General features: G+C 30.7%; 2 pseudogenes across 1 annotated transcript; one reads left to right on the top strand and one right to left on the bottom strand.

Moving 5' to 3' along the window:
* Positions 1-15,890: 15,890 nt before the first annotated feature.
* Positions 15,891-43,459, bottom strand: LOC149884399 (uncharacterized; annotated as a pseudogene). Its single transcript, XR_016455016.1, has 8 exons — positions 43,326-43,459; positions 42,338-42,473; positions 41,097-41,242; positions 39,464-39,547; positions 26,182-27,493; positions 20,307-20,830; positions 18,519-19,745; positions 15,891-18,286 (listed from the first exon to the last, which is right to left on the bottom strand). The product of XR_016455016.1 is annotated as an uncharacterized LOC149884399 (transcript).
* Positions 34,704-38,620, top strand: LOC149884400 (uncharacterized; annotated as a pseudogene).
* Positions 43,460-72,089: the final 28,630 nt, after the last annotated feature.

The following is a 72,089-nucleotide window of genomic DNA, read 5'->3' as shown; positions in this document are numbered from 1 at the left end:
TTTTGTATGATTTAGTTATTTACATTAGTTATTCTGGTTTATAGTTAATGAAGTTATTTTCATTTTTTACATAAGGTATGTTCATTTAATTTTTTCTCAGTTTTTGTGTTTTATATGTCTGTGTTAAAGTTGCATTGTATTTATTTTTTTGTGTGTGTTTTTAGATTTATTTTTTTGAGGTTTGCAATAATTTACTTTTGTGAAATAATGAAATCTGGTTTATTATTATTTATTATGATGTGTTCTAATTATTTTCTAATTTAACTTTCTGATTGAATATAAATCTTTTCACTTTTATTTCAAATTCTCAATTCAATATTTTTCTAGTATTTTTTTTTTTTTTTTTTGATTCTTAAAGCTGCAGGAAGCCAAATTGTATAATGTTTACCATTTATTTTATGTGTATTATTTGTTCAATTTAATATTAGCTAGTTTGTGATGGTGTTACATTAACATTAAGCCAGGGACTTTGTTTGATCACTTGTTTCAAGCATCTTCATTTTTTTTTTTTTTTTTTTAATCATTTTAATTTGACCACCTAGTTTATGATTGGAACAATTGTTTTCAAGAAAGCACAATTTAATTTGAAAGTAAAAAAGGATGTTCTGTTTCCCATATTATTCTGTTACATGTTCCATCTAATTTTTTTTGTATTTGCAGATTTTTTAAAGCAGAGAATCTGAACTTTGTTCTCTTTACCATATCTCTTTAGATTCACCAATTTTTTTTTTTTTTTTTTTCCAAAATATTTTTCTAATTCTTTCATTATTTCCTCTTTACAAGTATTGGAAGTATTGATTATAGGGCATTTACCATATTGGAAGTTATGACTAGGAGTTTTAAAGACTTTTAAGGCACATGGCAAAAATGTTCCACAAAGATTTATGAAAAAATGCCTTTTTGTAATGTTGATAAGAATGAGCTTCCAAAGTGACTAAAGAATGTTGTTTTCTGTTTTTTCCATGGTTAAGTAAATAAATACCACTGGTTCATTAAGCCAGTGGTGTTTATTCACTTAACCATGGGAAAATGAATGCAGGAGATCATTAATTTCAGAGTCAGTAATAAACTTGATTGTCACAACTAGTAATAATATTCTCTCATTACTAGTAATACACAATTAGTAATAATATTCTCTATGACCATTTCTGGTGTAGATTCCATAACCCTGTTAATGTCAATAGCTAGACCATTTTGGTGCAATTCAAAAATTCTAGGAATTGAAAACAACTAAAACTAATCAGTAGTGAGAAGATTTAGAGAGCCATGAAACATTTTATGATTGGTTTTTGATTTACTTTTCTTCAAATTCTTCAACCATGACTAATTGCTTAGTTTATATTTAATAAGTAGGCTTTATAATTGATTTGATGAAGATTAAGTAAATGAAGAAAAATACCCAAAAAATTTAACTTAATAGGTAATAATATTCATAATTAATTTGGGAAAAAGTCCTAAGATGCAAAGTGATTAACAGAACTATAAATCTTTTCAGAAAATTTTACTTTAATCAAAGTTGTTAAAATCTTGTCATAACTGGTAGAAAAACTGTTGATGTTCAAGTTTATGTTAATTTAATGATCCAGAGAAAAATGATGCTGGAGCACTTCTGGAAGCTCAACCCAAAGATCAAAAATTTTGCATTTTCATTTTGAAGACAGATAAAGAAAAAACTATATTAAAGTCATAAATTAATGATGCAAATTAACCGTGGCAAATTTCATTTAAATATATCAATATTTACTGATGGCTCAGGCTGAAATGATTTTATATGTGAATTTATCACAGTAAAATGTCAAATTATTTATATTTTAAAAGAATATTTTATCATTCAACTGTGTTCTAGTTTATCATCTTTACTTCTTTTATTTGTTATTTGGCATAAATGTTCTAACATAATCAGAATTATTGTATTAGCATTTTAGCAGCTGTTAGATTAAAAGTTATTAGCCACTCTGTGTATTTCTCTATCTTGTCTTAATTAAGAAAAGACTTGTAAGTGATTTCATTTGATTATGTAAAAGTGTAACATCTATTTGCAATTTCAATTACCATTGACTGAGTGATCATAGGACTTCTTAAATGTTTATGTTATTGTCATTATAATCTAATCTTTTATATGATTTACATGATGTGTTTGTGATGCACAATATATAATTACATATTTTTATCATTTACAAGTAATGGCAAAAAAACACTTGAAGCTGTTGGTAGAGCTGCAACAAAGTCTTTGTTCACTTAAGTACTTAGTAAAATATTGGTTGGGCAAATGTTCTTTTACTCAGATCATCCTCAACAAGTGTCTTAAACCCACTCCAGCTCAGAAACAGCTGTCAAATTTTGTATTACAATATACCTTACAGCTCTAAAAATACCACATCTATTGCTTCAGATCTTCTTTAAATGTTTAGTGTAAAGGTTTGAAAATCTTTTTTTCATACCTTTATCAACAGTTAATCTAAATTATTATATTGGATCATGTTTGCTGTTGAATTTTCTTGTAGGACCTTAAAAATGTGTTGAAATGAACTTAAATTTAGCAGCTGGTTTACTACTGTTATATAGTTATGGTTTAACTGCAACTATGTGAATCACTTTAGTTTGCAAAGCTAGAAATGTTAAAAAGTTGCAATTGTTAGCATTTGCTTGGCTTTTTTATTTTCTTCAATTTTAGAGTAGTTTGTATTTACTGAAAACAAAGTTATACCACTTTTCTTCATTTTAAAAAGATATCTTACATAATCTGCTATTTATAATGGGAATTAGGGTAAGAATGATGATGAAAAAATGATTTAGTGCCCAAAATAAATTTAGTTATTATTTCAACAGTTATTCAAAATACTGTAAATAAATGAAGGTTCTGACACAGAAATTTTTTGACATTGCAAGGATGCTGAGTGTGTGTGGTTGTGTTGATGGCACTCATGTACTAGTAAATTCTACAAGTGCTCTTTTGAAGCCTCTTTTGTGAATAGTCACCATCAGGGTTGCAAAAAAACCTGTTTTTTTTTAAAAAAACCAAAAATCATTGATTTTTTTTAAAAAAAATTCCTTTTTCACACTAGCGTGTTTGTGTGTAATCCTTAATTGGTTGGTTTTTTTTGCTGTTGGAACACTTTTACCTTGTAATTTTTTTCTGTGCACATTCATTCTGTGTCATTAGTTTATTGAAATGTGAAAAAAATACATCAACGAAAAAAAGCGAACGGATGCATTGTATCTAAGAGTTATTGACAGTGGAAATAACCCCTCTAGTTGGTTTGAGCGCCGTGTCAAACCAACTAGAGGGGTTATGTCCACTGTCGATAACTCCTAGACACTCCAAGCTGACACATTCTTGAGACACATCGAAATAATGCAGCTGATTAAAGATATAATACTTGACAAAATAGAAACAAAAATCACAGCATGCGCAGACAGCTCCTTATTTAAATTAAAGAAAAATAAACACGTAAAGTTAGAACTAAACAACACTCTAATATACGTCAAACTTACGACGGGCACAAAAGTCAACAGATAACGAAGTTATGGCGGTCTAATTCTTTTGCATTTTGTTTTTTAAATGATCCCGTCCCGAAACCCCGAAGTAAATAAAACACGGCAGTCGAGAAATTGGCGAATACCTTCATATGCATAGCAGTTAGTGTTTCACAACGTTGGATGGTTTGGTGCAAGCTAAAAAAAAAAGAGCTTTAAGGTGGTTCACCTAAAAAAAAATTTATTTGATAAAAATAAGCTCTATCAAGATAATTTTTTTTTATAAAATAAAATAAATATTGAAGAATTGAAAAAAAAACGTTCAAAGTAGTTAGCCTCGATTATCCATACTTTTTTGTACACTTAAGTGTAAAAAAATGAAAATTTCATCACAGGACAACAAAAATGTTTACATCAGATAGTGCCAAAAATTTACATACTGGTTCTAAACTACCTTATCTCTCATTTGTGCCATGGTTTTTAAAAATACATGCTTCTGTGTGATGACACTATTATTTTTTTTAAAGATTGCACTAAATATCAACATTGTTGCGTGTTACATTGCATAAAAATAATATCTCCCATTATCAGTATTATAAATCCATGGCATAAATGAATCTCTTAACTATAATGAACAAACTGTAAAAAATTTCAAGTCAAAAGCAGTTGTTTAACTAAATTGCAATGTTTTGAACTTCTGAAAAGTTGTAAAAACTAAAAATCAAGTAAATCAAGTTTTAAAATTATTTTTATAGTTTTAGACAATTACAAGTTGAACAAGCGCATCAAAAACCCCCAGCTTCATATCCCAGTTGTTCCTTTTGGTTTTCAATATCAAGATACCCTTTTTTTTTATTGTTCTTAAAGTTTTCCTACGCTCTTTAACAGGTTGACGAGATTTGTGTTCCATACGTGTTATTCGAAGAATATCTTGTTTCTGAGTTTTAGCGGCTGTTACAAAACCATCACATCCAAATGATGATAAAACTTCTCTAATACCATTTCCTCCATCATTAAAATGTAAGACTGCAGAGTATACTGCCATTTCAAAAACCTCTCTGGTAACAAAAACTGATTTTGGACACTTGCCACACTAATGAATTTAGACATTCATTAGCATTTTGAGTTTCCCCACGGAGACATTTTAATAACAAGGTATCAGCAGATAAATCAAAGAATAAAGGCTTAATTATATCATGAATCCACTTTGGTAGTGATATTTTGTTTTTATAGAAAGAAGTTTCTTTGATTTTATCATATTGTCATTTACACCATGTATTTTCAGACCGTGGGCAAAATGAATGTCTAAAGTTTTGATCCGGAAACTCCGTTGAGTGAAAAAGAATAGCAAAAACTGCTTTCTTCATAGCATAGAGATTAAATTTTTTTCACAGCTTAAATTTTTTCTTATGGCAAGACCATAATAATTTTGCATACTGTTTATAGCAGACTCAGTCAATTTATTTCTACCATGAATTGGGGTCTTCATACTTTTATGGACTGTACAATACTGCGCAATCGTGATCCCATAACTAACTAACTAACTAACTAACTAACTAACTAACTAACTAACTAACTAACTAACTAACTAACTAACTAACTAACTAACTAACTAACTAACTAACTAACTAACTAACTAACTAACTAACTAACTAACTAACTAACTAACTAACTAACTAACTAACTAACTAACTAACTAACTAACTAACTAACTAACTAACTAACTAACTAACTAACTAACTAACTAACTAACTAACTAACTAACTAACTAACTAACTAATTAACTAACTAACAAACTAACTATGATAAAGCAAGGAAAAATAAAATTTTTTAAAAATTAAGCATTAAAAAACTTCACTGAGATTGTTAGCGAGTTAGGAGAGATGGAATTAATCTGCAGTAATTTCAATTATAAACAACTGTTACTTCGTGCAATTTATAATAATTTATAAATTTATAAATAACTTTGCATCATGTAAAAGCCGCCAAATTTACTTTCCATGATTGTTAAATTGTATTATTTGTAATGATATTTAGGAGCACATAAAAACAAAAGCGAAATTTGCACTTTGAATGGCAAATGAAAATTTAGGGCATCTCTTAAAAATACCAAATTCTATTTCAGTTCTCCCTTTATGGAATAATAGCTGGAATAAAAGCTGCATGTTTTTCCGAGACTTCACGATTGTAAAGAAAATACTAAGCTTCGCTCCACCAATAACAAAAAAAAGGGCTGAATAGCCTTGTTTTCCGTATTCATCACTCGTTCCTTTATTTCATTATGGTGACGGTCGAGTGACAATTCTATTTGATCAAACAATTTTTTTGCTGTTACCTTTAAAAGTGAAGCTTTTTTTTTAATGATGTTCAGAAGTTTCAAGTTGTTATGTTTCTCCTTTTTTCCTGGTACCCACGACTTTAAAAATGCTGATTGCGGTATCACAGTTTTTGCCTTCGATCATTTTTTTATCGAACATGAATAAAAAGAGTATAGTGTTCCTTTTTCATGGACTTTTATTTGTGATGTCTCTGTGTTTAGAAAAGTAAATAATCTGAACTTAAAATCGTCGTTAGTACACATTGCTAACGCATTAAATATTCCAGCTATGGCACATGTTTGTGCCTTTCACCTCTATTAAGTTTGTAAGCTTTTTTGGGAAGCCATATGGTTTAGTTTACAGGACAATTACATTCATTTTGATTCTTTCGGTACACTCTAGAAAAATAAGACACGATGACGTCACAAAATTTGCAAGATTTATCAATGAGAAAAATGGCGTCCAGGTACGACATTGTGTTCTAACTCTATAAATCTTAGCTGGTTAAGTGTTCAAATTAACTACAAAGATGTTTTATGCAACATAAGAGACCAGCCGGTCTGTTTGCAATCCTTCGGGAAAAAAGAAGAAGGAAAATCACAGGGTGTACAACAACAAACCTGCATGTATACCGAAATACGCAACATTTTAGGAAATAGTTGTTTTAAACTTTAAGTTAGGACTGTTTAACCACACAAACGCCTGGTTAACGTTTTTCTAACTACAAAGACCGTACTAATAATAAATGCAGCCAGTTTAACAAATCGAAAAGCACAAAATCTACAGGGACAAACGGGACTTAAGGCCTAATAGAATTCATTAGGTTGATGCAACGCGATGACTAAGAATACGTATTTTTGATGACACAATACAACCGAACCATAATACTACCCTAACCCGTATGTTAGTCATTACTTACGAAAGCTAATTGGTTAAGAAGTTTATCGGAAAACTTACATTTACATGAAAGTATATTTAAATGAAAAATTTGGGAAATTAAACAAATTGCTGTTTTTCAACACACTTGTATCAAACTTCAGAAAATATAATTTCTAATTAACCATTTGAAACTTCAGAATGGTTAATTTAAAAGATAGTTTGAGACTTCTTTTCTTTATAGCAGTTTACATATGTTCTCAACATAAGAACTCTGGAAAGTAATTGAATAATGACTTTCTTTATAAAAATGTAAACAAAGAATATTATTTTTATGTTCTCATTAGTTTTAGATTCTATTTAAGAAGTTGTAAGTGAAGGAAATGATATCTATTAAATTTATTAGAAGGAGAAGAGCTTTAAAAAAACTTTAAATTTTCAGATTGCTTTTTCATATACGATTCTATTCCATCTCATAAAAAAATTCCATTCGAGCCTTATTGAAGTTCTATTGGTGTTTTAAAATACTTTATGTTCGTGATTTCCCTTTTTTTTTTTTAGTTAAAGCATTCATCGGTGCTTAACAAATTATGGTTGTTCTAAAACAAAGATGGAAACTACACCTAATAAAAAGATCAAAAGCATTAATTTTACTTCAATATTCTGAAAAATCTCAACGGGAGATTTTATGTACAATAAACCAATCTACAGTTTGACGGGTAAAGAAGCATTACATTGCAACAGACAGCTTATCACCGTTAAGAAAAGGAAAATGTGGTCGTAAACGAAAGACCTCAAAGAGAGAAGACCGAATATATGATACTGGAGAGTACAAATAAGACAAGTGACCAACAAATGAATGATTAAGCTACTATGACATCCATATCTGCTCGAATAATGTGGGGAGGAGGTTGATAGCTGTTAGAAGGTTTGTCATTAAACCTTTACTTACAGATCTCATGAAAAAGAAGCGTCTGTTGTGAACAAAGGAATACAAAAAGTGGACTAAAGAACAATGGAGAATGGTGAGACAAAATATATTTGTTAAATTTACAGCTATTTTATTTGCTATATTTATATAATCATACTATTTTTAAAAACTGAAGCTATTAAATTGAAGAGACTTGATAACAGTTAACTTAATTATTTTTGATTGCAGGTTTTATTTTCGGATGAATCACATTTTTAAGTGCAAGGCGCCTATATGATCTGGACATATTGAACAATATGCCAAGCATCCATTTTGAAAAATACGGGTCAAGTAAAAAAAAACACTTTTATCTTGGTAACATTGCAATAGTCATGGTCTTTTAAATTATGTAAGTGCAAAATAACTCTTTCTCGCATAAAAATGCGTTTTTTTTGCGACAAGAAATGTTAAACATAAAATACCCAACGATAAAGAAAAATTAAAAGAAATAACGAAAGTGCTTCGATATTTTCAATCGCCATTAATCTAGCTGTACTCTATAAACAACAACAGCGTTTCTTTGCAGGAGTATTTAGATGTTTTTCAATCGTATCCCATTCCATTTCGGTATGGCTAATTACCTAGAGGAAGGAAGCTACGCCGAAGTGGAAATAAAGTTTACAATAGCATTAATTAACATAGTATTAAATGTAAAATAGAAACATTGAATGAAAAATCACTAGAACTTTTAATCCACTTATCGTACTGCAATGGTTAACAGTTCACGAAAAAGTTTATTCTTGGTACTTCAAAACACTTGCAAATAAAAGAAAAGCCCTGCCTTGTAACTGCATTATAGTTTAGTATGGAAAGGTGGAAATGAGAGAATTTCTTTGCATTTTTGCCGGCGTAAAATCATTCTTTGGTCATTTTAGGGGGGTATTTTGTGGTTACTATGGCAACTATATGGATTTTTAAAAAAAGATAGTGCATTATTCCCAATTTAATATAAGCATGTTACCAATAATCATTTTTTTAAACAATGCTTAGATTTAAAATTGGAGGGAAGTACCGCATTAACAAAGAAAGATTTTTTATTTTCTTTATTACGCCGCTGCATTTGAAAATATTTAGTTTATATTTTAAGTGTCAACGTTTATTTATTGCAATTTTTATTACCTTTTTTAACATTAAATGCTTTTGTAATGACGTTTGAAGGTAGGTGTATGCTTAATGTATTACAAATACTTTTTTTTTAAATCTGCTAACAATAAAAGATTTGTACAAAAACTTAACGTGCATTTCTAACTAAATGGATGGAAAACATCAGAATGAACTTTCCTACCTCTACTTTAAGGCCTATTCCGCTTTGGTAAAATTGGTATTTAAACGTTAAGATACAAAACATATCTTAGCAATCTGTTTGTGTGATATCGGAAAATATATTGAAGCTTTAGAAACTTTTCATCAAGTTAGAAAAAATAGGAATTAATCTTTTAGGGATTAATCATCCGTCAACATTGCGCAAAAAGACAATATAGCAATCTGTTTTAAAAAATATAAAACGGAGAGAAATGGAAAATCGAAGTCGTCTACTATTTCAAATATTCCTATCCCAAAATGTTGATTAATGTTGTTTTATTAGTAATATATATGTATATATATTTATGATTTTTTATATCTTAATCCAATGTATGGTAAAAAGTTTGATGATGATAGAAGCTGTTAACTAAGAAAAATTTAACGAAAAAATCTATAAGAAAAGAAGTAGATGTATTAATTTAATGAATGAAAATTAGTTCCAAAGAGTGTAAATTTCATTTAAATGATTTTTTTACATCCAGAAAATTAGAAACGAAAAGTTTCAGATAAAAACCTTCAGAACAAGGTTTCAATATATTTCAAATGATGTTTTATGTAAAAAAATTTAACGTTTGAAGTTGAATGAAAAGGTTTATTTAAAAGTGTACATTAGGTATATGATAAATTTTAAATCAATTAGCCTGGGGTTCTAAATGATGAACTTTTGCCTATAAATAACAGAAATGACATGATTTCACCATACCTTGAAAAAACTTCCCGCACCTAAGACAGTTTATTATTTAACCATACAACACATAGCGGCCCAAAGGCTATTAATTATAATATGTCAGCTTTATATACAATACACATGAGAAATACATGAGAATGAGTACCAACACTGTCCTACAGAATTTGTAGTGATGTTAATAATCTTTCAGATTTGTGCATTAGTATTAATAAATTTACAGTTAAGATATTTGTTTGTTCTGCAAGAAGAACGAATGTCCTCCATCAACTTTACTGCTCTCTGGGCTACTATGTTGGATCGAGGCACATCTAGCAATGATGGTTCCTTCATCCAGTGGGTAGAGAAGCATTTCACAGCTTTAGAACATTTAAGTTGGGATATTGCTGACAGCAGGTCTTCATAAGCCACCTCTGCATAGTGTTGGTTTGAAAACCAGGCCCGCGACCATGTAGTTGCAACGAAATCACAAGTTATCCTCAGCTGTTCTCGCCAGTTTGGAAGAATGAAAAATGCAATAAACGCAAAAATGCCTCTTGAGTTCCACCTGGCACTGTGCAGTGATGGCAGCATGTGCCATTTGATAAGAGGCCATTTTGCCTCATTTTTGTAAAACTTGTATGCTTCACAAAGCTGAAAAAGAAATTTAAAGTCATCTCTCCAGCCAAGGTTCTCATACTCTGCTACCACTGCTGTGCCCTTGTAGGCATTTTCTAAATCATCATTATGCTCCATAATCTCATCAATGAATTTGTAGTTAATGTTAGACGACTGTGACTGTATAGGAAAAAAGAAATGCAACACATGTCTTAGAACAAGACCAAGAATGTGGTGTTGGCAGCCGATGTATTGAGGTTCATCGAATCCCTTGTCTCGAAATGTTTTCTAAAGCTTGGTTACAACTCCATTCTTGCCACCAGTATTTACAGCTGTTGTGTCAGAGATGATCATTTGAATACTGTTACATGCATTGTAATCATCAAGTAGGTCCTGTAGTGATTTATATATGTTTGCAGAGGATCCACTGTCACAAACCAAAATGCCAAGTTTTAATGTTCTTTTGTCATTTTTCAAGCACACAACTTGGTACTCAGTCTTGTCAATTTTCTTACCATCAAAATGCAAAGAAAATTTCTCTTCAGAGATCAGTTTCATGAGACGGTTCCTAACTTCTTCTGCATCTCTGATTGTTCCATGCCAGACTCCAGACTGTGATGGTGTTGGGACACAAACTCCATCCTCAATTAGACTTTGAAGCACCCGTGACGTTTTTCTGGTTGACAAAGAGTGACTAGACACTAGTTTGGCAGCAGACTTAGTTGACTGGCGTGTTGCACGCTTTCTGGGAGATTCTCCTAGAACTGCCTCCGAGTCACCACTGCTGCTTCCTTCCTCAGAATCCTCAGTATCACAGGAAAGTGGTACAGAGATAACCGCTTGGATTGTCAAGGGTTCTGATGTGCTTTCGGCCCTTTTTGATGGATGGATTGTTGACATAGGAGCCTTTTCATAGTTGTATATCCCACCCTGCAGTTGTTTGTCCTCACTACAAAGCCAATTTCCATCTGGTTTTGTTATATCGAACAGATGAGCAAGATTTTCTTCAAATACTGCATTCGGTCGCTTTCTGTGTTTCTCAAATGATGTGATAAGCTTGTCAACATTAGCAGACACTTATTGTTTGGAAAGAACAGGAAAATTAAATTTCTGCCAAAGATTCATCGATTCCTCGGATATTTTTGTTAGTCGATCATGTCGTCCTTTCAATTCATCACAGAGTCCCAAGAATCTTCGAAAGATAACTCTGTTGGAAGGCGTTTTACACAATTTGTCGCTCATATCCTGTTGTACCTGTGGTATATTAGGATGGCGCTTAGTGCTTTATTTCAAATTTTGTGTCCACATTTCACCAGCTGCTTCCACTGTTGATTTTCACTTTTTACTTTTAAAGGACATATTTTCAAAAAGAAGCACTAAACAGCAGATCTTGCAAATTAATACTGCAAATAAACAAAAATTTTTTGAATGATATGAACAACTATACAATATACAATATTATATATTTACAGTTTTAAAAATCAAAGTCAAGCCTAAGGAAGTACGAACTGGGAACAAAATCAAGTGAAAAATTGACAAAGTTAAAAGTGGTGAGGTGCAAGGTGCAGGAGGTTTTTTCGTGATCCAATGAAATAAACCACAAAACAGTAATCTATTGGTAAAAGTTCATCAAATACAACATCAGGAAAATTAAAATTTTGAAAAAAAGATACGCAAAAAAAAGTAAACGCAAAGTAAAAATAAATTGGATTACTATTACTTTACAAAGCATTCAATCATTTCCACATCCATATACAAAATCGAAACCTAAAACAATTCACAAAACTTTATCAAAAGAAAATAATTAAAAAATATATTTTGGAAAAAAAGAAGTCACATAAATATAATTTTCGGGTCGCTAGAATGAAAGAGGTTGTAAATTATATATAAAACGAAGATTTGCTCAATCTTCTTGGACCAACAGCAGCAAAATATTTAAAAATGTTTGCATCGAATAGAGTTGACTAAACTCTTGGTATAAGAGAACAAAATGATGAGAAACTAAACATAGCTGTTACTGAAGTTCGTTTTTTGTAATGATAATATTACAGTATGTGATTAAGGATATGAAGGTACTTAAATACTTTAAAAAATAATTATGATAAAGAAGCCAGATGATATAATATAAACTGCTGAAGGCTATGAACCTTTTATTTATGCAAATGGTGATATTGCTACATTTCAAACAATTGTTTGATCTTTCTTTTGCTTTGCTTAAATATACTGATGACTTTTCAGTCTCATCATTGAATTATTTATTGCATAAAAACACCTCTGCAGCCATACCATTGGTCGATAATGTTAATTTTGCTGTTGGACAAGCCTTTCTCACTGATGGTCTAGCTCCAAAGAGTATATTTAGTTTGAAATTACAGTTACGTCATTTTTTTGGATTCTGTGATGGTTATGATTAATTACACGTACACTCACAAGAAAGTCTAATAATAGTACTATTGTAAAATTGAATTCAGCAACTGCCAGAAAAGAAACACTTGATGGAATGCAGCGGTGGAAGCCGCAAGCTGCACCTTCATTAGAAAAAAAGTTTTTAAAAACAATAGAGTCATAAGTGACAATACCTTAGCTTATAGAATGAGACAGTGTGATCAGTTAAACGTGCCTGAAGCATCTAGCTTTACTTGAAGAATCTCTGTAAAGTCATTACCAGAGGTACCTAGTTTTATTTTGATTCCAAACGGATAAAGATAATTATCAGCTTCAGAATCTGCCATTTTTGATAATGTGACAAATGTTTACGCCAAATTGATATCAGTTACATATCCTGCTGCTAACAATGATGGAAATTTTTCATCACAAAGAATTGGACGTATTTATAAACAAACTCTAATTCATTCAATTTAATTTTTTTCAATATGGATAAACTTTTATCAAATCCAGACATTGAACCATTTGCTTTTATAACACTTTACTCTATTTTTGTGCTTCATATAGTCATTTGTGACTAACATTCATCTAAAGTGCTACTTTTCACCAAATATCTGAGCAAATATACAGGTCTTTGCAATTGCTATTAGTGACAGACATTTAAAATATCGGTCTAATGGAGAGATATTTAGATTAAGACTAGCGCTAAGCACCATTTTGCGAAGCACTAATATGAGTCTTTCCGTTGAAAAACCTGATTAATGAAGCGTAATCTCAGGGCGGAGGTTTTAATGTTTGTCTGTATGATGAAGGTAAAGGATTAGAGATGGGAAGGTGTGAGTTCTAGGTTTATGTGAAAGGGTATACGGAAGTTGAGATCGAGGTTGATGGCGTGGCGAGTACTTGGTAGGAAAGGCCAAGATTTGGGGATAGTTTGATGTTGATAAAGAAGAAAAAATTTTTAATAAAAGTAACCTACAATTGCTGATAAAATTGATTAAAAAAGAAGAGGAAAAGCAAAGCAAACGAAAGCAGTGTCTTAGAATATTTCCTACCGATGGAGAAAAATCTGCTTTGAAAAATTGTGCAAATGTTTTTGTTGATGTAGTACAAAGACTTAATGGTGAAATATGTGATGATGTTCATTCTTTTTAGGAATCAGTAAGAACAACAATAAAACGTTGTCTGGCTAATAACACAAAAACAAAGATGAAAATGTTTCTAAAATGTAAAACGAAAAAAGCAAATGAATGTCTGGTGAATTTCATTATGCTGAAACAGATGCTGAGTTTCATTTTGAAATAGAAGTAACTTTAAAAGCTACAGACTTAAATGATTTGTATGATACTATAACCCATCGTTTTATTGAGAGCTTTTCAAGCTTCAATAAAACGATGGGTTATAGTATCATACAAATTCACACTATTAAATATAAACCATTCCATTTATGAACCATGTTAAATAAGTTAGCTTATTAATATCACTTTCTAAATTATTGAAAGCAAAGTATTCTGAAAATCATAACAATGAACAAATTGATACCAGTTTTAAAATCCTTGATAAAATTGGTATTGAGTATTCTACAAATTTTAAATCTATAGGCATGTTTTGAAAAACACAATCCAAATATATAAACGTATTTGATTAAGAAAAATGTATAGCGGGCTTAGAAAAAGTAAAAAATATAGGACTGAACTATGAGTGAAACTATTACTTATTTCAGAAGCGTACTCGGACATTCCCCAAAAATAATTATTGTCTAATTACTGAAATGAGTAAATTATTGTCATCACAAATATCAAATAGAAATTGTGAACATAAATTCTGTCTGAGTAACTTAAATCCATTCCATGCAAAAGATTCATTAGAAAAAAGCGCGGAAAACGTTTGGAATAAAAACGTCAAGAGAATATCAGTTCTTTACAATCAGCTAGATAATTTAGTCTATGCTGTTGTTTTGGAGAATTTTAGAATAATACGTGGATAAACGTATAGTTCGGATCCTGCATGGTATTGCACTGCTCCTGGAATGTCATGGGATACTGCTCTTAAAGTTACTAATGTTCAATTAGAACCGCTTTATGATCCTGATATAACAGTCTTGTTTGAATGAGGTATTAAGGGGAATATCAGTAGCTTTTAAAGATACTCAAAAGTTAATAATTAGTACATGAGAGATAAATAAAATAAAGATGAACCTCCAAAGTTTATAACTTATCTAAATGCTGATAAGTGATCACAGCAATCATATTGCTTATTTTGAGGCGCTAAAACAATTAGTAAATTTAGGTTTATCAGACAAAAAAAAACATAGTACTATAACATTTAAGAAAAGTCAAGGCTAAAGAAAGTTATTGCTTTAAATGCTTAGTTTTGGACAAATGCGAACAAAGATTTTGAAAAGGATTTCTTCAAGCTAATATATAATGCTAATTTACAAAAAACCATGAAAAACATTAGAAATAGACAAGATATATAATTACTTAATGATGTAAGCAAAAAAACTAGCTGCTGAGCCAATATTCAAAAAGTGTAATACAATTGCTGATAACCTTGTCTCTATAAACATGAAAAAAAAAGAAACAAGTAATAAACCAGTATACCTAGATATTTGTGCTCTTGATTTTAGGAAGACGTTAATGCTTAAATTTAATAGGTAAGTGAAAAGAAAATAGATTAAAATAAAATTTATTGTTAATGGTGTGGATGAAATATGAGCTGCTGAAATCATGGACATGCAAACATTCTTCAAACTTAACAAAGTTATAAAATACTTGTCAGCAGTTATTGATACTTTATCTGCAGCGCAAAATTCAACTCCAGTTTTATCTAAAGTTAAAGATTATAAGTAGAGGAGAAATAACTAGAGCATTTTATAAAACAGAGTTACTAAAAAACAGAACAAGACATTTATAGAATAAAAAACATCTTAAAGTATAATAAAACAAAGTCTTTAGTAAAACGAATTATCTAACCAGATTCGTTCAGCTCATGGATAAATAATTAAGATTTTTTCCACGCAGTATTAAGTTGTAAAAATGGTTAAAAGTTAACCACGAGTTAAATGCCTTGCGTTTATTTTAAAATGGTTAACACATTTAATGACTTTTCAAATTTTTTTAACATCCAACTTTTGACCATAGCTATTGTCAAAAACAGGTGAGCTGTGTCAAGACTTATCAAAAGCTTAACAACTAATTTGACCATGTATTAATTCTTAAAATGATGATTTTAACGATGGCCAGCTCCCGCTTTATTTTATCTACTAAGACACTTTACATTTGAAAGTTTCACAATTATAATTCTTATTGACAATTTACCTACTAATTAAATAAAAACTTAAACAAACTCAATGTCCTGGAACATTTCTGCATTAAATGTGGTTAGCCGGTGGTTCTAGCTCGATCAATTAGCTGCAAAAATCAGGCATAGGATCTTGGTTTTAATTTTTCGTCTCTTTTTTTGTTCTCGCTATTAACCACGTTTTTTTTCGATAACCCAGGGGCCTTAAGGCAGATCCGTCGGGGTGATAGACTATCTGTCGCCTAGACCTTAAGCGGGGTGATGTAGGCAAGAGTTGAACATCCCAACCTTCCACAGCTGCCTATGGCTGATGATAAGTAAAAAGAAATAAAAAAAACAATAAAAAAAAACAAATATTCAGCATTATCATACTGTCGCTATTACTAAGAATGTTTTTCTCCGACATATTCTTTTCGAATGTTTTCTAATTCACTAAACAGTTTTTAAGCGTTACCATATTGTTCTTTTAGAAATAAACAAGTGGCAGTCCAGCATTTACCAAATGGTGCATCTGATTAATTTTCACCTAGAGCTTCATTTCGCCTTTTTCTTTCATTTCTAAGCAGATTTTTAAGTTATCACATTAATATTATTGATATCAATCCAGTTTGTAGCAATACATCTTTACCCATGTTCACATCTTCTTTAAACAGTTAATCAGCGTTCTTAAATTGTTGCTTTTGATTTAAGCAACTAGCAATACAAGTTTTAATAGTTAGTGCATGTGCATATTTTTCTCCTAACACATCTCATTAACATAACCCATCCCTATCCCATGTTTTCTTCAAATCTAAACAGTTTTACAGCGTTATCATAATCATGTTCCTGATAGAAGCACCTGATACTCGAATGTTAAGTAGTTTGTGAATCTGCATGTTTTTCTCCAAAGAATTCATTTCGCATGTTTTTTCGTTTCCAAACAGATTTTAAGTGTTGTCATATTGTGAATTTTGATATAAACACCAAGTTATACAGTTTCAAATAGTTAGCGTACCTGCAAGTTCTTTTTCGAAATCATCTTTTTCAATGTCTTCTTCATCTCAAAACAGTTTTTCAGCGTTATCATAATGCTCTATTTGATATATGCAAATGACAGTCAAAAGTTTAGCAATTAGCTAATCTGTATAATTTTTCCGAAAAATATCTCTTCGCATGAATTCTACTTCTCTTAACAATTTCTCAGAGATTCCACATTGTTGCCTTTGAATAAATCATTAGCCAATAGAGACATTAGCAGTGCTTAAATCTACATGCTTTAGTTCTGAGACTTCCCTTCGAGCGCTTTCGTCTTCTCAAAAAAGTTTATTATCATTGACAACATACTTTTAATTCAAGCAACTAGCAATCCAGTTTTCAACAGTTAGAATATAAGCATGCTTATCTTCCAAAGCATATCAATTCATAGTTTATTTCATCTCAAAACAAAATTTTAGCCTTAAAATATTGTTAAATTACATAAAAATACATAGCAGTCAAGTTTTAGAAGTAATTGTATCAGCATGTTTTTTTCCTCATTCTTCTTTTCGCATTATTTCTTCTACTCTAAGCAGCTTTTCAGCATTGTCATATTGCTTTTTTTTATAATTAGAATTCAGCAGACCATTGTTTTGCACTCTGTATCTACAAGAATTTCTCCAAATACAACTAATCGCATGTTTTCTTCTTTTCTAAATCGTTTTTCAGCATTGACATATTGCTTATTTTGATATAAACATTCGGCGATCCAGTTTTTAGTGGTAAGCGTATCTAGATCGTTTTCACACAATACTAAATTTATCATGTTTTCTAATTCTATACACAGCTTTCCAGCGTTATAATATTGCTTTTTTTAATTGTTTTGCATTTAGTGTATATCCAAGTATTTCTACTAAAACTTCTATTTGCATGTTTTCTACTTACTTCTCTAAACTACTTTTCAGCGTTATTATATTGCTCTTTTTGATATAAGCAAGCGATAATCCAGTTTTTAGCGTTTAGTGCATCTGCATACTTTTCTCCGAATACTTCGTTCGTATGTTTTCTTCTTCTGTAAACAGCTTTCCAGAGTTGTCATATTAATTTTTGTTTATGTAGGCATTCTGCAATACAGTTTTTGGTGGTTAGTGTGTCAGCATGTTTTTCCCCTAATACTGCTTTTCGCATGTTTTCTACTTCTCTAAACAGCTTTTCAGCGTTGTCATATTGCTCTTTTTGATATAAGCATTTTGCAATCCAGTTTTTAGTGGTTAAAGTGTCTGCATGTTTCTCTCCTAATACTTCTTTTTGAATTTTTTTTACTTTTCTATACAGCTTCTCAGCATTGTCATATTGCTTTTTCTGATATAAGCATTCGGCAATCCAGTTTTTAGTAAATAAAAACTTTATGTTTTTCTCCTAATACTTCTTTTCGTAATTTTTCTACTTCTCTAAACAGGATTTCAGCGTCGTCATAATGCTCTTTTTGATATAAACAAGCGGCAATCCAGTTTTTAGTGATTAGTGTGTCTTCATGATTTTCTCCTAACTCATTTTTTTGCATGTTTTCTACTTCTCTAAGTAGCTTTTCAGCGCTATCATATTGCTTTTTTTTATATAAGCAAGCGGCAATATAGTTTTTAGTCGTTTATGTGTCTGCATGTTTTTTTCCTAATACTTTATTTTGCATATTTTCTACTTCTCTATACAGTTTTTCAGCGTTGTCATATTGCTTTATTTGATATAAGCAAGCAGCAATTCCGCTTTTAGTGGCTAGTGTATCCGCATGTTTCTCTCCTAATACCGCTTTTCGCATGTTTTCTACTTCTCTAAACAGCTCTTCAGTGTTATCGTATTGCTTTTTTTGATAGAAGCAGTCAGCAATCCAGCTTTTAGTGGCTAGTGTATCTGCATGCTTCTCTCCTAATATTGCTTTTTGCATGTTTTCTACTTCTCTATACAGCTTTTCAGCGTTATCATATTGCTCTTTTTGATAAAAGCAGTCGGCAATCCAACTTTTAGTCTTTAATGTGTCTGCATGTTTTTCTCCTAATAATGCTTTTAGCATGTTTTCTTCTTCTCTAAACAGCACTTCAGCATTATCGTATTGCTTTTTTTGATATAAGCAAGTGGCAATTCCGTTTTTAGTGGCTAGTGTATCTGCATATTTCTCTCCTAAAACTGCTTTTCGCATGTTTTCTACTTCTCTAAACAGCTTTTCAGCGTTGTCATATTGTTTGTTTTGATATAAGCATTTTGCAACCCTGTTTTTAGCAATTAGTGTATCTACATGTTTTTCTCCTAATCCTTCTTTTCGCATGTTATCCACTTCTCTAAACAGCTTTACCGCGACGACATATTGTTTTTTTTTATATAGGCATTCTGCAATCCAATTTTTTGTGGTAAGTGTATCTGCATGTTTTTCTCCTAATACTGCTTTTCGCATGTTTTCTACTTCTCTAAACAGTTTCTCAGCGTTGTCATATTGCTCTTTTTGATATAGGCATTCGGCGTTCCAGTTTTTAGTAGTTATTGTATCTGGATTTTTTTCTCCTAACACTTCTTTTTGCATCTTTTCTGTTTCTCTAAACAGCTTTTCAGCGTTATCATATTGCTTTTTTTGATATAAGCAAGCGGCAATCCAGCTTTTAGTGGTTAGTGTATCTGCATGTTTTTCTCCTAATACATTTTTTCGCATGTTTTCTACTTCTCTAAACATCCTTTCCGCGTTATCATATTGTTTTTTTTTATATAAGCATTCGGCAATAAAGTTTTTAGTATGTAGTGTAACTTTATGTTTTTCTCCTAATACTTCTTTTCGCTTGTTTTCTACTTCTCTAAACAGCATTTCAGCGTTTTCATAATGCTCTTTTTGATATAATCATGCGGCAACCCAGTTTTTAGCGATTAGTGTGTGTTCATGTTTTTCCCCTAATACTTCTTTTTGCATCTTTTCTATCTCTCTAAGAAGCTTTTCAGCGTTGTCATATTGCTTTTTTTGATATAAGCAAGCGGCAATAAAATTTTTAGTTGTTAATGTATCTGCATGTTTTTTTCCTAATACTTTTTTTTGCATGTTTTCTACTTCTCTAAACAGCTTTTCAGCGCTATCGTATTGCTTTTTTTGATATAAGCAAGCGGCAATCCCATTTTTAGTAGCTAGTGTAGCTGCATGTTTTTCTCCTTATACTGCTTTTCGCATGTTTTCTACTTCTCTAAACAGCTCTTCAGCGTTATCGTATTGCTTTTTTTGATAGAAGCATTCGGCAATCCAGTTTTTAGTTGTTATTGTGTCTGCATGTTTTTCTCCTAATACTGATTTTTGCATGTTTTCTACTTCTCTAAACAGCTCTTCAGCGTTATCGTATTGCTTTTTTTGATAGAAGCATTCGGCAATCCAGTTTTTAGTTGTTATTGTGTCTGCATGTTTTTCTCCTCATACTGATTTTTGCATGTTCTCTACTTCTCTAAACAGCTTCTCAGCGTTATCATATTGCTTTTTTTGATATAAGTATTTTGCAATTCTGTTTTGAGCGGTTAGTGTATCTGCGTCTCTTTCTTTTAATACTTCTAATCGCATGTTTTCTTCTTCTCTTACAAGCTTTTTAGCGTTGTGATATTGTGCTTTTTCATAATAATCTATCGCATTCAGCATGTATGGATTAGTAATTGGATTATTTTTTTTTGTTGCTTGATTTGATATTTTATCTTTGTTGTGATCTGGTAAGGTGTTTTCTTTTTTTAATGTTATATTGCTGCAGTTTTCTTTGTAATATAGCTCTATTTCTGCCTCTCCTACTTTTTCTCTAAAATATTTTTGTATTGTTTCTTGTTCAGCTAAGTTTTCCTCTACTACCTCATTAATCCAATGCCGTCGGTTGTTAAGTATTTTTTTTAAATCTTTGTTAATTGAAACCTGTGCTTCAAAGAGGCTTTCGAGGAAAAGGTTGCGATCATTATGTTCTGTTAAAAAAAGAGTGTAATATATATTCCTGTTTTATTTACGTCGAACGTTAGTTAATATGTAAATATATTTTTATTTCTTATAAAAGACGTTATATTCTTTTCTGGGTTTATTTAAATTATGAGCGCGAATAAATCGTTTAAAGTCAAAATACGATTAATTTTCTTTTAATATGGTATTACAGAAAGAAATCTAAAATATAAATTTTATGATCTCTTTTTTAACATGATTTACTTTTATACTTCAGTTCTCATCATTTATTCATAATGTTGGAAATTAACATAAAATAGGGGACAAAATTAGACTGTGGAAACCATATTTATCAAGTTATAGTTTTCAAGTGAAGTTTAACTTTTTCACACTATTTCTGATAATAGATTTGGTCCATTTTTGCCGTATAATTATTTCCCAAAGAGGTTTCTTTTGATTTTGAGAAAAAGTTTTCATATATTTCGCTAAAGTGCTGATTTTTAATTTTAAATCAACTCTATAATAAAAAGTATAAAACACTAAAAAAAACCTATGGGTTAAATGATTCTTACATATATCATGAATCATTTGTGAAACTTTCAACTCTGAAGCTTTATTTTTAAATGAGGTATCATGTTTTGATGAGATATTATGTTTTGATGAGATATCATGTTTTCAAATATTGAGTTTCGTTAAAAAATCATAACACTAGAAAGTTGAAGGCAAAGACAAAACTAAGTTTTAAATGCGAAAAGCATTAAACAATCTTTAGATGAATTCAACTTGTATATAGGAATTTTTTTTTTTCATCTTTGTCCAAAAGTCTTTAAGTTTTCCTCCAAGTCTTTTTCTTTTGTTAAACAAGTTTTGAGAAAATTAGTAATACAAATACAGTTTTCATAAAATTGTAAAACAGCAGAGTTAACCCCTATTTTCAGTGTTTGTCTGCATCCAAAAAATTTTTGGGGAGCTTTGCCCAAATAACTGAATTTAGAGACTCGATCGCGTTCTAATTTTCTCCATGCAAACATTTATTAAGAAGCTGATCAGATTGTAACTCTGTAAAAGATGATGACTATTTGAAAGAATGCTGTAGTATTTCTACACAGAAATACTAATAAGTTTATACTTAATAGTCTTATTAATTTGATCTAAATGCCATTTACACGAAGTTTCAGCTATTCTTAGACAAAACTGATGGCGGTAATGTGGGTCTTCGAAATCCGTAAAATGGGAAAGTATGGCATACACAGATTATTTCATAAAATAGTATTCTCCTTTATTTCTCCTTACCGCCATACCATAATAATTTTGCATGGTATCAATTGCTTTCTCGGTTAGCCTGCCTTTTCCTGACAGAGGGGTTTTTGTTCCTATGTTGGATTACACATTCAAGTTTGATTAGCACCAGATTAAAATACCTGTAGGGCTTGGTAAAAACAACATTTTTCAAGGAGTTTGTATCTCCATCACCTAAGTACTTATGATATATTAAATTGTGTTCACTTACTAAATACAAAAGATCTTAACAGCGCCTGTAGATTCGATAGATGCCTATGACTTTTGATGACTTATGCAACATTATTGATTACTAAACCATTGTTCATATGCAGAACTTCCTTATCTCTTTTCATAAATTGACAACTTAAACCATCTTTGAAAAAGATTTGCATATCAGCATATTTATCATGTTACAGCTGTAATAACTCCATTAAGGGAGCTGTGCCGACTCTTTTGCCAAGTACCATCAATTATTATTCACTGTTTGTTCTCCTGTGGTACTCCATTTTGCTTCTCATCAGATGCTTTATTCATGCTAGCAAGAGCTGCACTTTTATTAGCACTGCTTCTTTGTTTTTATACCCGAAAAGTTATTTTCACTAAGACAATGCGTGTTCATACATCTTGGAAATGTCCCCAAACCACTGAAACCACGACATATTTCTCTTGAACCTTAAGATTCTAAGTACCATTTATAGCAGCATTAAATTTTGCACCAGTTAGCATTAAAAATAAAATTTTGATTTCTGCTCCTTAAATCAGCTTCTTTTTACCTGCGGTACCCCCTAAAAATAAAATTCCTGCTAAACCTAGAATTCTTTCAAGAATTTTAAATTTTTTTACAGCAGATAATATCTATGGGTAAAATGCTTCTAGTTACCTTGATTTGTGAAACGCAAGTAATTTATATTATAATAGAGCAAGTTGTGATTAAGAAAAGATAAAGAGTTTATTTGACCAGCTTAGCATAAAATAACCCTTTCATGTGCTGGGTTGTTTTATAACTTCCCCAATTCAAATAGTGCATTCTAACCGATTGAAAACAATATTATTTTATAAAGGAGAGTTGAAAAAGGCTCTAGAAAAAGTCTACTTTAACGTGTCATAGTACCACTGTCATTTTGTAGATGATTTTTTATGAGTTATGTTAGTTACGGAAAAATAATTGGTGCATGAAAGGGATAAACGAAGTTATTTGTTAAAATCAAAGTGGAACAAAAGTTGAGTAGTAAATCTTCGTTTCACAGAATTACAATCGATTGATGGGCATTTCATTTTAGGGTGCTACAATAATACCTATGGGTATTATAAATTCGTAGGAGCCACTTTTTTAATACATGCACTGTAGCAAAATCGTGAAAATATTGTCGATAACTAACGATTAAAAAAACCTTCGGCTAGTGTGGATTTTTATTTGACGATAGTTTGTATGCTAGACGCCCTTGAATAAAAGACTCTTTCTTTGAAATAAGAATATGAAGGATATGCATGAAAGAGTTTATGGTTAAGCTTATTTTAAAAGAAAAGTTTAAAACCGAGGTCACATGTCACGGTCGTTTATATAAAGAGAAACAGCGCTATGTTATTATGCGCAAAAATAGAAATCGAAAGCGATGTAAACATGAAAAAAATTTATGATTTATCAATAGCTGCAATTCTTACATTTTCTCAAATAATTTTACAAATAGGAATCTTCTAAAAAAAATGTAAGTAGGGATAGTTCCTATTACAAGCAAAGTTTACATCAGCCTTAAAAAAATCTTGAAATTTGATTGCGTGCGAATATAAAAAACTGAAAAAGCAGCTTGTCGTTAAAAGTAAAATTGAGAATTTTAAAGTTAGGATAAAATAAAATCTGATAGTAAAATTTCTAGATTTTTTTTTTAATACTGAAATTCAGTCTATATACAAAACAAAAAAGCAAGTTTTACTGAGCATTCAATTTTTTTACTTTACGTTGATGGCTTAGAAGTGATGACAATATTGCACTGTTTTTGGCTGGTTCTAAACTATATATAAGTGCTACAACTCAACTCAAGCTGCTAGCGTTGTTTATAAATTTGCATTCTCTAATATTATTTTTTTGTCTTTAGATGGAACTTCACAACACAAATTTGAAATTCATGTGCAGAGTTTGTTGCAAATGGCTCGGAAAAAAGCAATACCCTATGGGTATTAGCCTGAAAATCAAAATAGAAGATGTTTTTTTTGTCAAACTGACAGATATAGAGAGTGTTCATCCCAAAGGAATATGTCATAAATGTTACTGCACAGTTAATAATATTAGCAAAAGGAAAAAAACAACATCTGTGACTTTATTTTCTGGCTGGCAGCTACACAACAGCAACTGTGTAGTGTGTCAGATGGCTGAGAAACTGCGAAAGGGAGCAATAGGCACACAATAAATTTTGAAAACAAAGAAAGATTTTTTAGGAAGACCTGGAAAAAATAAACGTTGGACAGTTGCCATGCTTACATCAATAAAAGAAAGCTTAACACTTCACACTACATACAGTCTGAGTGAAAATATAGATATATCAGAGCTTAAAAATGAACTAAACCCTTATTTAGAGCTATGTCTATGCTGTATGTGTAATAAAATACCAAAATTACCTGTTACACTAAAACGATGTGAACATTTGTTTTGCTTTTTATGTCTAGTTGAAGAAATGAAACAAAAGCATTTAAATAAAACATTTTGCCCACAATGCAAAGAAAATATTTATTATGACGAGTTGATTGCAAGTAAAAAAATTGATTCCCTGCTTAAAAAATGTTGGCACTTGTATGTTCTTCATGCAAAATGAAAATCAATGCATTAAAAGAATATCAATCATATAAGTTTCATAAAACTATCTGTATTGCAAAATCATCCTTATTATCATCATCATTGTCATCATCACCGTCGTCATCATCTTCATCTTCTACATCATCATTTCGCTTTTTTTCTCTTTAAACTTTTTCAAAAAGTTTAGTTACGTTTCGACGATTAGAAATCTAGAACGCAGGGTCCAAAAAGTGTAAACAAATCACGTGTAGTTAACCAGCCACCTTTCTCAACAACAAATGTTAACGAACGATTAGATGTTCCTTCTCTTGTTTTAAGTGTTTTAGTACACAACTGGGTTTATTACTTGCTTAATCATTTATGCATACTTTCTTGAAAGTTTTGGTTATAATAATTGCCATAAATTAATTTAATGAGCCATAAACAACTCAAAACAATTCTTTTCATCCCTTTTCAAGATAATTTAAAGGAATTTTTTCTTTAAGTACTAGAGGAATATCAACACTTTGCGCAAACAAGGTTGATCCCAATGGAAATTTAATCATACTCTGCTTTAAAGATAAAAAATATTAAAACCCTTGAAGTTTTTGAAATATTAGTCTTATTAGTTTTTTTATAAAAAGCTTTAAAAAATTTGTTTTAGGGCAATTATAGCCATTTGCGTGTTTTAAATGGAGTATATGGGGCTGTGGTAATTTAAAACCATGCTTTATGTGCTAAAAAAGCTTGCTTTATGATATAACATATTTTAAGTAAAATGGGTATATTTTAGAACACAGTGAGTATCAATACCATTTCATAAAAAACTTCAGTCAATTGGAAAAGAGAAAATTAAACCGCAAAAAAGTTCAATATAGCATAGTATAGAAATATGTGACTGGAACTCTTACTTAAGTAAAATGATCACTCTGCTGAGCAAAAAAAGAATAAAAAATAAACTCAACTAAGATTAACCATTATGCTAATAATCCAAACTTTTATTGATTTTTAAGTTTATTCCCTATCTTAGCTATATATGTGACTACATATGTGACGAAATAAAAAAATACTTTTTTAGCCATGAGTTCAAGTAAAAACGAACTGTAAAGCAAGTTTTTTAAAAAGAGAAACTTTATATCATCGTAATAATTCTTGAAATAATTCTCGTAATTATTCCTTGACAAAGCTTTAACACTGCCCCATAAATATTTACTCATAAAAATGACTACCATTGTTAACATGTTTTTTAGAAGAATTAAACAAAATATATATATAAACAGATGCTCCAAAGTCAAAAATAAGTTCGACTTTTAAAGAAAGAATTTGTCTTACCGCAGATGTCTCTGAGCAAAAAAGTTCGTTGATGTAGTGGTTCCTTTAGGTCGCAAATCATGCTCAAAAAGCTTGTCTCGTTACGGTGTACAAAGCCGGTAATGAAGGGTAAGCAGTTGCGCAACCTTTCGTTATTAATAATATCAGAATAACTAGTGTTGAATAATAGATGAATTGATGCGCAAAACCTGATTAACGCGAAATGGACAAAACTATATTGATGATTTAGTACCGATTTTTTTATAAAACCAAGAGGTTCAAAACCGTTCTCATCTACAACAAGGCCAAGTTCACTATGTAAAAGGTTAACTTTTCCTGTATTCAGAAGAGTAAAGGCCACTTTGCAGACATTTAAAATATGTTGCTGATTTATTTGCATAACACGGCAAAATGGTTCATTATGTCTGTAGCTTCTTTGAATTAAGGTTAGAAAAATCAGGGTCTGTAGTTCTGTCATGGTTTTAACAGACTGAATGTTTAAAGTTAGCGATGCTGAACATGATGCTTTCAAATAAAGTGGCACAGAGAATAAAGCCGCCTCATTACCAGAAAAGCTACATAACTTTTCAAAGTCAGTAATCAGAGTTTTACTCGGTAGTTGATCTTCTAAAAAACTCTTTGTGCCACTGACGTTAAGACCCATTATTTGCATACTTGTCGCATCTATGTAATCTTTAATTGTACTCCAGTATCTTAATGTAACAGCAATGCTCCCACTAATAATACAGCTATATGTTTTGCAACTAAAGGCCTCCATGAGCGCTGTTATTAAAGGAAAGTCTTTTGGAATTTTAGGATTAATTAATTGTTCTAAGTACATGAATTCATCTAATCCATCCATGATAAAAATTGTTTCTTAAAACGAAGAAATTTCGCATCCTCTTAGAATGTTTTTGTAAAACTTCTTTATGAGTTGTTTCATGTTTGAAACATTTAGATGCTCGTTCAATTTATTGAATTCGAAATAAAAAAACAAAATTTAAATCTTTCCAAAGTTGTCCGTTGGACCAGTAAAAAAGAAAACTTTGCAGAAGGTTTGTTTTCCCTATACCTTTAGGTCCAGATATCATAGCCAGCCGTGACCTTTTATTGAATACTTCTTCATATTTCATTGCTTTGTAATTGTTTAGTTTTTGACAAAGGTACTCCCATTCGTTAAAGTCATCATTAATCATCTTAATGTCTGCTTCTTCTACTGAAGCTAACTTTAAATTACTCATGAGAAGTTGAAGATCTTTAATTTGAGTCTGCTCATGTCGATGCGTTGTCCCGTAAGTGTTTAAATAATGCGCCTTTAGCTGGTCACTTGCATCTAAAAAAGAAGTTATTGAATTTATAGGACTTAAGTGTATTAATGAATTTTCAGTTTTCTCAAAAAATCGAAAAATGTATTTTAACTAGGAGTCTTAGAGAAAGCTGTATAAAACTGCGTAATAACACGAGTGTAACACTCTCCGGGTAATCGGGAGACAGTTTTGAAAATTTTTAGAAAAGTTATCTTACTTGAAGCTTTGTTTTTATTCCTTATGTTATTAAAAAAATTTTTTTTTCATTTAAATTTTAATATTAAAGTTTAACCAAAGATCCATGTAATAATATTTAAGAGAGAGGAGTTTCTCATGATTCCTGATAATAAGTTGTTATGTATTTTTAGACTTACATTTACTAGCGCTGAGTATGGTAAAGAATTTCCCAAAACCTTTATTAGGCTTTATTAGTTTAGCTTTGTTTCTAGATTATTGTATCATATGCAATGATATTGAACGTAGCATGTGGCTCTAACGGGTGTTTTAATATCGTAGCGTTTAAACTGCGCCTAAATGAAGCTGAAGTATGTTGTTCAACTTTTTTGCTTAAGTGAGTTGCTGAAGTATGTTGTTTAAGTAAGCTGAAATAAGTTGTTCAAATCTTAAAAATAGACATTGCATTTGTAGAGTTTATGTTTTCAGACGTAAAGCCTTCGTCTGCAAGTCTTTTACCAATGACATTTTTAATTAAATATTACTTTTACTTGTTAGAGAAATTTTGATAGCTTTTTTAAAAATTTATTTAACATTTGGGTTTTTACGATTGATAATCTTTGATTTCACACATCATCTTCATTTTCATCAAGCATATTTTTATCATTTGAAAAGCCGTTTTAAGTATCATCTGTGCTTAGTTTCTCATCGTTTTGTTCTCAAATACCAAAATAATTGACTTCTCAGTTTTTTCAAATGTTTTGGTGTTTGTTGGTCCAACATGTTTGTATTTAGTATAGCTTTTTGAGCCATAAATTTTAGAAGTGCTGCTAATAGGGATATCATCAAGAGCCAGAGGGTCTAGTGTATTGTAGCATCGATGGCTTCTATTCTATTCTCCAAATATTATTCTGTTTATTTGTCATTTTCGTAGAAAACAGTTAATGGTCAAAATAATATTTACACTTGCATGTTTTTTTTACTGGAACTAATTGTTTAATGTTTGGTTTAAACTGCTTGATATAAATATATAATGAATTCTGTTAACCCTGTTTTTCATTCATAACCTCTAATATCTCGTTTAACTTGATATCATGAGACTAAACAATCTCTTTTTTCAACATAACCAATTTTTTGTGAGGACTTTCTTCTAGTACTGCATAGTATATTAAACTTAAGTTGTTGTAATACTTTCCTGTCTTATGAAACTGGTGATGTTTTTAAAGATGATGTGATGTCCTTTCTACAGTTTGATTCGGCTTTCCAAAACGGCTTTTAGATTTTGCCTTGTTCTCACTTTTTGAAGATAAATAAATTTATAAATAACTATTTTTTTTAGGAATTTATATTTTTATAACATTATTTCAGTAGAGGTATTGAGTTAAAAAGAGCATTTATTCCAAGTAAAAGAAAATGTGCATTTCTTTTACCTTAATGACTTAAATTTAATCCATCACCTAATTCACCACCAATTTCAGATCCTTTGTACGCAATATTAACCTACTCCACCACTTTGAAGATAAAAGACACCGCTACCTTTTTTTAAACAGAAACATTTTTCCACTGTTCCGTTTCCATTAAATTTTGAGCATCAGCACTGGTATGGCCAGATCGAGCATCTACTTCAAGTGCTGGTAAGATATTTTTTGTAATAGTAAAAGACTTGCTAAAAAATCATCCTTAAATTTTGGTATCATAAGCTTCTTGATTATTGCTCATTTTAATAGTAACTCTTTTACCATTCTCAAATGCGCCATTAATTTTTTTCAGCTATGAATTTAGAAGAACATGAGCATCATTATTATCAGATGGATTCGTATTTCGTTTTTAAATTTTCACAAATAATCACAGTTCTATTAGCTTTTATACCGTATTACATTTCTTGTTTCTGTCCTTCTGAATTTTTAATTTTTACGTTAGTGTTTAATTGGAATGTGATAGTATTATAATATCGTCTTCTTCTTCTTCGAAAAATTGGATTTTTGGATTTTCGGCTTCTGTAAAGAACTCGTTCAGTTGTTTAATGGATCAGTTATATATTTAATATGATCAATTAAACAGATAGTTTGGTCTTTATTCATTAACTTTCCAAAATGACTTTCGAGTCCTTTTTGTTTCTTTTTTTCTTTAAAAATAAATATAAAAATTGATTAAAGATAAAAATATATGAATTTATTTGATATTCATCTGATATTTTGATGGTAAAAGAATGAAGTTTTTTGTTTTATCTTGGAGCTTTTAGCATTTCGCCTCCACCGTTTAAATTGACAAAATCTCTTGAACTTTCTAAGGATTCCTTTTTTTTAAATTAGAATAATAATTATCTAACAATACCATTTTACTTGTTTTTATTTCTTTTTACTTTCTATATTTAATTGCAGTATGATTTAATTCCTGTCACAAATATATTTCACTTGTTTTTAGCTATTTTTTAATTGTGCAGAAAAAAGCTCTCTCTCTCTCTACGTCTTATTAACGTTAAAAACTCAATATGAAATGCAGGATTTTTGCTGAAAAGGATATGCAAAATTTTTATTTAAAGATTTTAGAATCGATAAGATCTCTGCGTTTGCGTCTTCAGTATTGTTATCTTTCATAAACTCGTTTATTTGTTTTAAAGAGTCATTCAGATCTCAACCAGTAAAGATTGGACGTCCTAAGACGTCCAGTGGACATCTATGGACGTTTTGGATGTCCACAGAAATCCAATATTTACTAGACAATTTGACTCGATAGATAACAAAATGCACTTGAATTGTACGGAAGAAAGTGCGTTAAGTGAATTCTGACGTAATTTCTTGAAATATTGTAAATATAGCTTGAGCGGTTTTTTTTAATAAACATATTATAATATGTTTATTAAAAAAAAAATTGGATTTTTTATATGCTTTTATATAATTTTATCGCAGCAAACACAACGTTGCAGTTTTACATTTTCTCTTGTTAAAAAACTCTCCTCTACAAAATTTTCCCATCCAGTTTGTATGTACAAAACACCTTTATAAAATCTAATTTTTTTTTCTATACCACCAAAGTTGGCAGTCTTTAAGGTATTTAGATGATTTTGTTTTAAAATGATGCGTATCTTATATTTTTTTAGCTGATATCATTTTCTAAAATTACTAATTATCTTTTCCATGCTTTATATATATTAGTATGTAAAGTATTTATAGAGCTTCGAATGGTGTCTTATAAGTAAATAACCAATGAACTAGGATTAAAATAAAAACTCTATTTTCACTTGGTTAGGCAATAACTTCTTCTTATTCATCAATTAAAATTACATAAACTTGTTGCATTGTTAAATGGTTTTTCCTTTATTGTTAGATTCAATTTTGTTACAACTTTTCGGGGGACTAATGGTTATTAACTCGGCACATCTTTTACATTTAACTGATATATTTAAACGCGCCGAAAAAAAATGAAATCACTCACTTACCTCGCATTCCCTCTTTTGCCATCGTTAATAAAGAATGTAAACCTAAATGGAAAACTAAAAATTCCAACCTCTTTTTTTCATGGCCTTTTAGCAAACTTTTCTCGGAGATATTTCCTCTAAAATTTTCTTTATTTTAAGATCCTTCGCTGCTTTTATCAGATCAATGTTAGATGTGATTTATGCTTGTCTAGTATAACTTTGCCTTCTTTTATTTTCATTTTATGTATAGTTTAAGGATTTTTTATCTGGCATATATAAAAAGTCTAGGATATATAAAAAGAGCATAAACAATATTCATAGAATAATAGTTTAAACAAGCATCAAAATAATCCATTAATACCAAGAGATATTAGGGGTTTATTAGTTAGTAAACCTGAATGTAGAAACGCAATCAGCTCATTAAGCAATAATAGTTTGGTTATAAAAGACAAAAAGGTTTTGTGAAAAATCTTTTTCAGCTGGAGTATCGCGTTGTAAAGAAAACAATTTAAGAAAAAATACTTAAACAAACTATTTTAAGATTTTTTTTTTTTAGAATAACGAAGCAAAAAAAAAGGGTGTATTTTATACTTCAGCCATTGAGGTAGCAGTAAATAAAAGAAAACAATTATTGGATAATTTGCAAAAAGTGTAAATCATATCTATTGTGATCATTTCTGTAAAAACTTACCAACCTTTATGTTTACATGATTATGTAAAATAACTTAAAAGGAAGAAAATCAAGTCCTAGTTATAAATCAAATTAGAAAAATAAGAAGAGAAAAGTATCGATTTAAATTTGGTACATTTTGTTTTCTAGAAAATTTTTTAGTTAAGCAATAAAAATTTTAGGTCTATAAAAATGGAAATCATTTTTAAAATGTTAAAGATGTTAAAGGAGATTAAGAGGAGATAAAAAAAAATTCAGAAGAGTTTTTAGTCCTCCATTATTATTAGACAAAATTAAGAAATATTTATGTGCATCAGCCAACTTGGAAACATACTACTCTTAACTCATAACCCATAGTTAATTAATAACTACCCATAATTACTTTGAGTATATACCAAAATCTTCAATAAAAGGGAATGTCATTTGCATTTCAGACATAATTACCATTTTATTAGTTTTAGGCTTTAAAAATATTGCTTAAGCACAAACTTATCAAGAATCTTAAAGCCCCATTAAAATCTTAAAAGGAAATAGTACTCAAATTCACAATGACATCACTTTAGGATCTTATGTTGATGGTTCCTCATCAAACGCTTTCTTCTCCTTCTTCGCAAATGTACTTACAGGTGAAATATTATTGAAGTTCCATCACACCAAGCCTTTCTTCCAGTTTTCCAATGTAAAATTAATCTGGTAGGAATAAACTTGACGATTTAGCATGGAAACATTACATCTGAAAGGAGAGAAACTGTCCATGATAATTGATCTTTGTGGAGTGTGATTGGTGCACTTTTAGCTTTAAAAGTGCTAAAAATGCACCAATCACACTACACGTAAGAGCCATTTTACATAATTGGAGATGCTAATTTAGTTTTTTTAAAAGTTATAAGAGACAAAATTTGCTGGCTGCTGAGGAACTCAGACTCATGATTAAATTTATGCAACATTTAAGCTCTCGCTAAAACTCAACAAGATCAAATTCAGCGACTACTTAGTATCTTGCATAAACCCTATAATAACAGTATATAACAAAATATTATGTAAACAGATAAATGAGCAAGAAACGGTCAATATGCAAAGAATAATAGCAAAAAACAAAAACTATCATTGATCTTTATCAAATGCTAACAACAGGTAGATTTTAAAGAATGGGTCCGAAACAAGGTGATAACAATTATAAGAAGTTGTTTAAATCTTAGGAGAAGGAATTATAAATTTACTTTTAGAAATAGATTTACATTTTCTTTACAAAAAAAGAAAAGACTTGTGATAAAACTTAATCTCAAGTGAAGCTGGAGTTTCACTATTAAACTTAGAAAAACGCTATGATAAGTTATGGTAATACAATTGTGGTAGAGTTGAACATGACAATTGATAAAATAAAAAGTTTAAAAGTTCCAACTTTGTCAAAACATTTGGCAACACAACATTGTTGCCTGTGAAACAAGACGGAATGGAATAACTGATTTATCAAATACTCTTCCAACAGTGAGTATTTAAGCAGCATCGAAAGCATACTTTGATTTCATGCTATGAGAGCTGAGTAGGGTAGGGTGGGGAATGTGGGTCTACGGGGTAATCTGGATCTAATTCATATTTATATGTTGTTTTGATAAATGCTTATATAAAGTTGAAATTTCTACCAGTTTGTTATAACATATAAAGCTTATTAATTTTAAAATATAACCTACCCAGCAAGCAAACGACGTCGTGTCAACGTCGAAGCAAGGTTGAAATTTCAACGTTGGAATTTTACTTTCGCATTCCCCTATTTTTTTTTACAGATTAAGAAAGATTTTCGTTTAAAAATAAGAAAACGTATAAGAAACAATACTTTTAGATCAACTTAATGTACTCTAAACTCAATCTGAAAAATTTAAAAATGCAAAAACGCAAATATTCGCCATTTTTTCATGGCGATGACGAATTTAAAAAACAATTTAAATGTAGCAGTTAAAGACCTGGTTTTTATTTCTTAATTGTTATATCGCATTTTCCGGAATGATTAACAATCAAATGAACCTTTTAAAATTTAAAAATTTAAGCAGCGGCAAAAACCATGTTTAATTTCGAAGTTATTACTTTCCACTTTGAAAATTTGTCATCTCGTTGAAAAAATGGCGAATATTAGCGTTTTCGTCATGAGTAACTTTTTTCGTCATGAGTAACACAAATGCAATTTTAATACTAGTAATGATTATTGAAAAGAAGTTATGTTTTTATCTTACACAGCTTTAATTACAAAGATATTGTTTTGGTTTGTAATTAAAACTAAAAATTCTATAACGATAATAACGATAAACTAGTATTGAGAGAACTCGTATTTATTGATGTTTATATATTTACACACACACACACACACACACACACACACACACACACACCACACCCACACACACACACACACACACACACACACACACACACACACACACACACACACACACACACACACACACACACACACACACACACACACACACACACACACACACACACACACACACACATGTTATGATGTTATGATATACACACACATATTATGTTAAAATAAATTTGTTATAGTAATAATAGAAATAATGATAATAACACAATAAATATAATAATAATAATAAATAATAATAATAAGTAAATGATAATACTAGAGTTATTAGTTATAAGAAATAAATTAATAACTTTGAAATCTATAATAATGGATTTTTTACACATTTATTTTCATATTTTTATTTATTCATTTTACTATTATATTTTCTTAATTTGTTTTTTATAGATTATTTTTTTCTTTTGAATTGGATAAACAGATGTACAATAATTTAGATATTGAAAAATCATGTGAGTGTGACTAACAAAGTGTCTTGGACCAGAGCAGTTTGCTTCGAATATGCAAATGATGACTCATAAGAGGAATTTGAGCAGAATCTTCCATCAAACTGGGTAAATTGACAAAGTATTTTGGGCTAATAGGAATGTGGAGTCATCGCTGAAAAAAATGTCTAATCCAACTGATGATTGGTATTAATTCAAACTGAAATACATTAAGCTAACTGGTAATTAAGGATTTATTATTATTAAGTGATGTACTCTTTTAACATAATGACTTTAACATCTCTCTATTTATTTACATTCACTATATTTACACAAAAATATTATTTTTTAAGGGTTCTTTCAATTCTACTAAATTATTTGCATATTTGCAATGATTCAAATGTCAACTATATTCCTAAGGCGCTTCACCTATATCTCTTTCTAAAATAAATTCGCTAAAGATTTGTGTTTAAATTTTTTCTAGTCTTTTCATTTATTTAATGAGTGCTCGTTAAAATTACTTAAGATTAAGAGGTCATACTTATTTTTGTTTCTTAAAATAAACCTTTTATATTGTAAACATAAATTATTTCCATCCTAGATGATGACAAAGAAGTATGTGAGGAGTATGGAGACAATGTGAAAGCTGGAGAATTGGATAACAATGAAATGACAATTAAGAGTTGTACCAGCTCATCTGAAAAAAGACATGCGATTATTAAGTTAGCAGAAAAGTCTATTCCAATGCCAGTTCTACCTAAAATGAAAACAAGTAAAAGAATATATTATTAATAACACTATTCTTGCTGACCCTAACCTAACCCTAACCCTAACCCTAACCCTAACCCTAACCCTAACCCTAACCCAAAGCTGTTCTTTTTCAATAAAAAAAAAAAAAAAAAAAAAGAAAAGAAAGAAAAGCCAATTAGTTATTTTCCTTCCTTCTTTCTTAGGAGCCTTTTATGATATTCCATAAAAAGCAAGAAGGAATAATTCAAGTCAAAAAATATAATCTGGTACTTTTTCCCTTTATGCTATTGTTTTACTTTTTATTTTAAATCATTTAAATTAATTTTTAGACCTTCAAAATAACATATTAATGGTGTTTACTGAAGTAAGTTTTTTGTTAAACTTTTTTAATGTTAAATTGGTTTTTAAAGGTTATACTGCAATCTTTTCTATACCTGATGGCTATTTTGGACTCACTGCTTTATCAGCCAACATACCAATGCCCTTTAAGTCAACCACTACCTCTTCTACATTTGGAGGTTTTTCTGGACTCAAACCAACATTAAAAAATCATTCCACTATTAGTATATCAGAAAGCTCATTCACCAATTTTTCTGCTGGTATTCCTCAAACCTACATGAATTACAATAGAAGAGATTCTGCATGTGCTTGGGACAAGTTAATTAGCTTAAAAAATCTTAAAGGTAATGGTAGGTTTATTTAAAATAATTATTTTTTGTAGATTTTTATATAATCTCACTTCTTTTGAGACCAAGGTCGATATACTTGCAAATTTAACACATTAAGTAATTTATAAGTACTGTTTGTTTTCAACTTAGGATTTCAACATTTAGTATAATGGAAGTTGGGCCAAATAACCTTGGAAATGAATAAACTTCTAAAAGTTTAGCAATTAATGACACCAGGATGAAAGATGCTAAAAGAGAGATACTAATACAATTTGATGATGTTAATGTTCTATATGAATTTGATTGAAAACTTGGAGCTGACAAAGAGTTTTTAAAAAGATTGTAAGTTATTTTTCATTAAAATGTACAATTGATTAATGTCAGTGGGTGGATGCTATCTATATCTTAGGTATTGGGTGGATGTTCCCAAAAATGTAAATTTTCTATTGTGCAAGATCGCCACATTGTTCATAGAGATATTATTTTGTATTCTATTTTTACATCAGGTGAGGCAGCTATCTTCCATTGGTGGTAACAATCAAAAGAAAAGTATTACAAACATGATAAACAGGTTAAAACATTTCTTTAATCAATAATACTTACTAGTTTTGTAAAGAAAAATAGTTCCACCGATTTTTTATTTTTAGAAAGATTTTAAAAGTTAAAATTCTCTTTTGACATGTTTAATCTTGTGTTGCCAACGTTATATACCAATTCTCTAATTTTAGGGTTGATGACAAACAGACTTCACAGTTCAATTTGGTTGGTTTGAAAGGAAAAGTTTTTGTGAAATTACCTATGGAAGGGTTGAATTTTTATAAAGCTGTAATTGATAGGATATTATTTAGATTTTAAATAATAAAAATTAGGCAAGATGCAGATCTATATTGTTTTATTAAAAACTTTTTTGTATGCTACTTTTTATTGGCTGCTTGTTGAAAATAAATAAATCTAGTTGATTTCACAAAAAAAAGATGTCAAACTTTTTATGCACAAGTTCATCAAAAAATGAAATAAATCTGTTTAAACGACTAAAAATTTAAAACTTCATGTATTTGTATAAAATAATGTTACTGGAAGATTTTCTTTCCTCCTTTCTCTGCATTTTTATTCACTTCACCAAATTTGAATATTTTTGCATTAACTTTTTAGAATCGATTAAGCGTTGTGATGCAAAAGCTAAAGACAAAGAAACTCGGACGTTTATAGCCTCCTGCTTGAAATATGCTCCTTATCGTTTTAATGGAGGTAAACGGAAATCCTGCAATTACAAAGTAAAAGATGAAGAAGTTCTTGAAGAAGGTGATAAAGAAAATCAAGATGACGATGACTGTGAAGTAGAGGTTGACGTTGAGTTAAACGAAAGCGAAGGTAGTGGTGAAAAAGAGAAAGAAATTACCCCCACTTGTAAATTTTTAAATGCAAATGCATTTTAGTAAATGTTTTAAAGTATTATCTTTCGAAAGTTCAATAAACGTAACGTTAGTTCAACGTTGATTTCTTAACGTTGAATCAACGTTAATATTTCAACGTCGATATTTTGTTTCCAAATAACGCTTAAATCGACGTCCGTAAATCAACGTTGAATCAACGTTAAATCAACGTTGAAATGCTGGCTGGGTAGCTATGCTGTTAGAAACGGCACTTTTTTAACTAAAATGCTAGATACATCAACAAAGTAATTTTTTTCTCCGATTTTAAACTTCAGAGAAAATATATTCAAATAAGGCATAAGCGTATGAAAAATGGTTATTTTGAAAGTTAAATTACTTTATTTTAAGGATAGTATACCTTTAAAACACTAACGCACATGGTTTGTTTAAAATTTTAAATCTAATCAGGTGGGGTAAAGTGGGTATTTGTATGTATAATATTATGATATGTAATTATATTATCGAAGTTGTTGTTAATAACATTATATACCAATTAGTTTCATCAGACCTAACTATTTTCGTGTTAACATTTCTTTTGTAATATTAGACTCTTATGTTTGAAGTTTATATCTTTGAAGTTTATATTAAGAAACTTATATTTATTTGTATGAAAGAATACGTTCTCCGACGTCAAATAAGGCAAATAAAATATCATATAACACCTTTTTGGTGTTAAAATATTTTTTTTGTGATATGTTATGATATATGCCAATAGTTTACTAAAAATTTAACAGATTTTTCATAAATATTACTTTAGAAAGTATTTAAAAAACGCCAAGATGTTACAATAAAAAAAATAAAACCCAAGTACAATGCTGATAGTTTGGAAAGAGCAATTATGTGAGTATGTGAGAAAAAAAAGACTATTTATCATGCTGCTAAAGAATGTTCTGTTCCTAAAAAAAAAATTGAGACAAAGAATAAAGCAACAAGAGTTTAATGCAAAGAAGTGTGAAGGTCGAAAAAGTGTGCTGAATGATAATGATGAAGCTATGATTGTAGCTGCAGCGCAGTATTGTCAAAGATATGAGCTTCCATTAGATTCTTTTGACATTTATGATTTAGTTGCCCAATTTTGCAGAACAATGAAGATGAAAACTCCATTTAAAAATGGAATTCCTGGGAAAGTCAGAGAGGAAAAAAACCAGGTTAAAAAAAAATGTACAAAAAAAACTATTACCTCTACTGAAGTATCAAAAAAATACCCAAATAAATCTTGGAAGTGCCTAAAATAGCACAAATGTTACTATAAAAGTGTGATCAAAAAAATAGTTTTTTTTTTATAAAACACTTTATTAAAACATAATTTTTGTTTTAAATCACCACTTTTTTACTTTTATTTGTCCGAGTTTTTAATTTTTATTGTTGTGGTGTGTATGAATGCACTTTCTTTTTCAATAAAAATATCTTAAGACTACTTTTTAAAATAAAATCTTGTGTATATACAATAAAAATTTTCATCAGTCTACTTTTCGTTACTTATATTTTGAGAGATGAGTATTAATGATAGATGAATCAAAATAACTTACAAATATTATTAATTCGGATTATAAAAGTATTGTTAGCCTCCCCAATACTGAAGTTAATAAGATGCTACTTCCAAAAACTATCCAGATGTTAATGTTTATTAAAACTTTAATGTCTCAAGCAACTCAAACAAATGTATATAAATACTTGACAAATAGGGCTGGATACCAAACAAAAAGTTGATGTAGGATTGAGCTCAGAGATAACATATGATTTAGCCATATACTGGAAATCAAAAGAATAATAAACCCATTTACTTTCAGTTATTAGGTACTAGTTTACTAAAATTTTTATCTACAATAAATTTTAATCCAGCACCTGCTGAAGCTGATGCAATTAATATGTTAATAGTTTACAGATTAAAAATACTGCAATTAAATATTTCAAAGCTCTTATGAAAAATGGGCAAACGAGTTTATCCCATCCATCATTGTTAACCATTATCGTGGATGCCGATAACAAACAATTGGAAGTTTTCCTGATTAAAGAGTGTTTCTATAGCAACATTTCAAACCAAGGCAGATGCTGGGGCTTGAAATAAATGGAACTACCTTTCAAATTATTGGGATATACCAAACGGCTCATCAGTTTGCTCAGTATGAGGAAATCGAGAAAGATCAATGAATTTTTTTGCACTTTCATTCACTGGAAGTAAAAAATGAACATTAAGTGATTTAAATAGAGATATACAAATTTTTGCTGTTTGTTAAAGATTCATTGTTAGTGATGATAAAATAAAAGCACTTCATAAAACAGATTTTTTCTAGATATTTAGTAAATTGAAATCTAATTATAACTTTGTTTAGCTTGCCTAGGTGAGAGGAATTTTACAAATTACAATTTTATATAAAAAAAAAATGACTGTTAATAAGTTTGGAAGTACTAAAATAGAAATGAATTCAAGTGAAAGCGCTATTTTCTTATTATCCCTAATACAAAACTTTATTAAAATAATCTTGTAGCACAATTACTGGTTTGTTGGATTTAGAAAGTAATTAAATAGCAAGCGTAAATGAACCAACTGATAATCAAGCTGCTGCTAGAAAAAATTATGTTCACAGAGAAATCCCATAAGCGATCTTATGGATTTGCTCTTGGTCGAGCTATGGGTAATGGTACATCAGGGAAAGCTATACTTATTTTAAATGCTGATTAGGTATATTAGATGTTATTTCATAGCAACTTCATCAGTCTACTTTTCGTGATAGCTAAAATAGAATATGTTTATTTACTTTTAGATATCAAGCAGCTCCATCACATGGTACAAATAGCCATTGTAAATTACAATGCTCAGATATACGTCCACCTTTAAATTTTTTAAAATGATTTTTTGCTCTTAAGTGAATGCAAAACCCTTATGTAGCTTCACACTCACTCAAGCATTCCCTACTTTGTGTAAACCTTCCATGGCCACATTTCTTTTCACTTTTATTCACTATCATAAAATCTCTGTAAGGGATTAATATTTACCATAGTTAAATAGTTGGAATATGGTGGAAACTTTTTTGGAATTCTGTAGCAAAAATAAAACAAAGTTAATGGTTAAATTCAAGCATTGCTCAATGGTTAGATATATAATCAAAAAAGGTTGATCAAGAGTTTAAAATCCTGTTTAAGTTTTTTATAATTCTTGAAAATTTAGCACAACTTAATGGTTAGATAATGGTTAAAAACTGTTTAGCTAGATTTCAATTTTTCAACCAAATATTTAAGTATAACTTATTCGCTAAACATTTGGTCAAATAGGGCTGAGCCAGATCTCGCATTTTTTAATTGATAATATTCTGTTAACAAACTTTTGCAAGGATTACTTTTTTGGTTAATTTTAAACTTTGAAAAATGTAACTCTTTTGAAAAAACAGTCAAACTTCATTAAAGGATTGAGGAATAAAACACTTTATCTGTTTCCGTTTAATCCTCCTGTATCTAAATACTCTGCTGATTTTACGAACCATATCTTAAAGTAGCTTTTTTTTGTTAAGTTCTTTCTTTATCATTTACTATCCAGTAGCTATCCGTAGTCAAATTGTAGAGTAAACTTTTCATATACTATAAGTAAGCAGTAGTAAACAACTTATGACGAATATCTCACTCTAATTCTTTATATTCTTTATGTATTTGCAATTTACTTAGTCTGATGTTAATAAAATGGTTATAGGTGGCGTTTGCATAAAGCTTTAAAACAGATCTTCGATATAATTTTGTCACCAAAAGTCGGTATGACAGATTTAATGGGCAAGTAGGAGAGCAATATTCTTTGATGAGAGAATGCTATCCTTAGAAAAGACTCTTCTGCAAGTATCAAAGAATTATCAATTACTTCATTCTCACTGAGCAAAGTGTTTCATTTCTTAATAAAAGTTTTGAAATAATACCGCTGGCATTCAAAAGTTAAAATTGGTTGATTCATGCAAAAAAACGAAAAAAAAAAGAAAAGCAGATCTCGGAAAACGCCGATTACAATTTCTTAAGCAATCATATGATCATTAAAAGTGTTCCTAATTTTTAAGAAGAAGGCTGATCTTGCTTGAGAAAACTTTAATAAAAAGATATTTTTTTGAATGTGAACTAAACGTTTGAAAAGTCAAAAAGTATGGATTTTGCACAACACCCATAAAAGGAGAAAAAAAAAATCCTTTGTATAAGGAAAACATTTTTTATGTTCAGCAAATGTTGTTAAATGGATAAAACCCGAAAGTTTTTTGATGTCTTATGCACATATCTATGTTGTTCTTATGCACATTTTTTATGTTGACATAAAATTACTCGCAAACGAGAAAGGTCCTCATTTCATCAAAAATGGATTTATAGATCAAAACTTTTCCAGAACTGCTTTAAACCTGCCCAAACTGTTTATTGAATTTACACTTATAAAATGTTTTAGTTGTATATGAACTTTAAGTTGTATTTTGCATATTTTGCAGTTTATTAACCGATAAAGGTACAACTGCAGTTTTTATATCGTTGATCTTATGAATGTTTGTTATAACTTTATTACTATTTTAGGTTTCTTACTTACATCAGTAGAGACTTAGCTGCTAGTCAAATAAAGTTGCTATAAACTGATTTACTTAGATGCTTTGGATGAAAAGCTTTTAAATAGTTGTTTTACTTCATATGTCAATGCTTTTGGAAGCAAGTTGCGAAATGCTCCAAAAATGTGTAAAATGTTGGACTATTTGCATAAAAACCAAATTCTAGTTAAAGCATTTTTATAATCACTTTTAAGTTTTTTTTCTTAAAACAACTAAACAACAAAAAAAAAAAGGGCAATACTTAAAAAAAGAGAGCTCTACCTACAAATCATTTGGATATCATTCAAAGTATCTGTTTTACCCATCATAGTGAGGGATTTTTCAACTTCGGACATAAAGTCGGAAGGATTTCGTGAAACCAGTTTTTTAAGCAGCTTGTCCATTTTAAACTAATCACTGCGTTCATCAAGATCGATATAATCAATAACAGTTTTATGAAAAGCAGCATCACTTGCGAATCTTTTCCACTCCGGAGAGATGCTGTCAACCAAAATACATTTTATTCTTGGATCCATGATGAATGTGTCTAAAAGAATACAAGAATTTTAGCATTTAATTTTTAACCAATTTTTCATCATTTAATTTATAACTGCATTTTTAAAAATGTTTAATATTACACCATTTTTAAAACACTCTTGTTGATAAATGCTTACAATAAAGATAAGATGAGCTGAAATAAAGCTCGTCTTTCCAATATCTACTTTATCAGCACATGGCTTTTAATACAGATATGGAGTGTAAAGAAAAAAAATCAAAACTGAAGGAGAAGCCTTTTGTTCTGCAAGGGTATTTTAGTAAGAAACAGAAACATAATGAATCTTTGACTTAAAGAAAATGAAAGCATTAAAATTTAATTGATTTCTTGCTAATTAAAAAAAAAACAGAAAACAAAAAACATGGTATTCGATTTGATTCAGAAGGAAGCGTCTTTAATGAGAAATTGATAGAAAACAATAAAAATGATTTCAATGAATGTAGAAAAGATGTTGAAATATATAATATGAAATTACATAAAGCTTCGATATATTTGATATATGATATATTGAAAAAGAATGAAAAAACGCTAATATGATTCTATATCCTACAAGCATTGAGGAATTGTAGAGATAAAAGAGCAACCAAATGATAGCATTGAAGATACTAGTAATGATTATTAAGAGGACCTTATTTTCAATTTGGTACGTTACAGCTACGTAAATGGACGAAGAAATTTATTGAGTACTGAATGACTCTTTTAAAGCTGCTGTTGTGGAAAAAGAAATGGATGAAGATGGAAACGATTAGTTAGAATTTTTTAAAATATTTTGTTGCACATAAAATTAGACTTATTATATAAAAATGTCTCAATCATAACAACCATTCATCGAAAAATACGCACCCACCTGCTCGCTCCTTTTTATCTTTGTTAAGAACGGTTAAACAGATATATCAAAGTCTCTTAGAAACCGTTACCAATTTAGAATGACTCATCAAAGATTTTAATAATAACTTTGCAATAAAACATTCCTTAAACTCACACTGTCTTACAAATAGCCACGCTCGATTGGAGATATGTAATTTTACAATAGATATTTAGTGGGAATGTTAACTACTGATTTTATCTCGGATAATGGCTAATAAAATTTATATAAACACTTTTATTGAACAGAAATGAAGAGGATTATACAAGTAATAAACCAAAGCTCATAAAAAGCAATACACAGAAAACAAAATATATTTTAATAGAAAAAAAGAAATTATGTAAATATTTGAATTTTACTCAAGGATTAGGGTTGGGGCTAGGGCGCGAAACTCGCTTTCAACGCTACTCGTGGATCAGTGAATTGATGATGATATACCTTTGCATTAGATAATATATTATTGAAAAAAATATAAATTTATTAACTAAAAATGATTATTCACAACTTTATTCACTCTCAAATAGTTAGAACAAGGCTGCAACCAAAAAGTGTATATATGAAGCTTAATCATACTATCGAAAAACTTTCTCTAAAAAAAACACCAATTTTATGAGAGCTTTATACTGAAGAAAATACTATACTATTAGCTAGAAAATCTAAGGAGCTGTCATTATGTGTTGTTGTGTCCATATCAAAAGAAATGTTGACAATTTCATTAAAATATGCATTAAAACGAAAACTAGTTTTAGAAAGTGTTAATGACGTTGTTATTGCCATTAAGAATAATTCAGATTCTGATGTAGCCATTAAAAGAGGTAAAGCTCTTTGCTAGTTGTATTATTTGGAATTATGATCTGTTAAAAAAATTTTCTTTCATTTATAACAATAAAAGTTAAAGAATCTAAGAAAACTTGTTCGACACTTTTCTTTTCATTACTCCTAAGCTAGACATAGACTAGAATATGTTGCTATTTCAATATAAAACTTACATAAACTTAATGAAATTTTACGTTTACTAGATCTGAGCAAACCCTTAAAGAAAAGCTGAGTAAGAAATATCATAGAATCTCAAATTTAGTTAGGAATACTCCCATAATACTGACTTTTTTTATAAGACCATTTTTCAGCCTCTTGTTTTGGATGATGAATCTTTTACTTCAAATGTATTCAGCACACCTAAAATGGATAGTTCCAAAGTAGAATATAATCAAATAGGACCATTAGCCCCAGAAAACTGGCATTTAAAGATGGTGACAAAACTTTGGTGTTAGAGATAGTAACTATCTCTAACACCAAAGTTTTGAAGTTAGTTTTTCCAGTGATAAGATAATAGTAGGTGATAAGAAGTAACAAGGTACTCAAAATCTTTGGAAGTTAATTATGATGAAAAAGCCAAATGAAATAGCATATTTCGATCAAGATTATAAAATTTATTCAGAGGTTATGATAAAATACAAATGTAATAAAAAAAAATAACGAGAAAGATGGTACAACTCTAAGAGAAAATAGGAGAATTAATGGATTAATATACTAAATCCCATGTGGAATGAGTCTAAAACTGGTAAAAGTATTGATACAAATGCATTATTAGAAAGATTTATTCGTTTTTATGACAAGTAAAAAAGCTGTTAACACAGGATTTAAGATGGAATTGTATCGATATGCAATGAGTTGAAGAGGCAGAAAGTCTTTGATTTAAGTTCTTACAAGAAAATAATGCAGCCGTTATAAAAATGTTTATTAGCAAAAAACATGATTTTAAAAGGAAGTATGTCTAAGGAGGTGCTGGATTCCTTAGTAGCATTTCAAAGGTATTCATAAGACAGTTTAAAAGGAAGGGAGCAAAACAAATAGCATATGCAGCTGTTGATCCAGGTAAAGATGCTGCTCCAGGTAAAAATGCAAAACACATTTGTAAAAAGTTTTCAGATATTGGTAAGACTGCTGCAGTTGATACTGGTAGTAAACTAAATGATAAAGCTCCAGCCAAGATACTGACACCAAAGCACAATCTCAATTGGAAAAAATACAGAGCCAAGTGATGTGACACAAAAAGCAAATGATATTTATTAACATAATACAGACCCAAAGACTGGTTAATGGGTATTTATGCATTTATGGATGGAAGTGGTATGAAGATAGCTATTGATAAAAAAAAGGTTTGTACATAAGTTGAATAAACCGAAAAGATCAAAGAGATATGAAATGAAAATTATGATATAGAGCTATATAAATTTTACAACATTTTGAACGTAATAAAAAAATTCTTTTACATAAATAAAAACATGAAATTTCGTCGAGACAAAAAAATTTAAATCATTTTCAGTAGTTATTAAGAATCCTGAAATTAGCTTTAAAAGATGTAATGTATCAGAAATTAAATATATGGATATTTGAAGTTACTTGTTAGGAAATTAAAAAAAAGAAAGGATAGGGCGAAAGAAATAGAAGTAATTGCTATTAATGACTGAAATCACAAGGATTAAAAGAGGTAATAACACTGCATGGTGATAAGGTGTATGCAAAGCCTTTGCTTTCACCTTATCAAAGAAGCCAAATCCGTTAAACTTTGTAGCATATCCATTAATCATAAACAAAACCATTTGCTTAGATTTGGGTGATGTAACTCTAAAATAAAAAAAAATTTCCAAACAAATGATCTCTAAATATTTTTTGCTAGTATTTAAAAATGAAAAAGTATTTTTCATAATAAAATGAACACTTTAATTTTCACGCCCTGGAAATATATGAGAGTTATCTCATTTTCAAAGGAAGATAAACTAAAGGTCATGGTACAGATTACGCAAATGCTGATAATGTTTCTCTTACTAAAAAAGGTTTGATGAATCTTTTTTTAGCAACATTAAATATCAAGTGTGAGATCAAGAGATTGAGCCTTTAACTTACCCTGGCAGATGTTCAACCATGCTTGGTTTATTCAAATTTACTAATAATTTTTCACAATCTCATGGGTTAAATAAGTTATGGGATAAAGATATATTAACAGCATTAACCAAAGCAGGTAATACAATCGCTGTTAGACAAGCATAAATTTCTCAAGATCCTGTTCCAAATAGTAAATTTAGTTTGTACCTTTTCGTCAGATATTTGAATTTTTTGAAGATTATGATAAAGTTAAATATGGTATTAAACATACACTAACACTTACAAGAAAGTATGATGATGACGCAGTTTTGAGAGATAATGCAGCTGACACTGGATAAGTAAGTCTGGATAAAGGTTATTGGTGGATGCCCGAAATAAGACCTTCGTCGGAAAAAAGGTAAAAACTTTTAAAAGCTATAGAATGTCACATTAAATTTTACTAGATATCATATTGCATTATACTACATATCATGCTACTTTAATTTACTCAACAAAGAATTGGTCGTATATATGGAGATGCTGTTTCATTTAGATCAGCGTTTTACAATATAGAGGAATTTGAACAAATCCAAATATAACTCCATCTCATTACATACTCTATTCCCAATCTTTCTTCTTGATGTAAGCAAGCATGTAGAAAGAATAAAATCATCTGTAACTAAAGTTCACATAAAGTGCTATTTCTCAGAAAATATTCCAGCAAATACTCAAGCTTTTGTTATAAGTGATATATTTGTCAATTATAATTTGATGGCAACCTGTCAGCAGATCTAGCCTACCGATTCAGTACACCAATCTATAAATTTTAGGAAACAAATATGTTTTACCAATTATATTATATTTCGTCATATTATTGGAATAGAGATAAATTTGCAATCTCTATTGATATCTGTAAAAACAAAAAAAACGCTTTCTGCTACCGATTGATAGAGGTTTTTTATTTAGCTAAACAAGAGCGTACAAAGGATGATTGTGGCTAACCTTGACTAAAGTAGAACGAAAACAAGTTTTTCAAAATGACGTAACAAAAGTTACGGAAAATATATTAACTTTAAGCTTCAGTTAGATACGGTTTTTTAATTTAACTTTTTATACCCGAGTTGTTTAAGTATTCAAGTTGAATTAGAAGCCGTTTTTTATAACTTAAGAGCCATTTTTTATAACTTAAGTTGGTGTAAAGTGCTGTGGAAAAAGAACGGTGAATATACATCCAAGGAGTTTAAAGTTTAATTCAAGAAGTTTCGAGGACTACATTTGTCTTTTGACGCAAATTAAATAGAATGTGCACTGCGTTTATGTGACGCCAAACCACTTCACCATATATACGCCCTATGCGTCCTTATAATTGCTATGCCTATGGACGTCTTTTTAAAAATTATGTTTACCTGTCATATTAATTAATCCCAATAACCTCAATAAACAAATGCTAATCCCAATAAACAAATGCTATAAAAGTGTAAACTAATACCACGTGATCAGAGTCTCTATTTTAACGCTGTGGGCAGCCATTTTAATAGATTTTTTATTTTAATAGAAGGAGTGAAAACTTAGAGTTAGTCGGTAATTCGCATCCTAGTGGGCACCAAGACGTCTATGAGATGTCTATTTAGTGTCTCTGATGTCTTGAGACATCTGAGATAAAACTGAGACATCTAAAGACGCCTTAAAGATGATTACATATTATGTATGTGGAATTCCGAATTTTTCCGTCACAGAAATTTTTTGGAAATTCTGAATACAACGTTTTTGAAATTTTTTCATCGATATTCGTGTTATGATTCGGATCGATTTACATCGCTTAAATTAGTTATCATTGCAATAGTTTGAAACATTTACATAAAACATAAGTGTATGATCTCATCTAATTTTTAATTTAATATTTAATCTCATATATCTTTTAACTTAATTTTTGATCTCATTTATTTTTTAACTTAAAGCTGATAGTTTAAATGCAAGTTTTGTATTTTTATGTGTAACCATCGGGTTTAACGTTATTATTTTACTTAAAGGTAAAAAACTTGTGTTTTCAAATTTTTATTAATAATAAAGTGTTCATTAAACTTCACTAAAAACCCAAGCTGAGTGAAATCTTAATTATCTTGAATAATATTTTGCCTCTCTTTGGTAGCTCACCCTATTCCACTATTGGACTTAATAATAATATTATTCTATATAGTCAAGTGACTCTGGTCTTGAACATATAACTATCGGATTAAATATTTCAATTAAACTTCAGGGTATGAAAAAAGCGTTTTAAAACTATAGCTTTCTCGGAGCGAACACAACGTTAAAGTTCTACATTTTCTCTTCCACAAAATAACTCTCCTTTACATAAGTTTCGCGTTCAATTTATAATTACAAAATACCTCAAAAACGCTCATAAAAGATAGCACTTAAACTACATAAACAATATTTCAAGGAAACGATGTCAATGTCCGCTTTACGAAATTTCTTCCGCGCAATTCAAGTATAAAAACTTTTTCCTAACAATTGCTTAATCATTAATCTTCTTTAAAAACCTTGTTGTTTGTCTTTTATCACTTGATACGTTTAGTTTTACATATATTTTTAATATCTTTTACATAAAAAAACAATCGAGGAAAAATACGATAAGAGAATATTGAACAAGGGACATTTACGTAAAGCGAGAAACCTTCACATCATTTTCAAAATTTCTTCAGGGAAGTACTTTTAATTATGATTTTTTTTTCCACCATTGCTTAAATATTTTAAACAATTTAATAATAAAAATTTTAAGTATTTTTTTCTCAATCTGTTTATGTATATATATATATATATATATATATATATATATATATATATATATATATATATATATATATATATATATATATATATATATAGTATATATATATATATATATATATATATATATATATATATATATATATATATATATACAGCATTGTAGAAATTATGTTAATATTTCCAGAGAGAGTGCTAAATACTGCGTAGTACAAGTAGAGCGAATATAACATTTTTATTTTTACTATTTTACAAACTAAATTAGTTTTGTTTGTATAACTTTACTTAGAGTTTCACACAAATAAGAAATCATCAGGTAATAATAGTTATATATATATACAGTATTGGACAAAACATTTGCAACCAAATAATGCTAATTTAGTTTCTTTATATAAAAGTGCTGCATTTTTTCAATTTAGAAAAATAACTATGTAACTGTTTAGAGACAAAGTTCTTAAAGTTTTATTCATCACAAAGTTCATTATTTGTACACAAAAATTAATAAATTAATCAAAAGTATTAAAAAAAGTTGATTTCCTTCAGGAAAAAACAAGTGCAACTTGACAAAATGTTGACCAAGCATTATTTCGCTATCCATATTTTGTGACGAATCCTTTGTTGTCGATCACAGCCTTGCATCTTCGAGGCATGGATTCGATCAGGTGATTAATGAAACTTTGTGGAATCGCTGCCCAGGCCTTTTGGATTTGTTCAAACAGTTGATCCTTATTACGAACACCTTGATGATTAATTCTGCGGTTGACGATCTCCCACAGGTTCTCGATATGGTTGAGATCCGGAGATTGAGGCGGCCAATCCATCACCGATAGGTGGTTGTCTTGAAACCACTGCTTGACTACTTTTGCAGTGTATTTCGGATCGTTGTCTTGCTGAAAAACCCATTTTATTGGCATATTCCATTCATCATGAGGTAACAACATCTTTCAGGATATTTTTATACATGAAACGGTCCATTATTCCATCGTTTTGATGTATTGGACCTAGACCGTTAGCAAAAAAATACCCCCAGACCATTACGTTGCCTCCAACATGCTTCACGGTCTTATGGCAATAACGTAAATCGAGGCGTTTTCCGGCCGGTCGACGTACACGGCAAATGCCATCGCTCTCAATAATGTTGAACTTCGATTCATCACTGAACAGGACAGTTCGCCATTTCTGCACATTCCAGTCAATATGATATGTAGCAAACAGGAGTCTTTTCTTCTGGTTTTTAAGTAAAATCAGCGGTTTCTTTGCATGGCGTCGAGAAAACAATTCGGCTTCAACAGCACGTCGTCTGATTGTTTGGTCCGATACAGGCAGCTCTAACTGCTTTTGTAACTCGACTGATGATATCCAGGGATCCTTCTCGACGGATCTGACGATCATAGAATCCTATCTAGAAGTGGTGGAACGCGATCTTCCACCTTTGTTATCTGCTGCCAACTTCCCCGTAGAACGATATTTGGAACATAGTCTTGATACGGTCCATTTTTTCACGCGATATTTATCACAAATACTTTTTTGCGACATTCCACTTACGTAATCGTCAATATATTTCTTTCTTAGTTCAAATCCAAGACTGTCGAGAGCCATTTTTGCACTTGAAGTCATAAAAATAATAAAAATAAATAATCACGCTTCTCAAGTCTTACCGTGTTAAATTTATCTTGTGATGGTACAATAATGCTCTGCGGAACACAACGTCTTGGTTGGATGTGGACTGTATTGATGTAATGAAACACTCGTTGTATTTCACTTCTTGAAATGATGTTCTTCGATAAAACACTTTGATAAAACTCACTTCGATAAACTGTCTTGATAATACTGACTGATTGACTTCCATATACTGACTGAATTACATGTCGATTTACATGTCTCTTATATAGTAAAATGAACCTGTGTGAACCTGTTCTGGAAGATTTTAGATGCTTCTTTTCGATGCTTCTGGAAGCTCCTGGATGCGTCTGGATGCTTCTGAATGTTTCTGGATATTTCTGGATGCTACTGGATGCTTCCAGATGCTTCTTCTGGAAACTTCTGGAAGCTTCTGCATGCTTCTGGAAACTTCTGGAAACTTCTGGATACTTCCTTTAATTATCAAAAAACTTCCGTGACGTTGACACGGACCAGACTTAAGAAAATGAAACAAACCAAGAAAGCTGCACTTGTTTTGTCCGCTGCAAAATGGCACTTGTCAACGAAATTCTGCCTGTGTGCTGTCACCTGTCAGCTGATTGCTCATGTCATGGCATGCTATGACTCCAGACTCCTGAACTGTTTGCTGTGGTAGTATAGTTCGTTTTGTTTTTAAGACATAAAATTAGTAACACTTTTTAGCATTGTTCGATGTTGGTTGCAAATGTTTTGTCCAATACTGTATATATATATATATATATATATATATATATATATATATATATATATATATATATATATATATATATATATATATATATATATATATATATATATATATATATATATATAGTAAAACATATAAATTGCTAAAGATTTGGGAAAAACACAACAGTTAGCGACGAAGATAAAAACATGACAAAAACAAATAGTTACCAGGCGTAGAACAACTTATAACAAATAAAAATGATACAAAAAATTTTATCAATACTGTGGTATTTGTGAAAATCTCCATTGATACTTTAAACCAAAAAAAACATTACGCATAAAAATTTTTAAGGATATATAACAAAATGAAGAGGAGAGTACTATAAACTTTCTTATTCAAATACAAAATCAAACCAAATATCGTGCTTTTCCGGATATCGCTGTGGGAGTAAAGGACAGTTTGTATCAGAAAAACATCCTATAAAACAGATGCAAAAACTTCTCAAATATAGGAAATTGAACATTGATAAATGTGTTGAAATTAGTCGCAATATGGAAATATCAAAACAACAAGTAAAAGGATTGTCAAATAAGAAAAAATGCCAACGTACAAAGGATATTGACTCGGTAGACCACGTAAAAAAACTGACTGTTTCCAGAAGGCAAAAGCAATTGATAATATATGTAAAAGAGGAAATGGCTTGTTATGCTTTTGGTGTGGGGAGAATTACTTTGTTGGACAACAAAAAGAGCTCTAATAAAAGTGATGATTGACTCAGGTTCTAGTGTGAATCTGTTTGACAGAAATACTTTTGAAAGGATTAAAAACCACAATCTCAATTTATTATTAAAAAAATCATCAAAAATGATATTTCCTTATTCTTCAACGCCTCTAAAGTTGATTGGTTGTTTAAAGGCTGAAATTGAAACAAAAAACAATATAACTGCCCATAAAATTTATGTTGTAAATAAAAATAATGTTGGAAATATCATGGGAATTGAAACCACAAAGAAGCTGAATATTTTAAAAGTTGATGAAAGCGGAAATCTTGTGCTCAACAAAGATAATCGTGCGAATTCATTGGCTAATAAATCAAATGAAACTATGTAGCATTTTAGCGTGAGTAAAAGTATTGATAAGGCAATTAAACCTCCACAAAATTAAATATAATAATAAATTACAGTATTTTGATGCAAATTGTAAAGTGACTTTGAAATCCAAAAATGATATATGAAAATTGATTGCAAATTCAAAATGAAGACATATTCAAAGGACATTGTGAGCTAAAAAACTTCCAATAGAAATTTCACGTAGATGAAATTGCGCAAAATTTACGTCCCTATCCTTATCATGTTTGAAAAGACATTCGAATAGAACTAAAGCTGACATAGTTGAAAAAGCTAAAGGACCGCAAGAATGAATCAGTAATTTTGTAATTGTACTAAAAGCAAATAAACTATTAAAATTTTTTTAGATGCTCGAACCATCAACTAAGTAATAAAACGCGAAAGATACTCAATACCTACATTGGATTCTGTAATAGAGGAAATGTACGGCTCAAAATTATTTGCTAAGTTAGACATGAATGAAGCTTTTACTCAATTAGGATGAGGGAGTTTATTGATACATTCATTCAAGATTTTTCTAAAAATTATGGTGAACAAAGGTTTGGTAAAATATATGGAATAAAATTTATCAGTGATGATATTGTAATATATGCATCAGATGAGTAAGATTTATTAAGGAGGTTAGAACGAATGTTTTTCAAGACACGTGCAGTGGATTTGAAAATAAATTTTAAAAAGTGTATTTTGCTCAAGAGAAAATAACTTTTTTTTGTATTGAAATATCCAAAAATGGTGTTAATCCTGATCCAAACAAATTAGAGGCTATCAAGAATGCAAGACCACCAACAACAATAAGTGAGATTCGTGGTTTCCTTGATTTATGCACATATCTGTCAAGATTTATTAAAGACTTAAGTGAATAAACAACAGCATTACGTGAACAATTTTAAAAAATAAAAAATTTAAGGGTATCAAAAAACAAAATGAAGCTATCAATATTCTTAAACATGAATTATCAAGTGAATCGGATTTGGATTTTTCGTATTGAAGGAATACTTTTACAAAAAGAAGGTGCTGGAATCAAACAATCTGCAGCATAAGTAGGTCACTGAGAGCAGCTGAGTTAAAATATATTATTACAGAAAAGGAAGCTGTTGCTTTGGTGTGAGTAATCGAAAAATTACATTTGTACCTGTAAGGATTAAACTTTAAAGTTGTAGTAGACCACAAATCTCTAAAGTTTTTTTTTTCATCCGGTTCTAAACTAAATGCACGCGTTGCAAGATGGCAAATCAAACTGCAGGCATATAATTTGAACGCAATATATAGAAAAGGAGGGGAGAGCTTTGCATATTTTAAATTCAGAAACTGTATACCAAATGAATAACATAATGAGTCAAATAAAAATGAAGGGGCGGCTAATGTAAATTTTTTTAGTGACAAAAATGACACCTCAATATCACTTAAAGATTTAAAAACAAAGACAGAAAGAGACATCAGTTTAGTTGCAGTAAAGAATGTATTATTGTTTGTTAAATGGTAGGACGACTTAACTCTAGAACCATATTGTAGATTTCAAAATTAGTTCACTGACCATGAGGGGATAATATTAAGAAAAACAATAATTATTTTACCTAAGTCTCTTCAAAAAGGAGCTCTGCAAACTGCACACGAAGGGCATTTAAGTGTTAAAAAATGCAATGGATTATTGCATCAAAAAGTGTATTTGGTCACTATGAATACCAATATTGAATCACCTATTTCAAAATGTCTTGGATGCCAGGCAAGTTCCCGCATGCCAAATCCTGTTTTTTGAAATATAGACATTTTTAGAACACGTTTGGGATGAGCAAGCAATGGATTTTTTTGGCCCATTACCATCAGGAGAGTATTTATTTGTTATAGAAGATATATACTAGATACCTATTTCGTCAGGTTAGAATTATTTTGTTCTATCTCCCATTTTAAACGTTGAAAGAAAGTTGTAGATTTTTTTCTATAAGTAAAGATTACTTAAAATTTTACAATTACTTTTTTAAAAAGTAACTTATTTTTAAAATAATTTATGTTTAAATAAACTATTTAGGAAAAAAAAAATTTAAAAATAAAATGTATTTTAAAAGTGATCATTACTTAGTAAAATTAAAAATTCATTTTCTCCCAACGTTTAAAATGGGAGATAGAACAGAATAATTCTAACCTGACGATTTGTCGACATAATGAAAATCGCAACAGCACATAGTATTATAAATATATGAGAAAAATTATTTGATATATTTGGTTATCCTAACAAAATAAGAATTGACAGCGGTACATCAAGTTAAAGTGAGGCTTTAAAATTGTATTCTAAAAATGTTGATATAAAACATGTTAAAATAACGCCGCGATATCCGCAAGCAAATAGGGAAAACCTAAGAACAATATCATTTTATGGGTAGAAATTGGAGACAGGAACTTAGATGTATGCTTCGAAATTATAGATGTGTACCTCAAGCCTTACCCGAAAATCACTAGCTACATTTTCATTCAATATTCCCTAACAATTGTCATGGGGGATAGTGATAAGTAGGACGTTTGATAGCAGGAGAATATTCAGGTTGGGCACCCTCCCCTACATCTTCTGCTTCAGAATGATCACTAGATCATGTTTTTTCATTATCCAGTAAAAAAACAATATACTTCTTTTTGGGTTTAACTTTTTATATATGGTGCATAAATTGAACAGTAAACAATTTATTATCCAAAACACCACTTTTTTTTTGACCACTTGATCGTTTTACGGAGATTTGAATAAAAAGACAAATATTGATCTTCTTTATCAACAACTTTCATGAAAGGATTAAATTTCTCGAAACAAACTGGCTTTGTTTTTATAGTAGCAATTCTGTTTTTTTAACTGTCCTAGCGTCATGAATTTTTGAAATTGTATGAACTAGTCGATTATCCATCATTAAAAATAGCAGAATGTCACACTTTCTTCTAAATGCCATTTCATTTTGTTTTTATCTTAGTTCTTCTGATTTTAGATCAGATGGTAGGCTCCTGTTTACTCGAATGATTCCACACATTCTTACTTTTTTCTTCAATAAATCTTGTAATCAAACTGTTGTAATAACTACCTTGGTACACGTGGTACCATTGATCAAGATACGATTCTGATGTAGACTAAATTGTTTCTTCTAAATATCTCCCTTATTCTGAATATATTTCAATTTCTCCAATATATCCTGTAGTGCTTTCAGATACGTCGCGAACGAGGCAAGGGGATGATAGCTTCATCCAAAGTTTTCTTGATTTGGCTAATATATGAGTTGAAATTTTTTTGTAAAATAATCTACGACAGGGCTAAATTTGAAGAGCCTATCTTCGGAATTGTTTTGTAAGGCATTGCTATTGAAATGAAGCGATTGTAAAGTTTGGTCAAATCATAAATTTTTAAAATACCGGAGTTTCCAATAATAATTCAGTACACCAATAATCAAGAATGTGATCTTTTCTTACATGTGCCATAAGAATAACAATACCCAATAATTTTTTGATTTCCTCATTTTCTACATCTGCCCATTTTACAGTTCAATGTTTTTCTTTCCATTTAATTTCATTTCGATGTCAATATATGTTGGTTTAACGAGAAAGCATTTTTAAAAAATTCATTTCCAAGAAACAAATTTACGACTTCATTAACGCTTGAACGATTCGCAGAAAATTATTTTACTTCTGAATTTCTAATAATATTCTCCAAGATAGGAATTTTCTTGCATAGACCGTAAACTTGTTTCATCAGTTATTAGAATATCTCCAGCACTACCAGGGGAATATGAATCACACGGTTAAGGGCAAGTATGTTTTTTCTTTCGATGGACAATAGAAATGAAATCATCACTATTACTATAATCACTATCATTATCATCACTAATGCCATTTCCAACTTCAACATCACTTTCTATATCTGAAAGCACGTTTGGAAAAATCTCTTTTCTAAATTGAAAAGAGTTACCTTCCATCTTTGACTATCTCCTCATTACTAAAAGGTTTAGTTATTAAAATCAAAACACAACAAATTGGTTCTAACGGTTCCTTTTTTTTTTCAAGGCACAATGCACATACATTCATCTCGTGATATTGGTAACAAAAATTCATTCTTGTTTTTATGTTTTTTATGTTCTCTTTACTTACAATTCCAGTTTATTGTGAAATTCCAAATTATGTTTCTGTTATCCGTCGCCAACTAATGAAAAATAAACGACGGGAATTCACGTCTCCCGTCTTCAAAGTGTTATACTTAAAATATTCCAATAGGAATATTATACATGTAAAATACTTTTTTCTTAAAAAAATGTAGTTAATTTAAATAGCGTTTATAACTGTAACATTTTAATAATAAACCTAACTGACAGACTAAATATTTGACCATAATAACTGCAAACGCATCAAAAAATACATTTAACAGTTTGTGAATATATATATATATATATATATATATATATATATATATATATATATATATATATATATATTCAGCTCACGAGAAAGTATGCAGCAATTTACAACGATCATTTTGAAAGTGTTGAGTGGTTGGATGCCTCATTAGACAAAATACAAGTTTCTATGACTAATCTTTGTCACCAACTAGGGCTAAGCGTAAAAAATTCTTAAGGTGATCCCCTCGATATTAACCCTTTGAGGTCTTTAAAAAAAATTTTTTTTTGCCTATAAGGTCCAAATTTTTTTTTTACTTATTGACCTTAAATATAACAGAAAATATATGTTTGACCCATGGCTTTTCTTTATTTTTTACAAAAAATAGGTTTTTAGTGTAGCACTAAATTGTTTAATTTTTATTCTGCCAAAAACACTATGATCTAAGTGCAAGTACTAAACAAGAAAGAAAAAACAAATATATGTACAAGCTTGTTTTTATTCTTAAGTAAATTGCAATATTGACTTTGGATATCCTATTTTACATGAAACTCAGTCTCTGTATGGTAAAGTTCAAAACAATCAGTAGGGTGTAGTCCTGGTTTTCTAGTGCAGGTTTTACAATAGTACACGGTTTTTTTTCTACCACCTTGTGTTTTTCTGTCACTGCATACTAAACAGTCTTTGGCATTATTACTTGGAACTTGTGCAATAAAATGTGGCTTTTGGTTGAGGCGCTCATTATCATCTAGTGATGATCGCCTTCCTTTTCGTTCTTGAATGTTACGAACTGTTCCTACTAATTGCTCAATGAGGTTTTGTCTGTAGGTTAGGTGTCGAAGTTTGTTTTTACCATTGCTTTCACAAAACTTATTGAACAATATATAACTGTTTACAACTGCAACTTCCAACAACCAGAAAAATATTTTTCTCCACCATTTTAAAGACTTGCGTAGAAATGAATAGCTGGAACAATAGTGATCAGCTCGATCAACAGCTCCCATATGTTTCGAATAATTTACAATAACAGTTGGTTTATCAATGTCTACAATACCTTGTTTTGTTCTTTGTTTTGCAACTTCAGTTGTTGAATCATGGAAAGTACTCAGCATCAGAACTTGTCGCCTGTCCTGCCATGCCAAAACCATAACATTGGAAGAGTGTACATATGCAGAAACTTCGTGCTTCTTTAATTTGAGTTTTTTTATATCTTCAGGTAACTGTTTTCTATTTTTCATTATTGTTCCTGTAGTTTGTATGCTCATTTTGAGGAGTTCTTGTGCAAGAGGAAAACTAGTATATAATCTGTCAGTGAATAAGTGATAACCACTACCTTGGGCAACCTCTAAAAGCTCATCACACAAATGCAACACGATTCGACTTGTAAACTGCATCATAGGTCTTGCCAAACTTTCAGTAGTGCAATTACCATAATACGGTTCAAAGAAACTAATATAACCTGTTTCACTATCAGCTAAAACAAAAACACGAATGCCCCACTTTGTGGGTTTTTGTGGATTGTACATGCGAAATGCAACTCTACCTTTGAATCCAATAGTACTTTCATCAATTGCAATATTACGAGATGGGACAAAATTTCTAGAACAGGAACTTTTCATTTCTGATACAACACGATGCACTTTCCTTGCACGTTTATTCAGTTCATTAGATGAATTTGATGGTGGGGATACATGCAGCATCCAATGTATCTGAAGAAACCGAGTTCGAGAAAAAACTGCTGAAAAAAATGGCATGTAGTTTAGCCAATCACAAGAAAAATAATGTTTTATACTTGATTTTTCATTCAAAGCCATATTCAAAATAGTACCAAAATAAGCATGAATTTCTTCAAGTGTCACATCTTTCCATTTATGCCAAATAGAATGAGATTTCAATTTGTTATTTTTAATTTTTGACTTAGCATAACGATTAGTTTCAGTTACAATATCTGCAAGTAACTCATCAGTAAAAAATAACTTGAAAAAATCTAGTTCACGTCTTAAATTTATTGAATGCTGAGGGCCTACATTTGCTACTGTGAATGGCAATGCTTCAAATGCAGGAGTATCTTGCACTACTTTTATCCATCCTATGTTTAAAGCAGGTTCGTTATCATCAATTTCATTCAGTTCAATATCTTCCTCTGACTCTGATATCTCTGAGAATTCAGTCTCAGATTCACTAAAAGTGTATTCACTGTCGTTTTCAGTACTTGTTTCATCCAATGCCATCAATACTTCTTCAGTTGTAAAACGCTTCCTTGCCATTAGTAAGTAAATTTTTATAAAAATTTCTAAGAGTATAAGTAAGGCTAGACGTTCAAAAAATGTTACTGAAAAGCACAAAGTTAAAAACACACTATAATATTACCAATTGAACCTATTAAATTATCCAAGTTAGCTTAAAAAGATAATTTTTTCTGTATAAACATCAACATAGTAGATGTCCCGTGGCACGGGACATTAGACCGCAACGACATTTTCATAATGTCCCGTCACACGGGACATTGGACCGCAAAGGGTTAATTTAGTTTGTTGAAAAATACACCACTATTTTGATAGAGAAAAAACGTGGTTAATCTTTCACAACATCGATGGTGAGGAAGTGAAGAATTTAAAAAAATACTTGTCAAATAAAAAATACAATTTTACCTTGGTAACATTGCAATAGATGTCATGGTCTATCAAATTATTTAAGTGCAAATTAACTCTTTCCTGCATAAAAATGGGTTTCTTTTTGCAATAAAAAATATTAAACATATAATACCCAACGATGAAGAAAAAGTAAAAGAAATAACGAATGTGGTTCGATATCATCCACTCGCCATTAATCTAGCTGTACTCTATAACCAGAACAGCGTTTCTTTGCAGGAGTATTTAGATTTTTAGTTTTTAAATCGTATCCCATTCCATTTCGGTGTAGCTAATTTCTGAGAGGAAGATAGCTACGCCGAAGCGGAAACATAGTCTAGAATAAAATTAATTAACATAATATTATGTAAAATAGAAACTTTGAATAAAAAATCTCTAGAACTTTTAAACCATTTATCGTATTGCGATGGTCAACTGTTCAAAAAAAGTTTATTCATGGTACTTCAAAACACCTGCAAATAAAAGGAGAGCATTTGATAAATTGAGCAATCACATTATTAATCAACTATTCATTGGTTGATCGTCTCGACGAAGACAATGGCAGGTAATCGATACCCGAAATTACTAAGTTAACGTGTAAACTTTATCAAAAACGCAAAAATATAACAGATTTATGCAACGAAAACATCGTCAATTTTCTAAAGTTGCAGCCGGTGTAGTATGAGATTTACACTCCCACTTTTTTTTTACTCTCCAGTAAAAATCTAATGTGAAATTTTTACCACAGAGTAATAAACGCGTGTGAGATTTTTATACTCTCTTTATGAGATTTTTACTCTCAAATTACTTTTAGCGAATTTACTAATAAAAAAGACATGTACGCAAAGTATTTAAAGGTATCCAAAAGAAATTTTAAACTAAGGTGTTAAGCCAATTTTAGAAGACAAACAAAGCCATTTATAGTTCGTAATAATGAGCTTTATCATTTAAATAAAGCTGCAAAGGTATTCTATTATTTCAAAATATTTTAAACAATTTTGTCATTTTTATCATGTTACAACTAGAATTTAGTTAGCACTAAAAAACTTTGTAGTTTTTATTCTCATTATATTTATGGTTTATAGCTTTTTTTTTTAGAGAAAAGTAATTTGGAACAGGGATGAACAGCAAAATATAATAAAGCTTGTTCCTGAGGGAAATGATGTCTCTGTTGAGTCTAAAGCTTTATCTGGTCATACAGGTAATATTACAGTATGTGATAAAGGATATGAAGGTACTCAAAATCTTTAGAAATTAATTATGATAAAGAAGCCACATGATATAATATAAACTGCGGAATATAAAATTTGTTTTCAATTTCTTCTTGCAATCAAAAAGTTTCTTTAGGTGACAGAAAGATTTTAAAAAATAAGTTTTTATAAAAGTAGCTGTTTGAATTTTAAACTGAAAAGAATAAAAATAAAACTCACTTAACATGTTTACTTGTTTTTTTCTTGGTGAGTTGAAATAGATTTTGTATTTATATACGGCGGAACAAGCTTTGTAAAAGCTCGCGGTTGCTTTAAAGAAATTTGCGTGTTTTTAAATTTGTATATCTTTTTCTATCACAAACTGCTTTTCAGACTTTTATCAAAAATTATTTCTATTAAACTTATCCAGAAGTTTGAGTACCAAGTTAACTAAAGAAACCATAAAAGATTAGATATATTCGCAGCAAAACCCTGACTTTTCAGGGTTTTGCTGCACTTTGGCTTCGGAAATAAAAAGACTCGCTAACGAAGCTTTAATTTGCATTGACAAAAATGGAACCTATACGTCCTCGTTTTTAATTTTCTCATAACTTGTGAATAACACAGTGATTTAGCGTGAAATTTTGTACAGTGGTTCTCAATATCCATATCTTTAAGAATGTGAATATGTGTCTGTGTTGTTTAACAAATTAAACTCACAAACTGGTAAAGAAACGTTAAGGCGACTGAAAATTGTCACCTTAAGACAATTGTCGCCGCAAGGTAAATATTTTTAGCATAAAATGTCACCATAAGGTAGATCCAGGAATATATATATATATATATATATGTTAATAAAAAAACATCAAATAATACGATTTCTCAAAATACAAATATTAATTTATTATGAGAAATTTTCGCTGGATTATGGCTGCCAACTCACAACGAGTACGCCGTAATATAAAAAAAAATTTCGTAAAAATAAAAAAATGACTCCCACAATCTTTTAGGCACTATCCAGCTAAGAAAATGTGAAAGTTCAAAAAAATTTGGATCGTCCAAAATAAGTTATCACGCCCTGAAATTGTACCTTTCAAAATGGCATAGAAAGGCCTAAAAAGTTTTTCTGGATTATCTCGAAAAGTAGCTGAAAAATATATAACACAATGTATTACTAAGTTGAAGAGGAGTGAACGCTCTACAAAGCCCTATATCTGAACTTTTCGTACGTTTCAAAACAGATATGCCACTGCAATTTAAACAACAAGTTTATCAACTACATCAATAAGAAATAAGAAACATCGAAATCGATTGCTAAAAATATTACAAAATTAGACCGGAATCCAATAACAAATCATCACCACACATCCATTTTAGGGCATTCTTCAACCGATTTTTTCCGGACAACTTATGCCGAGTCATTTCGTTCGATAATTTACTGTGAAAACTTTGTATTCCTTCTTCAGATCTTGCCCCAATAAACTTATTTTTGTGCACAAAAAATCCGAGATGCATCACCATTATGTGAATTATAGGGCTTGTCCCAAAACCGCCAACCGTTTCAAGACCATTGGCTAGGGTAGCTGTCAAACAACAATCTCTAGAAGAAGAATGAACCTCTTTGCATGCGATTACAGCGGCTTCCTCAGAAGAAATATTCACTTTTGTTGAAGAAACAGCTTTCGACCACTTATCAAAATCTCTCAATACTGCTAGTATTTGTTTAGAGTGATCAGAGAGTGGAATTGTGGCGAAATCGGGAAGAGATTCACACAGTTTTTCTCTTAACATCGTTCCCATGAAATTTCGAGTAGACAATATCCTCAGCCTTCCTACCCACGTTAAGGTTCCATCTTTGCACTATTTCTTGAAAAAATTTCGAATCTTTCTCGTTATCTTGGAACTTTTCAAATAACACATTCCCAATTTTTATTTCGCAATGTAGAATTGGAGGAATAATTAACTCCTTTGGGACATCAATCAATGGGCTTTTCCTCGCAACAAGCTTTTGATTCTTAACAAAACTTCAAAAGTTTAATCCCGAGCTGGATACTTTGTAAAATCGATCAAATCAGGGCAACTTTGACTTCCCTTTTCAAATGGTTTCTGGCAGAAGAAACATGGATAAATCATACTACAACTGAGTCCATAATTAGTCGTAAGAAAAGATAAATCACCGTCTAGATAAACCGTAAATCCAGCATAAATTAAGGTTTCGTATTGAGTGCCGAATTTGTGATCTTTCAGAGAAGCGTAAGTATCTGATCCGGTCCAGAACTGAATGGGCAGAGCATTATAGTACGATGACGGTTTGTCGCAAAATATAAAAGCAACAGTTGCTGTTACTCTTCCATTCCCTTTGTCAACAGAAAGCAAAACTTGCTAACACTCTCGGTCGTTCAGCTCTAAGCGAGAAATTCTCTCCAATAAAACTTTGTCAACTTCGTCCGGCACAAAACCTCCAGCTATATTCTCTTTGAAGCTAATCATTTGCTCAAGATCTTTCCTTGCTTTTTCGAGCATTCTTTTTGACAAAATCGGTCTTACAAACTTTTTTATAGCGAAAGAACTCACGATTGCCATTCCCATGTTCGATAATTTTGCATTCCTTTTCAGGCCAAGCCCTTCTTCGGGTGAAACAGCAATATGAACTTCCGAAAATTTGTTTGGGACTTTTCGCTTAAAAGATATGACTATATGCGGATTGTTTAAAGCTCTGTTTCTGCTCTTTCGTTTCCATCTCTTCAACTGATACATGCCGAAGCTTGCTTTAACTGATTTGTCTTGTTGAAAACGTCCTTAAGATGATCTAATAGAATTTCGGAGGCTCTCTTTACATTTTTCTTTACTTTTCCACCACCTTTTTTTACTCCACGGAGAACTCTCTGGAATTTGTTGTTGGCAACAACAGCTTTCTTTAGGTTTAGCACATTAGCTTTTGCCCTTCGTGACTTTGGTGCGATCTAAAAAAAATAAAAATTTTGTAGGAGTTTTAGTAAGTAATTAATAATCCAAGTAAAAAGCATAAAACAATAGAAATTAAATAGAATAAAACATAAAAGAACAACAAACACGGGTACAAAAAAAATTCCGTAAACATGAAACAATGATTCCCACAATCTATTATTCACTATCCAGCTAAGAAAATGTGAAAGTTTCAAAACATTTGGGTGATCTAAAAAAAAGTTATCACGTTATAACTCGTTCTGAAATTTAACCTTATAAAATGGCTTAGAAAGGCCAAAAAAGACAGTTAATCTGGATTATCAAGATTTAGACCATCAAGAGATTCCTGCTGAGATACGGTCTCTTGAAAAGATTACTTGATTTTTTTACGGTCTTAAAACGTACAAAAAATTCAGATATACCGTTTTGTAGAGCGTTTTGTAGTTGTTATATTATTCACCAATTGAAGATTTGCTTCAACATTTCTGTGATTTGTAAAAAGTGTTTATTCAAACGGTAGGAAAAAATGTTTTTGATTAAATCAAATTTTCAAGCATTTCGAAAGTTCGAAATTTCGAACAAAATTTGGCTAAATGTAGGACCTAGACTACTACATAAGCCAATGACAATTTTTTTTACAAAAATTTTGTGTCTTAAGAATGGGTTTCAATCAAGATTTTAGTTGAAAACGAGCTTTATTTTGGTTGTTTGTTGTTGTTTTTTTAATTCAGAGTGTGCTAACTGACAAAATTGTTCAAAACTATATCCGTAAATCAGAATAGCTTCTATCCGGAAAAAAAAGTTTCTATCCGGACAGAAATGTGGGAAAATAAAAAGTTAACTTTAAACTCGACGTTTTTTTTTCCTACACGCTTTTTCCCTTTATCTTCATTTTGAGTTTTCTGACCATATTTTCTGAAGATATTTCGCATAAGCATTTGACATGTTTTAAAACTAAATTTTGTTTATTATAAATAATACATGAAGAGAAATTGCAGTTCCTACTTGTAAACAGATGAGAAAAACAGAATGAGACCAGTATTTTTTTTAAAAAACCTGTTTGTATAAAGTTTAGTTTTTAAATTAAGTTTCTAAACATAGCTACTAATAGTGAAAGAAAATATATTTTTATAAAGAAATAAGAATAAAATAATCCAGAAAACCTTTTTGGCCATTCCAAGCCATTTTATAAGTTTAAATTTTAGAACGTGATAACTTTTTTTTGGACGATGCAAATTTTTTTAAACTTTAACATTTTCTTAGCTGGATAGTGCCTAAAAGATTGTGGGAATAATTTTTTCATTTTTACGAATTTTTTTTTTTTACCCGTTGTGCAGAATCATCAGCTCGTAAAATTAATTTAAGTAACAAAAAGCGGTAAAAATTAACTGACTTCACCAGTTGAATGGCTTCTTTCTTTTTTACCCTTATGTAAAAACGTAAAAAATGGTGTCCGAAATTTAGTTTTAACAAACTGCCCATTATCGAGATGAATCCCGCCATTTAGAGGGGAATATTGGTTCCCCTTTAAACATTTACATTCAATTACGTTCCAGGTTGGCTATTACGTGGTAATTTAGATTTGTTTTTACACGTTAGCAGTGATCTTAAATTAGGATTCGATTAAAAAACAACTCTATATCCAACTTTAATAAATTTTTTTTTAATTTTGGGGGCAGTGATGGTATCCACGGTAATAAAATTGTATGGAGGGTGTCACACTCGGATTGGTATTTGTTTATATTTATTGATATTTGTATTTATTTATGGACCGTTTTTTACTAATTTGGTTTGCAATACTTACCAGTTGGCTTTTTGCGTAACCATTTTCGTTGAACATTTGAATTAGAATCTCGTTTTGTAAATGTAAATCACTGCATATGGAGTAAGCTCTATGAACGTAACCTTTAAATATTGCGCTTAAAATTTTGGGGTCGTGATTTGAGTGAGGTTTAATTTGAATATTCGTAATGGCTTCTTTTCTGTAAACTTTACACTCGTAAATACCATTGGTGTTATTTATTACCGTATGGTAATAAATAACACCAATGTTGTTATTTACTCTTTTTTTATCTACCTTAAATTGTCTAATAAGAACTTGCAATAATACTAAGTATCGATTTTTTTCTATCGGTCAATGAAAGCCTCGTCTGAAAGATTGACCGTTTTTTATCGGTCATTCCTTCAGACGAGATTAAAAAGTAATCTTAAGCTACCAGTTAAAACAGGATAACTGTTTATTGAACTAAGAACTACGACATATATAGGGAAAAGGCGGTTCCAGGACATTGACCCCTTTCCATACTTAAGGAATCCAAGATGGCGTCGTGTTTTGATGCAAAGTGTTGATTCCAGGACATTGACCCCTTTCCATACTTAAGGATGCATAAAAAATGGTGAACACTTCATATCATGACAAAACCAATACTTAAGAGTCGTCTTTAAAAATCAAGAAGAAGTATAAAAATAATCATTTCTATACCAGTTCTTCAAGATGCCTGTTCTTCTTTATTGCCTTGTTTTGTAATGTCCGATGGCTAAGGTATGAATTCCGTCTTCTAAGATGTGCCTTTTGTCGTCGTTAGCGCTGAGTGCGACTTTGTTAATTTCTTCGGTGTAGACATCGTGATGACGTGATCGGAAGACGTTCATGGTGGTGAGTTTTTCTTGTTTATCCTTCAAGCAGTCGTAGTAGTCTTGATGAGTGAGGTGATTTTTAACAATGCACTTCTTAACACCTTTGCATTTTTTATGTTCTTGGTCATCTATTTCTTCAGGGATGTAGTAAGAGTAGAGTTTGGGTCGAAGACCGACAAACTGCGTGATTTGTTTGCCAGCAGTCTCGTCCTTGAAAATTCCGATAACTTTTTTGTTTAAACCCACTTTGAGCCCAGCGTTTTGAATGGCGGGATGATCTTTAGGAAAGTCGCTCGTGTCAAATTTTTCAAGTACATCGTCAGCAATGTCTTCGTAAAAATCATCTGTTTTAATTTCGTAAATGAGCGAGTCAGTGTCGGTCATGAGTAGTTTTGCACGATTGTCGTATTTAGACTTGATGTAGTCATAGTGGTGTTCAAACATGAGAGTTTTGCTCAAATCGAGGATGCTCATTCCTAAATAAACGGGTTTGTCGTAAGTGACTTGTGTTTTCTTCATATGAATTGCGATGAGTTTTTCATCAAAAATGGTGTACCGATTATATCGAGGGAGTTTGGACAATTTTAATGCTTCTTTTTTTGTGGTGACCAGTTTAATATCGACATGCTTTAGAATACTCTCCATTGTTTTTCCAAAGACAGAGTTGTTCATGAGTTTAAAGAATTCTTTTTCAAAGTCGTTTTTAGCGACTTTTCTTTTATTGGTGTTGAGGTCAAGTATTGTTTCATGAAGGGCTCTTCTTCAAAGGTGATTCCTCGATGAATTTTGGTGATGACTAAACCCAATCGTTCATAGAGTTTTAGGTTTTCATGATGAATGACGTATTTTCTTTGTTGTTAAAATTGGGAACAAGCTTGTCGACTTTTCCAATGGTAAGTCTTTCAGGAGCCAAAGGGTAGTCGTTGTGTAAATCGTGAAGCTCTTCAGGATAATCTTAAATCAACTTCGAGAATGCAAGGCATGGATTTCCAATTTAAAAGTTCCTCTTCAGTCATCCATTTGAATGCTCTAACGGGAAGAGGTTTGCTCATAGCCCACCCATAAAGGTTATTAGCGTCTAAGTACTGAATGAATTTGGATGGTTGTGAAGGATCATAGTTTTTCATGTATTTGTTATTAGCGTTTCCAAGTCGGTTTGAGATCATGCATATTCCGCCGCGTATTCCTTTTTGGATCATGTTGAGCATGTCATTATCGGTTAACAAATCCAATTTAATTTTAGTTTCCTTTAACATGGCGTCCCAAGCCAAACCAGGAGAGGTGTAATACCAAAGAGGGTCTAGACCGTAATTTTCTATGCAAGTGTCTCTGAAATTTTCAAAGACATCAGCTAAAATGAGCACGTCTGAGATGTTGTACAGCTCGTGATAATCTTTAAACGTTTTGCATCCATATACGTTCCAAACGTTTTGCGCATGCGCGTAGTCTTCATCGCTGATGTGTTTATCGTCTAGTTTAGAGTAAAAGGCTTCTTTGGGTGGCAATTGTGTTTCAGAGAATTTTTTAATGGAGTCCACCCATTCGTAAGGGTAAACACCTTTTCTTAATAGCAAATCTCGTTTTGCTCCGCTGTGGAATGAATTTAAGTTTTTGCACATGATGTCTCCTTTTTTAGATTTTCTATGAGCGCAATCTTCACAATTGTCTTTACATTTACATTTTTTACCTTTCTTAACCATACAGTCCTTTTTGCATGCTTTTGGATCTAATTTTGAGCACTCCTCACACAAATCTTTAACAAGGTTGTCAGTTAAATCTTTTAAAGGGCTTGACATGAACCTGTAGCTGTCAACGAACCGTAAATCTCTATACACTATTTTTGGTTTACCTTTCTTATCAATAGAATCTCTCACTTTGATTTGTTTAGAGAAGCTGATATATTTTTCTTCATTGGTGGGTATGCAATTGAGTTTCCCACCTAATCTCTTGATGAACAAATGGCCGTCATAGCCAGACAAGTTATGAAAGACAACGGGAATAAATTTTGGAAGTTTATAATTCAAGTTGCATTTGTTATGAGCAGATCCACGGTACTTTCCGGTCAAATGGCAGTGATCCCATACTTTATCACCGTTAAGATCTTTTTTGCAAATATGGCATTCGGTTGCAGATTCATAATCTTTCTCATCCTCATTAGTCTCTATTCTCTTATTTTCCATTGTTCTTGCCGTGAATAACTATCGTCACAAATCTTTATAAAGTTAGCTTCAAGCATGGTAACAAATTTTTGAGCCACGTCGTCATCATCACTTTCTGCTGTATACGTTTCAAGCTTTCCCTTGTAAATGGTTTCGTCATAGCATTTGATATAATAGACGATGGAGCTTTGAACGTGCTTTTGATATTGTTTGGTGTACGACTCTTTCGAATTCGGTGTGCAAGTGTTAACAGGTTTGATGAAACTTTCAAAGTCTGCGTATACAACGTATGGAACTCTCATACTATTGTTGTAGTTTTTAAACTCAAGGGTCGACCCTTCTTTCGGAAGATCGATTCTCATAGGCGCGTTATGATAGCAGTATTCTCGATGAATTTGGAGCTTTTCTTCTTGGTCATAGCCTTGCATGCACCTTCTGCAAAAATATTGTTTGTGTTGATTCTTTGATGATGAAGAACGAGCAAACCGACTGAAATTTATAATGAGACAATAATGGCTGTTTTCTTCGTTTGAAATATATAACAAATCAACACAGTGCTTTCGATCATGAAATTTGGATATTTGCATAGGTTGAGGTTTATTCATTTCGTAGTGAAAGACGTTCACGCTGATGTCAGGATTATTTTTCTCAAACTTTTCGACTGGAGTCACCTTTAAAGGAAACTCCATTCCTTCCCAATGGAGCTCTTCTGATTTTAGAATCAAGTCATTATCAATTCGTTCGTTATGCGTATTTTTCATGTTAAGCGCTCTGGTGACGCACCACTTGAAACATTGATCGTCATCGTTTTTCATGTTGATGATGGCATTTTTGCCTTTTAGCTTTTTAGACAGCTCCATGTAGGAAGAACCCTTGAAAGGTTCATAATCGATAAATCTGATATCCATTCTTAAAATCTTAGACAAGACGCAATTGGATCCCAACTTGTTGTAATTAGCGCTTCGCTCCAAGATTTTTTCTTCCATTTGACTCACAACCGTTCTTACATCTGTACCCTCCAATATAATTTTCAAGTTGGATGAAAAGTGAGCTATCTGAGTAGTCTCTTCGCCTGTTAAGATGCTTACGCGAGTCATTTCACAGATTAAAACAATTCTTACTTTTGTATTCCTTTCTCCTTCCATGGTTTGAATTGCAGACTCTCTTACCAAATTAAAAAAAGGAACAATGTCTTGGTATCGAGAAAAAGCCTCGTAAGAAAATAGTCTAGCAGCACGTTCTGCAGAATGTTCAGTCATTTTAAACTTTACTGTAAATGGTTTTGACGCAGGATGTTTATACACTGTTTTTAATACAAGTGATTTGATAGACTTTATCTTTTCATCGATTTGTTCCACTGATTCGCTTACATTCTTCTTGACTATTTCAGGAACGAAGGGTTCTATCCATTCTTTAATATCATTAAACTTATTTGCAACATATGACGTCACACTTTTTGCAACTGCCGTCAGACTTGAAAAAAATGAAGGTCTCTGTGGAATGACTGGTTTTGGTGTCATGACAGGTGATGAATCTGAAACAGGTTCATCAAGGATGTGTTTTTGCAAATGAATTGGTTTCGGAGCAATAGGAGGTTTTACAACAGCAGGTCTTGGTGGAATGATCGCTGGTTTTGGAGCGATGACTGGTTTTATCACTGCGGAAGGAACAAACCTTACTTTTGTCGGCTTTATTGAAACTTTTGTCGGCTTTACAGAAACTTTTACAGCTGGTTGAAACAAACCTAACCACGCTTTCATTAACAGGCAAAGGTCTTGCCTCAGTCGTTCGTCTACGAGCTACAGGTTGAGGAGCAGGGTCATACCCAATGACAGGTCTTATGACCTCAATGAGCTCGGCTTTTTTCATTTTATAGATACCTTTGATATCACCACGACCTTTAGCCATCTCTCTTAATTCTTTCACAGTCATTTTTGAATAGTTTCGATCTTTTCGATCATTAACAGTTTTACTTTCCATTTTTATTACGGAAAGATTTTTGTTTAAGCCGCTTTCAATTATTCGCTCTTTGGCAACATTTTTATCACCCATTTTATTAAGGGAAATAAAATTTTTTTCGATGCTTTTAAGTTTTCGCTCTTTGGCAATTAATTTTTTTGAAGAATGGAGACTCATTTTATCTCTGCCGTGATTTTCTTTAAGTCAATTCAATTTTTTTAAATCTTGGCACACTTTCAGCATATTTTCTTCTTCGAAAAGTTTTTACCGTTTTTTAATTCTTTTCGCGGGAGAATTAAAAACTTATGAAACAAGATAATTGGCAAAAATTTCGCTTATTGAGTCGTATACATGTGCTTGACCCATTTCATCAAATCTAATTGTATACTTTCTTCCCCACTCGTCATGTGCAGTAAATTCGCATCCAGCCGCATGAATTTCTTTTTCTTCATCAAACAGATGCGCACGACCCATGGTATCAAATTCAATCACATACTTCCTCTCCATCTTTTTATTTATGCCAAGAATTTTATTTAAGTCAATTTTTTAACATGTTAAAAGTTAAAAAATCAATTTCGCTGCTTTTTATGTTTTTCAAGCTTTTCAGAATTTAAAAATTCAATCTTGATTCCATTATCCACCTTTCCATCTCGACACTCTAAATATCTCCATCCACGTCCAGTTCCTGCCATCGCTCTGTAAAGAGACTTGTATTCAGTCACCTCACCCGTTTCAATGTTGTTTATTCTCACAGTGATGGGCTTTTTCTTAACAAAACGAAGCCATTCCCATTTTGGATCGGTTGGTTTCTTTTCCTTTATTTCACGTATTTTCTTTTCTTTTGCTCTTTCTAAAATCTCATCTTTACTGATTAAATTATTTTCAACCGCAAGCATCATCAACGTTATAAAATCGTTTGCTGTTTTACTAACACCGTTTTCATTCAGCAAATTTTTCAAATACGATGTTGTATATCTCATTTTATTATACCAAGATTTTTTTTAAGTCAATTCAATTTTTCCTGAAAAGACATCTTAATAAACTTAATAAACAGCAGTCATGTTGGTTCCATCTGAAACAAATTTAAGCAGTTTGTCAGAAATAACCACTGCAAAAATAACGGTATTTGCAATAGTTGAAGTTCGAAATTTAAGGTTTACCACTAATTCAGCTGTTTCCGACGTCATACTTTCTTTTTGCTTGCTGATATCCACAAAGAACAACGGATATAATTTTATATATTCAAGCAAGCTTAACCCAGATTGACAAACAAGTTCATTTGTGCCGTAATATTTTTCATCAAAAGAGAACGCATCTGAATAAGCCATAACCACTCTCTTTTCTCCAAAATTCAAGTCGTAATTGTAATTTGGATACTTTATTCCATTAACAGTCACGTAAAAATTGCTAACATCACAATGGTCGAATAGTGACGGATTAACTGTTTGACTGGAATTTCTGTTTGTCTGAAGTCCGAACAAGATAAATCTTGGAATGCTTTTGTCAGTGACTCTTCCAAGCGACCAGGTAAATTCTGTTTGACCGGCTGGAATAAGCTGTCTTTCACATTTGTTTGATTTATAAGCCACTTGAATGGGAATTTTTTGAGCCATTAAATTCATGAATTCAGTCTTTTTCGAAATATCTAATTCAACGCGAGGCATATAAAGTCTGAATTTTTTAAGGTTGATCATTCCTGCACTTACGCTCTCCGCTCTATAAATTGCATCATC

This window comes from Hydra viridissima, unplaced genomic scaffold, assembly GCF_058129835.1.
Source record: "Hydra viridissima isolate aposymbiotic clone 2 unplaced genomic scaffold, HvirCarnegie_v1 scaffold_8, whole genome shotgun sequence".
In the NCBI taxonomy this organism is placed as follows: domain Eukaryota; kingdom Metazoa; phylum Cnidaria; class Hydrozoa; order Anthoathecata; family Hydridae; genus Hydra; species Hydra viridissima.
The sequence above is the reverse complement of the archived record's forward strand: the minus strand, read 5'-3'. Positions and strand labels throughout refer to the sequence as shown.